Source organism: Streptopelia decaocto (genome assembly GCF_964273445.1).
Source record: "Streptopelia decaocto genome assembly, chromosome: 1".
Lineage (NCBI taxonomy): Eukaryota > Metazoa > Chordata > Aves > Columbiformes > Columbidae > Streptopelia > Streptopelia decaocto.
Window position 1 is genome coordinate 166,408,430 of NC_138663.1, and position 72,089 is coordinate 166,480,518.

The 72,089-nt window shown below is 38.6% G+C and overlaps 1 protein-coding gene across 2 annotated transcripts; it reads right to left on the reverse strand.

Moving 5' to 3' along the window:
• Nucleotides 1-5,651: 5,651 nt before the first annotated feature.
• NDFIP2 (Nedd4 family interacting protein 2) lies at nt 5,652-52,397 on the reverse strand. Of its 2 annotated transcripts, XM_082059093.1 has the most exons (9): nt 52,232-52,397; nt 33,761-33,917; nt 32,119-32,246; nt 28,285-28,344; nt 25,373-25,460; nt 16,199-16,323; nt 13,027-13,093; nt 9,272-9,377; nt 5,652-7,465 (listed from the first exon to the last, which is right to left on the reverse strand). In XM_082059093.1, the coding sequence occupies exons 1-8, from the start codon at nt 52,265-52,267 to the stop codon at nt 9,274-9,276; spliced, it is 765 nt and encodes a 254-aa protein (XP_081915219.1). In that variant the 5' UTR covers nt 52,268-52,397; the 3' UTR covers nt 5,652-7,465; nt 9,272-9,273. The 2 variants fall into 2 exon arrangements, with proteins under 2 accessions (XP_081915219.1, XP_081915220.1); XM_082059094.1 differs by lacking the exon at nt 28,285-28,344 and having other exon boundaries at nt 52,232-52,395.
• Between the last annotated feature and the right edge of the window lie 19,692 nt (nt 52,398-72,089).

Consider the following 72,089-nt stretch of genomic DNA (forward strand, 5'->3'; position numbering starts at 1 on the left):
ACAGGAGCTGACAAGGCCGTGTATGCCACGCAGACCATATAACCACGGCCAGGGAAGGAGCCAGAGGCATCTCCCATGGGGTTGGCTGTGCTAACAACTGCTGGCCAAGCACCTTCATAGCCAGCTGGGACCTCCTTCTCCCTGTCCAGCTGCAGGAGACTTCACTATTCCAGTTGTCTCCAGGAAGAAAACCCAAGGGCCATTTTCACAGGTGATGTAGGTGCGCAAAGCGGCTGGTCAACGAGGGAGGGAGGGGGTGAGGACTGCACCCACATATGGTCCCATCGTTTTGCCAGAAATACCAGCTGCTGCAAACCCAAGTTAAAGATTCAATCACGCCTCCTCCACTCGTTTCTCTCCTTTCACAGTCAATCTTTGCTTAATACGCACCAACCTCAGCCTGAACCCGTGACATACCCAGCGCAGGCTGCACAGCAGCACTCGCCATCCTCACGAGGGAGGATTCGGGTAGAGACCCAAGCCAAGCCATATGTAGCCTGCTGAGTCCAGCAATTCACGCCAGCTTTCAGTCAGGATTCGGAAATATTTAAGTCTCCTGAATATGTACACTTGAAGTTTTTTAACCACGGGATTATGCCGTGTTTCTTGTGTTTAACATATGCCCATGTTATGATGAACAGCAGCAGAACTGGAGTAAGTGTTGCAATCCTATGGAAAACAAAACAAACAACAACAACCAAACAAAGAAAACCAACAAATCACAAAAAAAAAAAAACCCAAACCAAGCCAAACCAAACCAACAATAACAAAAACACCCTAAACTTTGACTCCTCAGGGAAAAAAATAGCAGCACCTGAGAATCCAAAAAAGACTAACACTACAACTGGCTGCTGATAATTATTTACAATAGAAATTCCTGGTTTTGCTTAACTGTAGTGTCAGACTATCCTCAAAGTAGCAGCTTTTAAGTGCGATCTGATTCACATTTCAGGCAGAAATAATAGTATTTGTGTTACCAATTTAAACTGAAGAAATTATTTCCATTGTTCTGTGTATACGAAGAAGTGAACTCATAGGGCTTGTCTTCTAAAAGGTACAGATGTAAATTTGATCCATCATAAATAACTCATCCTTTAAGATGAAAACCCATTGTAAAGACTTCTTATAAAAGGGGAGAGAGACATGGTCAAATAAATCACTAATTAGAAGTCAGTTAGAGACTCAAAGAAGCGCAGACCAGCTAAGCAATGGTCCCACAGGTGCTCATGCTACCAATTACATGATAATTAGCACTGGCTTTATTCCAATAACACTTCCACCAGAAAAACCTGCAGATGACTAATGAAAAAAATACACCTGAGACTTCAGACTCCAGGAGCGAGCTCTTGTCAGCTACGTCCAGCAGCAGCAGAAGTTGACTGACCAGCAATGCTGCTGCAATTATATTAAACTACAAGCCTCAATTAATGAGCACATGCAAGTGAAGTTTGCTTTGTAGTTATTTTACTAGGAAACAATTTACAGCAGCAGCAGTCTGTACATGCAGACTGAGGGACGAGGTGCTGCAGAGCAGCTCTGCAGAGAGGGATCTGGGGGTTCTGGTCAACAGCAAGTTGAACATGAGCCAACAGTGTGCTCTGGCAGCCAAGAGGGCCACCTGTGTCCTGGGTGCATCCAGCACAGCATTGCCAGCCGAGCAAGGGAGGGGATTGTCCCGCTCTGCTCTACATTGGTGCAGCCTCACCTGGAGCACTGCGTGCAGTTCTGGGCAACACAGGATAGAAAGGATATAAAGCTACTGGAGAGTGTCACTTGGTTTGTTCAGCCTGGAGAAGAGGAGACTAAGAGGAGACCTCATCGCGGTCTGAAGCTTTCTCACAAGGGGAGGAGGAGGGGCAGGTGCCGACCTCTTCTCTTTAGTGACCAATGACAGAACCTGAGGGAATGTCAGGAAGATGTGCCAGGGGAGGTTTAGGCTGGACATTAGGAAAAGGTTCTTCACCCAGAGGGTGGTGGAGCACTGGAACAGGCTCCCCAAAGAGGTGTCACAGCCCCAAGCCTGACAGCGTTCAAGAAGAGACTGGACAGACACCTCAGACACACGGTGTGAACTGTGGGGTTGTCACATGCCGGGACAGGAGTTGGACTCAATGATCCTTGTGGGTCCCTTCCAACTCAGGACATTCTATTATTGTATGCGAAAGTCACAGGACTTCAGCAGTCTAGGAAACGAAGAAAGTCGGACATCTGTGCAGTCACGTATAATGCAAAATCAATGAACAACTTCTTGTATTACACTAAGGACACCCCCGCAAACACAGTGGTTTTTTGACCCCAAGAAAAATTAAGTGTGAAGACTGCAAAAAGACACATAAAAATGTGAGAATAACTGTAACTATTCCTCAGTATGAAAGAATCAAAACGTTTAAAATGGTTTTTGTTTGGTTGGTTTTTAATATATACTCAATACATATATACTTAATATACAACCAAAAAAAAAAGAACAGTTGTTGGAGAGCTGACATAGTTTGCAATACTTTTGACCCTCGCTGCTTGCAAGTTTCCTCACTTAGAAAATATACCACAGACAAAAATCCAGGAAAGATGACTTTTCTTTCATTTGGGAAGCATGAGGTGGGGGGGAGGGTTGGAGAGAGAAAGTAATTACACATCCGAAAAATGTTTAAAGTTGATCATGCAGACACTTCAGGAGATAAAGGAAAATACATCTAAACCAAATTCTGCTGCTGTTTTAGTTCCACTTGCGCAGGCAATGCTTGAAACAGGTGGATGGTCACATATTTTAAGCATTTTCAGTTGTCTGCCTGAAAGTCATTGATTTTAAAAAGCTGGCTTACCTGTAAAAAAAGGATAGATGAAAATAGAAACCGTCATTGCAGGGAAGAAAAAAAAACAAAACACAGCAACAAAACATCACCTTAAAATTTGGTAGGTGATGTATTTATTAACCACAGCAAACATGCAGTAGGGCAGCCTTCTGCCTGTCTTTACTGGGTGTGTAACAGGTGCAGAGAGAAAGGAAAAGGGACATGGAAGTGGAAAAGATATGCCAAGCAGAGAAGATACAGATGGCAAGAGTATCCTCAGAATTATAAAAAAACCCCAAAACATAAGGATCTTGGATAGTGGAAAAGAACATAGGACAAACAGTACACTGGACTCCACTGTTTATGGGTAGCTGTGCACATATGCTGATCATGTTTTAGCATGATTAGAATTTTTTTATTTTCCTTCACAGAGTCACAGAATGTTAGGGATTTGAAGGGACCTCAAAAGATCATCTAGTCCAATCCCCCTGCTGGAGCAGGAACACCTAGATGAGGCTACACAGGAATGTGTCCAGGCAGGTTTTTAATGTCTCCAAAGAAGGAAACTCCACAACCTCCCTGGGCAGTCTGTTCCAGTGCTTTGGCACCCTCACTGAGAAGAAGTTTCTTCTCATATTTAAGTGGAACCTCCTGTGTTCCAGTTTGTACCCATTGCCCCTTATAATCAGTTGTCACCGAGAAGAGCCTGGCTCCATCCTCGTGACACCCTTTACATATTTATAAACATTAACAAGGTCACCCCTCAGTCTCCTCCAAGCTAAAGAGACCCAGCTCCCTCAGCCTTTCTTCATAAGGGAGATGCTCCACTCCCTTAATCATCTTTGTGGTTCTGCGCTGGACTCTCTCCAGCAGTTCCCTGTCCTTCTTGAACTGAGGGGCCCAGAACTGGACACAATATTCCAGGTGTGGTCTCACCAGGGCAGAGTAGAGAGGAAGGAGAACCTCTCTCGATCTACTAACCACCCCCCTTCTAATACACCCCAGGATGCCATTGGCCTTCCTGGCCACAAGGGCACAGTGCTGGCTCATGGTCATCCTGCTGTCCACCAGGACCCCCAGGTCCCTTTCCCCTACACTGCTCTCTAATAGGTCATTCCTCAACTTATACTGGAACCTGGGGTTGTTCCTGCCCAGATGCAAGACTCTACACTTGCACTTGTTATTTTTCATTAAATTTTTCCCCGCCCAACTCTCCAGCCTGTCCACGTCTCGCTGGACGGCAGCACAGCCTTCTGGCATGTCAGCCACTCCTCCCAGCTTGGTGTCATCAGCTAACTTGCTGACAGTGCACTCTATTCCCTCATCCAAATAATTGATTAATATTTGAATAATATAGGCCCCAGTACTGACCGTTGAGACACTCCACTAGATACAGGCCTCCAACTGGCCTCTGCTCCATTGACCACAACTCTCTGGCTTCTTCCCTTTGGCCAGTTCCCAGTCCATCTCACTACTCGATGATCCAGTCCACACTTACTGAGTTTAGCAGTAAGGATGCAGTGGGAGACTGTGTCAAATGCTTTGTTTCTCCTTACTGAGAAATACCTATTTCCATACCAGAGGTTATTCACCTTCTCTTCAGAAGTCCAAGAAGCAAAAGTAGTTTGATGAGATGAACATTTTGTTCAAGAATGCAGGCAACCACATGGGAGGGACTAATGTGGAGTACTGTGGGAAAACACTCAAAAACGGAAGAGATTAAAAGCTTTCTGATGATTTGATACTTGTGATTGCACATTAATAAAAGCACTTTTCCTCACCTGTTGTCATCATTCAAGGGGAGGGAAGTAGACCCAGAAAGAGCAGGGTGTTGAAACCAGGTGAAAAGGTGTTGCAGGATGAGGACCGTGTCCATACTCTTGGTGAAACAGCAAAGTGAAAGCTTGGAGACAACCTCCTCTGACAAAGAAGTCCAATTCCATCAGTCATCTGCACTCAGAGTGTGACTGATGGATCATTTGTGAAATGCACTAGTAGTCACAGGATCCTTGAGCCATATTCAAGATCTCCATCTCCCCATGGTGTCCACATCAATAAAGGTAGATGACAAAACTAAAGAAATCACATTCATGCCAGCTGCTTGAATAAAATGGAATTTTCTCTCCCCACCTCGCCTCTCCCAGCTGTTTCTGCCCCCAACTTCAAAGCCTTATTTGCATTCATACAAAATCTGTTTACAGTCAACTTCATTGCGATACTGGAGCTTCCCCCCTTCTCCCTCTGGACTAAGACACAAAGCGAAGCTGGCCAGGTGTCTCCAAACCACAGAGCCAGCTGCTCCTAACCGAGCTCACAGGAAATAGCAAGGAAAATATGCAGCATTTGACACATCTGGAATAGATTGCAGAGTCTTTGAAAACAGTGTCCCAATTCCCTTCCTCCTGCTGATGAGATTTCAGGCTACCAAAACGCTGCATCAACTATAGAGGATTAGATAACATGTGTATGTTTTTAACCCTACTTTTAACCCTACTTTTCAAAGCTAGTCCAGGAAAAAAAAGTATCTGTATGAAGATTTCTATAACAGTGGAGCAAACAGAAATAAATCCATCAGAAGACCACTACTTAATTTGGGAAAACTGATGTAGTTGGCAAATAGTACTAGTTGACATTGGTAAACATGGAAAATGAATCAATATTGCATTGTTTGTACAGTTGTATTAACTCCTTAAAAGAAATACAGTTTGTCGTCATAAAACATGATGAAAAAGAGAAGAGTAGAAAGGATTGGTTAGTAACCATTTTGCAAAGTAATTTGTCTATAATTCCATGCTGACACAAATATTGCACTGTGCATTTTTCAATATGAACTACAAAAAAATGAAGAAGCGTAAGTCTTAATTAGCAAAACAAAGCAATGTTTTATTATCCGCTTTTTTTTTGTTTGCACAATGAATGCAAAAGAACACAGAAAGAAACAGATAAGTTAGAAGGAAATCCCAATCAGATATTGAATATAATACTTAATTTTATTCTTTCCATAAAAAGCTGGGAAGTGGAGGTGTCCCTAAAGTTTTAGTCACTTTCACTGTCTCTGAAAGATTAAGAAAATGAGTAACATAACCAGCTTACATATGTATATTTTAAACATTCATTATAGATACAAAACGGAGTACAACACTAGCTTAAAACAACATAAACCTCACTGGTTTTAATGTTAGTAATAAAAAGGCAGAATTCTAATATAAAAAGTAAAACTGGAGGAAAGTGTTTGGTGTTTTTTTTTCCTCAAAGGTGCAACCAACAACCAATGTATTTTTGCAACTGAGATTCCAGTTGTACAAAGGACTGAGAGATGTATTCTCCTACTTGAGGAGCAGCATAACTTTCAAAAACTTTAAAGGAAACCACACATGCATAAACAGTAGACAGTACCCCTTAAAGAGATGATATTTATAAGAAAGTAATAGTATATTTAAATGAACACTAGGAGAGGTGCAACACACATTTTCTACTTTCAGAGCTTTAAAAGTAAGGTGGTTTGATTTCTTTTTTTCCTTCACAGATTATTTCCAAAATTACCTTACATTTAAATAAGTTTATTCTTAGGAAATGGCAAAGTATGTATTCTAAACAAGCATTGCAAGATAGCTATATGAATTTTTTTGAGAAACCCTCATTGTGGATGTTATATTTATATGGAATTCAAGACTTCTTAAACAGAGCCAATGTTATAACCCAGGGAATACACTTGCAATACTCTGTTTCAGGAACAGAGACGCACCTACAAGGATCCAACCGCATAACCAAGGACTAACGATGTCAGGCTGTCCATCCCTGTGAATGTGAACAAACTCCATCTTTTAATGGGATCATGCTTATGAATAAAGGACTTTCAGTCTCAAGCCCAAACCTGTTGATAATAATTAATGTGAGGAAAGTTAGGATGAATGCCTTTACCTCCAAAATTACATCTAATAGTAACTATACCCTTAATGGCCAATTAACAAAAAATACGTACGTAGCTCTAAGATTAAACAAAATTTAGAGAATATGCTGTTACAAAATATATTCTGGCATATTTCCTAAGAAGCAATTCGAACAGTCATTTATGCAGAGTTATTTACAGGGGACTCAGAGTATCAGTTTTAAGTAAACCATTATATTGGTTTGAATTTGCTAAAATATTGGCGAATACAAGTTTGTGACAACAAGGAACTTTGGGGTTTAGTAAACTTAATGTTCTACGCAATCATTAAGTGAATCTAAATTATATAAAAAAACCAAACCTGTCTGAACTGGATAATCTGAATCTTTTAATGCATTCCATCGTACTCGAAGTTCAGATCAACAACTCAGTGGTACATACACGCTGTGAAACAAGTTACCACTTAAATCTTTCAGATACAACAAGCACAGATTAACTGAGTCTGACTGTACCTAATCTATACTAACAGATGGTTTGTTCTTACTTCAATACTATCTTTTTCATAAGCACATATACAAATGTGCTAAAACAAAAGGCAGCAATTATAAATATTTACTAGAATGACCAGAACTGGCATTTGAGCATAAGCCATCCTGTCATTTGTTTTTGAAGCCGTATCTTCACTAATTCATCTTCTGGTTTTAGTAGTCTTCTATTAACTCAGAGTGTTACAGATCATCTGGAAGCTTCACACTGGGATGGGAAAGGAATGTCTGTTCAATGCAGTCTGGAGATAAAGAGAGAGTTGCACTTCAGTTCATCGCAGTGATTCACCAGAAGCAGCGTTGCTGACCAACATTAAACTGAGAAGCAACAACGCAGCCGCCCTTTGCCCCCCATGTCAAGACAGCACAAAAATGGAAAAGAAAGCTTACTATTATTTTGTTATGATTTCAAAGAACACCTGAGAGTATTTTCTAACTGTACAGGCAACACTTGCTGTTTATTAAAACTAATACCCACTGAGGAGGAAATTACCTGTCTATGCAAGAACAAGGACATTCAAGTATGACAGCAATTAATCTGAACTTCTTGTTTCAATACTTCAGATACTTCAAAAAATATATTTATGTGTCCAGCTCTCTAATGGACCTTATCAGCCCCTACAACTCGGGGATGAAAGGAAAAATTCAAAACCACTGAACTCAGATAGGAAAACTCATTAACTCCAGTTAAGGCTGAATTAAATACCATTTTGTCCCAAAGCAGAATTTTAGTTTCATCAGAACAAAGATTCCCAGACCACATTATCATACACTCTCATTATTCCCTTCAAGCTACAGTTTTCAAATACTAATTAATCTTTAAAATTATTTTTAAGTATTGTTTTTACACTTTACTGTACTGACAGCTAACAGGTATTTTCGGTCTCATCTCTACAAATTTCAGTATTTCTGAAGAGGTTTCCATATTACTAAGAAAAAGAGAGATATTACTGTAAAAAGGAAATGCTGCCAAATAGATGCCAATTTGGGTTGGTTACTAGAAGGCAACATAGGCATTAGTTATTTAACTTGCAGCATAATTTTGACCAAAAAATAGCACATTACAAAGAAATATTATGTTACTGTTCTATTAACAGATTTATTCCATGATCAAGAACTATGTAGTATAGCACCAATATTTATTAGCCCATTTTAAATGAATATCACTGTCTTATATAATAGGAACCATTTTTTGTAGGCAAATACTGTCTCAGTTTTTTTCAGGCTTCAATAATGTGTTGTTGGTTACTTCATACTGGTCCTATGACTAACCTTTATTATAGCAAACATAACTTCTCAGTTAAGCCAAAATACAGTATTTATGCTTTTTAAGTAAGCTGCAGAGTAATGAAAGTGCTATGGTATTTATTTCTAGGCTTAGATTTATCTCATCATGCAGTCTAAGTAAAAATGTTAATTGCGAATGGGGACCCCTGATTTAAGTTACACAGTGAAGTCTAATAGATCCACCTAATGGATAAAAAGCATATTAAAAGAGAGTGGATATGTGCCAGACTGATTAGTCAGCTACCTGAAGGATATACACAGCACATTGTTGCATACAGAATAATCATACTCATACATGACTGTCTTAATCCAGTCATGTAAAGAGAGACAATATTCCTCTATTGTTCGCATGTTCAGACCCATGTCAATCGCGTTTAATATGTGGGCAGCTTAGTGCTTCCTAACATGCTCCCAACAGGTTGACTGCTAAAGCCAGGTTTCTAATACAAAGTACAGTATCCTGACAGGGAGTAGATATTGCTTCTTGCTTAGGAAAGACAACAGGTTCCTCTTCATTTTTTTTTAGTAACACTAGTTCCAGGGAGGACTGGAGGCAATAAGGATGCACTATTTACCTTCAATTTCATGACTTCAAGAGTCTTCGGATATAAGTCCACGTAGAAGATGTACAAAATTCATGACAGATGTTTAAAAATCATGTGACTTCTGTTTAGTGACAGAAGTTTGATTATTTATCTCTAAGTATTTAATTCTTCTCAGTTTTCCTGGGAGAGATAACCTTATCACTAAAAATTGCTTACCTTCAGTACAAGAAAAAAAATCTTGTTCTGTGAGCAGCTGCCATGCTTTCAGACATATTTCTGACTTTAAGATAATTAACAAAGCCCCGAAAGAACAGGAGGAGTCCTGAAAGTGTAGAAAACGCACAAAATGAAGTATATCAACCCAAGCAGACACTATTCCACATTATTTTTATTAACATATTTTTTAGAAATCTAGATTATACTAAAGACATCAATGTCTCTATGCATCATTCACAAATTCAAAATGAAGGCCTACTGCTTTTGTCTTGTGACATTAGGATGCAGCCTTATGGACGGCTTTTTAGAAATGTTACGTTCATTCTGGGTTCAAGTATCAGTTGCTAAAGACTGCATGAAACAAAAAGAAAAACATAAAAAAAGAATACATGCTCCACATTCTTTTCAAGTAGAATTCTTAAAATTAGTTATCAGTGTGTTAAAAGACTATTCAGAGCACAAAACATACCTTTATAAGTGCATAAGAGAAATATATTTCAAGTCAAAAGAGGAAAAAAAAAAAAAGGCACAGACCGATCTAGCAACAAGCCTATAATAAAATATAACAGATTATGGCTTGAGATTTAACCATCCAGGAAAATGAATCAGTTGAAGAGCAGGAAGGAAACAGATTCAAAGCAAACTACTCAACATGTGTTATGATTACTTTTTTTTTTGGTCAACTCCACATTTCAAATTATTTTAAGTATTTAAATTTAACTCCATTTGAAAGAATATTTTATCTCTTTTAAGAGGAACAAGAGATACAGAACAGTCACACAGAAGCTACAATTGCAACAGTGGAAATCACCATCATGTTACCAATTCACTGGGCATCTGACCAAACAAACCCAGAAAAAGATATTATTGCATAGTGGACACAGCTCTTTGGTTCATTTTCCTCTGCTAAGTAACCTTCAACAGATTAATCCATTTATCAGTCAGATCAGGGAGAATACAAGAGAGAAGAAACAATCTGCCCAAAGAGTTGGGGGGTAGAAATCCAAATTCCACACCCAGTGGAGAGAAACACAAGACTAGAGCGCAACTATCCTGATTTAATGAATACATATGTACCTTGAAGATATATGCTTATGTGTATACACATATACACATATGTATTAAGATTCCAAAGGTTCAAACGAAAATCTAAACTGAAGCGTAAACACTTTAGCAAAAGATTTCATCATTTTCATCATCCTACATCCTAATAAACAATCTCCATGGTTACATTGATATTTTTCTATGTGACGCAGTTTTACCACCTGCTCTCCACGTTGAGACTACTGATTTTTTATCCTACACTCGTTTCTTCTAAGTGCTTTTTACTTGTAAATTTTCATTTTATTTACTTTCTGCCTTTTTTTAAAAAACAAAACAAAACGAAAACCTCCTTAGGACACACACGCACACACACACACACAAAAAAAAAAAACAAACAGAGAATGCTCTGCTAACCACTGGAACTTTGACCTAAGCCAGACACGTTTCTGTGATTAAGGTGAATTCTGCAAGGAGATGAAAGCACTAAGGTCTGGATCAAAAGCCTACTACAAAAGCTGCTACCCAGACGTTCCCAGAGATGATGGTCCCATGTTCAACTGAAAAGCAGCTGAAACAGCAAAAGGTGGGCAGGCAGCTCTCAAGGTGCCTTTCTGAAAGCATACTTTCTGCATTACACATGTTGGAAAACCAGTCCAAGTTCAACCCATATTTTATATTTCTCTGTTTAGGGAAGGAAAGAAAAATAAAATAAAACAAAACCAAAACACTTTCCATTGTGTTCCTCAAAAAGAAATATTGGCTAACATTTAAATTTAAAAATTTGAATTGTCTTTCTCCAATTTATTCACTGTACATGACAGCTCCTTGGAAGCAGACTTCACTTTTCTGTGAAGCATGAGCAGATTTTTTCAGATGTTGAAAGAAGGGAGCAGAAGCAGCTGGGTGAGCACCAGAAGAGAGAACATGGCAAAAGGTGTGCTCAGGTATGTTCAAAGGATTATGCAAATAGAAGAATCCAACTTGGTTCTTTCACTTCTGAAGAGATGCAGGACATGCTCTCTCGCATGCTCTAATGGGAGAGTTATCCGGAACAATGAAATACAGATCTGCTTGGCACCGCTCCCAAGACTCAATAATGCTCCTCCACATCCTGCTCAGTAGCTCTGTTGGGTTAAATCCTTCTATGGTGTTCTAGCAATCTCAGTATATCCACGTTATCAGTTGGTGTATTTCATGCAAAAAGTTCATAAGACAAGGGAGCATTGATGGCTGGATGCATACCGCCTGCCTCACAGTGCCTTTTATAATATGTCTTGGAATGAATAAACTTTGTGTGTTAAAGTAAAACAAAACAAAAATCTTCAAACAGTTAAGGCTGAAAACAAGGCTTTCTTAAATCTAAGTGACCAAACTTCTGAACAAGCACTGCAGAAGACTAGTAAGAAAAGAACTACAAGTGCACAGCTTTTTCCATAGACATGGTGAGGGAAAATGTTAGGGGAAGAACACACTATTTTCATCCAAGAGAAAAAAAGTGTCAAACCTCAACCTCAGGCACCACAAGGGTTTCTTTATTAAAAAAGATTTATCTGGAGATGTTTGTACCTGTAAAGAGTCATTTTACTTCCTACTTAAAAACAATCACCTCCAACAGAATATGAAAGCATTCAAGGGACTGGTGCTGTGATGTGCTCTGCAGTTTCCATGTATCTCAAGTGCCCAACAGTAAAACAAGTCGAGTATTAACAAGTCTGATGAATGTCCTCAAACCGTACTAAAAGGCAGATACGAGAAAATTTTAGGTAACATTTATTTCTTGCGAGATAAACAGCAACTCACAAACAGGATCTCAGTGGTGCTTTTATCTTTTTTAAATGTACTCAACATTTCATTCTCACATTTGTTGTTTAGCCATTTGAGTCAATTGACTCAAAGGGAAGAGTGCCACCTACTGAACCAGCAATAGTTTACTACAGTTCCAGAGAGGAAATGGATAGTAGCGTTCATTTCTGTAAAATAAAATAATTCCAGATTCCATATTCAAATTACAGAATCCACAGTAGGAAAAAAAGGTATAGTGGCTGGGGTTTGGTATGTCCTAACTAAAAACAGACAAGAGCAGAATTTGATGTGCACAAGATTTCGAACATGGGCAGAACAATCTCTCAAGAGAAAGCTGAGATCATGGGAGCGCTGTGATCAGAAAGCATGAAGCTGTTCTCTTGTCTGACTGAGAAGCTACTGATGCAGTGTGCATTTCAAAGGACTAGAAAAAGGGCATTTCATGAACTTAGGCACAAGACAGCAGACTCCACCTTCCCAGGATCAGTCACATTTCTTAAAATCTAATGCTTGACATACATGTTTATACAGGTAAGTAAGCACTAGATATCACTCACTTTTCAATAAGTTCTCTACATAAAGCTGTGGAGTTTCATTACACAGTTCTGCACCCCTAGATAAGTAGAAGCAGCTTAAAACGCAGAAACTAAAAGACTCAGGTATGCATATGATTACATATGTAGAGCAAAGCTTTTTGAGCTGAAGGTTATTTGAACAGTCCGCAGTTCACACAATAACACCACTATGGTAACCAATAACCTCGCGAATACTACGGAAATAAAAACAACACAAAAATATCAGCAGCTAAAGAAAAACACATAGCTAAACATGTTACAGAACTCTTATTTATGTGATTCATGTTTAAGTACTTCCACATCAAAACAGAAACGTTTTCAATTGCCACTTACCAAGTACAAGAAATATCCACCAAAGCCAGTACTGTCCATTGAAATATCCAGTAAAATAATCTGAAAACTGAAATTCATACAAGAGACTTAGCTACAGCAAGAGGGATGACAAAAACACATTCAATATACTATGTGAATACAGAAAGCATAGAGGAAAAGGTAAGTTTAAATAGAAGTACTACTTTCAACTAAAATGCAAACCTGGTATTTGTGCAGCAGTTTAATATACAAATAACACTTCCAGCATCAGTCTGTGGCAAAGTTATTTTAAAACCTCTAAAAAAAAAAAAAAAATGTGTGTGTGTGCATATATATAAAATTACACATATTAAACAAACCCTTGTACCGCTTGCCAGAATCCTCTGACATCTTCTGTTATAATGAGTCCCCACTTGCCGATTTTCCTTTTTTCCCCCCAATGCCTGCCACCCCAAACACATTACAGCAGCCTGCTGCTTTAGATATTAACACCAAAAGCCACATTAGTTTAATCTTATCAGACAGGGATGTTCTGCTGACCCCTCAAAAGAAGAGCTTTTGACCTTCTGTATACCCCCTACTGTTAATCGCTGCCAAGAATACCAGCCCCATAAAGACCCCCAACTCATTAAAGTCTTTTCATTTTCAAACCAGCATTCAGTTCCCAGCAGTGAGCTGAACGCAACTAAATGAACCTTGAAGTGGTATTTCAACTGTTCCTGTTAGTGACCATGGTAGACTGTTTTGTCCTCACTGTGATGTGGGAGGCAGCTGGAGGGCAGCGTGCGATGGTGTTGGAGACAGGTATCTGTGCCTTTACCAGACTCCAGACTGCATGCTTCACTGATAAAAAGGCTAATCAAATGTCTCCAAAACGCGCATCACAAGTAGGAACGGGGAGATGGGTGAAAAGTTGCCAGAAAGAATAAAATAACCTGCTCAGTGGCTCTGCACACTTCTCATACACTTCCCGTCCTACTGCGAGGCAGTTTGTTTACTGCATCCTGCCACGGTGCTTATCATTCGTCATTTCAGTAGTAGCAACCAAGAAATCACCTAATTCAGGCACATAATTCAGTTTACTCTTAAAAAAAAGAAGAGAGGATACTGTGCCACATATGCAACCAGATAAAAATCCAAAACATTTAAAGAACTGTAGATATAATAGCTGTTTTTTTCTTCGAGTAACTGTGCACTGAAATCCACATGTTTTCTCCAGAATAAAGCCAGACCACATAAATTCTTTAAAGGTTTAATCCTGTACTGTATTCATTTTTATGGGCAATCCAAGAAAAAAAAAAAAAAAAAATCAAGAATTGCAAAGTTGAACTGAAAAATTGGTTCTTACATTATTCCTATATAAATACTAGCTTTTCTATGATTCAGTGGGGTAAGCATTTCATATTTTGACATGTCATTAAAATATCAAATGAATACTCAAGTTCCCAGGAAATTCACAACATTACTCATCCCAGCTCTCTTGAGAGTCAGCATTTTCAATTCTCTAAACATATATACCAATCCACCTTTTAAAAAGTTACAGTTGCATTTAACTGGGAAGATTTACTAAAGCCAGCAATCAAATACTGGCCTATGCGCACTACTCTCACACTTTCTTTAGGCAGAAGAATTCATAGCTGCAGAATTTCCCCCACAGCAAAATCATGCTTTTGTTCTTTTATTTTTCTTTTTCCTCGCAGTAAAAACTGTTATAGAGAGAGCATATGGGAACTAGGATTGTTTAGACACTATAAAAGTTTTGTAACTACTGACCCTCAGTGAGAAAGGGCAGCACAAGCCTTCTGAAGAGCTTGAAACAAAGGAACGGAACAATTTTGCGCACACAGGCATACTTGCGTGTCACCATGAAAACAAAACTGGCGATATAACACCTTACGAGCTTTCGGTTGTTGTCTCTATAAAGGGAGACAACACAAGATGACAATCTTCACTACGAAGCAAAAAGAGCCCTGAGGTCTTGGAACTGGTCAGCTCCAATATTTTACAGTTAGTAAAAGATTACATACAGAAATTTAAATATAGCCTAGAACACAGTAATTCTTCACTGAAATTTGGCATATATTAATTTTTGTATTCGTTATGAGCACATTTTCAAGCAGAGGGGAATAATAACACTGACACAATGAGCAATTCTACCCTCTATTCAGTACACCTCAAGGGAAGCTGAAGGTATTCCCAATGCACGCATAGTTGAAAAAATGATGTCTTCTCCCTCCCTTGAGACAAATTCCATCCCAGATCCTGAATTCCAACTAAGAATCACATCTAGTCCAGCAGAATTCCCCTGCCCTGGCAAAGCAAAGAAAAACCCACCCTCAGCTGTAAGAAGAATGAAGAGCATGCCCAGGAAGGACCATGCAATCTCTCCTCTCTACAATCCCTGTATTATTGTGCCAAGACCAAATCAAGTTAAAGTTACTAGCACACACACATAACAAATTCAGAGCTGACAGGGCATAAAAGTTAACTAAGTTACCCAAGATCTCTCTCGTCATTAGATAGGGTGAAATTTTAAATGTTGTGTCTCACAGTCGTGCAGAATTCAAGTTCAGGAAGAATCATTACATTTCATCCAGTATCCACTTAGCTAAGTAACTTTCACTTGGCTAACATACCTTCCTGAAAAGCACCCAGTCTTGCAGTTAAACCATCAAGAAATTTAGCATCTGAGATGGTAAAAATGTGACTAATTTCATATTCAATTTTGACTTGATTCAGTACATATCTTACAGAGAATAAAATAATCAAATACAAGGGAAAAAGGTTTTCTAATTTTTTTTTTCCCCCAGCCAACAGACTGAGCTATTTATAAACCTTTCATATAGGACACTATAATACCGGTGACATTTTAGGTACCAGCTCCATTTCTTCTTTATGTTTTAAAATATTTGTGCAAAAAATGAGTCATCTGCATTTATTCAGTGGAAAGACTAACATAAAATGCTATGTCAGATAAAAATAGATTAAGCTTCACCCTTAGTAAGCATATATATAGCAAGTAAATTCCCAACTAAAGTAGAAGTTAGAGAAAATTCTAGACACTTTGTTAAATACTGGAATTTACTATACTAATTTTTAATTCCATTATTATATATCCTTGAATGAAATGTTATGGTTTGGTTCAACAAATAGTGTCTGTACAGTGTGAATCAAAAAAAAAAAAAAACCATACCCGTACAATAAGAATCCATTTGATCAGGGAGAGACCAAATCCACAGATTGCACCATACCTCCCAGCTATGGTATTTGTTATACAGAAGGATAAACAAAATCCAATCCAGTTGAAAATAAACGCCACTATAAAATAAAAGAAACAGTAGCTTCTGTTAATCTGTATAGCTAAGCAAACAGACTTAACATTAATTTCACTTTTAAAGTAATAAGGCCATGCTTACACAGTTAGTAATTCCCTTCCGGTAATTCAGGCTTTCAGAGATCGACTTTGAACCCAGACATTCCCCCTGGTACAGTTACTTAATAACAAAGCAAATGGTAAACTGGTTGGAACCTACTACTTTAAACAAGAGAAAATTCCAACATAAAGGAAAGCATTACATTGCTACAGAAATCTAACCAGAGGACACTAGACATGAAGGGTAAATATAAACAAAGGACTATAACGTACAAGATGTGGATTAAAACAAAGAAAAGACCTTGCTAAACTTCAATAACCAAAATATAGTTATATGCACACATACGTGCATGTATCAAGACTGCATATTCAGCTTTATCCAGTTTGGATCAAACACAATGAAAGTATCTGCTCTTGCTCTTTAAACATAGTATAGAAATGAAGATAAGTTGAGAAGCTGATGATTCATTGGTTACTGTTTTCAGGCATAAGATATAAGAAGCCTTGGAAGCTTTACACAGAAGCTTAAGAAATGGAGAAACAAAAAGGACATTGAGCTTAACTACCACTGTAACTCCAGTTAGCACTTCTACAGAACTCCCAGTGGTTTTACAATGGAAAGTTTCATATCTATGTATGTACTTGGCAATCAACGGCATCATCTGTACTGACTCCAGTTTGGGTGCATCAGGTCAACGTGAGGGAATCCCCAAGTCGGTGATGTCCCAGCTATGGGAGTGAGGGCAACTAAAAAGAAAACCTCCAAAGAGAAGAGCTGGGGCAGCTGGTGGAAGACAATGATATGGGAGTTCTGGAGAGGACAAGACAGTGGAAATTTGAAAACATGAGTGAAGCCCACAATAAACACATAAACCACTGAAGAGGCAAGCAGGAATGGAAGGGGGGCAGAGGGGAATAAAATCCCTGCACGCAAATCCTTAATGTATTAAATCCCCAAACTTATGGAAAAAACAAACACAAAACCCTACATCAAATTCAGACAATAAATCACCACAGAAAAAAAGTCTGTCTTTTCAGTAAATATTTGAACACTTTAGAGCAAAACATTAGGAAAAGAAAATTGGTCAATAGTCTTCTTAAACAAAAGTCAATTTGGGAGGATTATCTATAAATAATCACTTTTTTTGTAATTTAAAACCTTGTTACAACTCCTCCAACAATCCACACGAAGACACAATGACTCGCCCACAAAAGCAAAATTAAAGTCATCAGTCAAACTGCAGTGGGACTCCATGAACTGTAAAGAAACTGAAGTTTCAAGAGAAGTTTTGGAAGACTTTCCATCAACACAGTCATTTTGCACAAGTGAGAAAACATCTTGCTTGAGACAGAGCCAGAGGCAATGAGAAAGCTTACTTTAACACCAATTACTACTCTTTTTTGGGGAAAAAAAAACAAAACCATGACTTAATTAATAAAAAACAAACAAACAACAAAAAAAGAAAACTAACAAACAAAACCCACCAAACAAAAAAAAAAAACAAAACAGCATACAACCCATAAGAAACAACTTTGAATAAATGCTGACCCAATTTGGTATATGCAGAGAAGAATGAAAAAAGAGCATTTCTATTACATAATAACTACAGAACAACATTGTGACCCTAATGTTTACCTATCTTCCCAAAACACCGGAAAAGCATTTATATTAGCAAGCTTGGATATGTTGTTTTGAAAACAGGATTTCTCTTATTTTAAGCAAACTCTTCCAATTCCCCCAAACTTTTCTAAGTAACAGATTTCAGAAGGTAGTTCTTCAATGCATTCCTGCTCCTGTCTCAGCATAACAGTTTATTACTCTCTCCATTTCTCCCCACTACTCAAGCTACAAAGGGTGATTGTGGCTCCCAAGATAGGCACACTAAAGAGGACAGAAGATAGACATGTTTCTAATAGATTATGTGGACTAGAAGAATTCTCAGAATGCTTATATTTTTTATATATATATATATATAAATAAGGATCTCTATAACATGTGAATTAATTTGTATATGCATTATAACAACTAAATTTCCCAATCGTAAATACAAGGGGAAGGAAAAATTAGTTCTTATCAAAGTTGAACACAGTAACATTTTTACCCTCCTTTCAATTTGACCTACAGGAACATTAAAAATAGGCTCTACAGTCGCTGGATGAGTATTGGGTGGATATTTAACACCAGGTTGTTTGCTCAACTCCTGAAAGCACAGGCATCATCAGCATGTTCCAGGGTTGTGCACAATAGCTTTTTCGCTTTAACCGGTGTGCTGTTCTATCAGGTTATTTAAGCAGACAATACAAGGGGGAAGGAAAAGGCATAAACCACATCAAAGCTATAAACTACGCAAGTTCACACATCCAAATAAAAGTGAACTATATACAGAAGAAATATCTCACTATTTAAGTTTCTTCAGCATAACGAGGAATGTACTACCTCCATCTCTGTAAAACCTGGGCAACATGTTAGAGAGATCCTCTCAACATTGCCTTGGCGTTGCATCATTTTTAAAAAGTTAAGATGGGTAACAACAATGTCTAAGTGTTTTCAGTATTTCCCATTGCTTCTCTCTGACCTCCTCAGTGTCCTGGTGGTACTTTCAGACTCCTATTCATTGTCTCATCCTGGTTACAAAATACACTATTTCCTTTCAGAAACACATCTCCAACTTCTGAGTTGGCTGTAACAAATGAGGTTTTTATCTACATTCTGATTGTTCTTCTCTACATCAAGATTAGCCTCATCTGCCTTTCTGTACCTTTTTCCACTATGATTTCCACGTATATCCTCTGCCAGTCATGCAAGTTGTCTGAGCTTTGCAGCCTACACTGCATGTGGTTAGAGTTACTAATGTTATTTTCTGTGTAATTCCTAATTATTGCAACACAAGTTGTCCATAATTTTCATCCCTATATTGCCACAGCACAAGTTTTTCCACTAAGCTGAGAGAGAAAATAAAATTATGAGGGGAGATACTAGTAAAAGGAAGCATCTACTATTTTCTCTAGATGTATTTACTTCCTTCTGTTTCTACTAGAGACAACTAAGTCATTGTGTGAGCTTCTGGCTTCAACAAACGCAATCCTCCACTTCTTGTCAGCATCCATCCACTCACTTCGTGAAATGTAAATGACATTTCTCAGCAGTTAAGGAGATGACCTCATCCTTCATACTGCTTCAGCTTCCCATGACATTCTCATACAACGTTCCTGATCTGGCACTCATACACACTATCAGAAAGAAGAAAGCCATTCCTAAACATGAGACCAAGTCTAACAAGCTGCTACAACTACATCATGAATTTAATTTTTAAAAAAGGCATTAATTTATGTTTGCCCATCCTCTTCATGGAGACAGGTTCTGTGTTCATCTTCTCCCACTGCACAACTCATCACCCTGCAGCAAGAATTGTTCCCTGTGCCAGAGATTGCCAGCTTCTGGATTCATACTTGAACCCAACTTTCAGTTATTGTCCTCTTTCCTTTAAAAAATGCCAGACATTCACATGAAACTGACACTGACTGCACCAGCATCATGATTTCAGTCTCTTTCTTCGCTACTTTAACAGCATACAGACAAGTGGGACTGACAAATCTAAGATTTTGGGGTTTTATACATTCCTGAAGTGACAACAAGAGAAGAAAGGAAGTCTATATTAATGTAATTCACATAAGAAGCATATAATAATTAAAATTTTTTCCTCATGACAACAAAACTCCTAAGGAAAAACAGATAAGTTGCTTTTTGGGAGGAGAAGGATTGGACTAAAGGTCTTTTTTAATAAAAAGTCTTCTTGATATCCAATATAATGCTAACAACAACTATGTTCTACTTTTATTTCTCTTTACGGTTTGCAATGAGATAACCCTAGCTGAAATAGAAAGCACAGGATGTTCTACATGTTGTAAAAGTCTCAGAATCTGACATAGAAAATAAGGCTATCCATCAGCCACTTCTAGATCCAAAGCTCTCTTCTGAGGGGCAGTGGTCAGCACAGGATCTTTCATACCAAAAAACGAACTTTGAAATCAAAAGTCTTTTGTCTATCAGCAATTCTGAAGAAGCTGTAGTAAAATGAGTTGGCTTAGTTTTGACAGACAAGCTTGTATCCATTGCCATTGCCATTCTTCATTTTCCAGTAACTATAGCAGCAAGGAAAAGATGTATGAAGCTGCACTTGGGCATCAACAATTTATTAATCCATGCTTGCTTTTTGTTAGTGTTCATTAAGCTGCAAAGCAATGACACCTTTCATTCTAGTCCCACAATTTACAGTAAACAAAGGAAACTTAGTTTTTCAAGTTATTAAGCAATCTTGTGCAATGTTTTTTTTCATACATATTGCAATACATCAGAAGATGCAACAATAATGATAAGCACACTAGAACTAATCTGCTTTTTCCTCAGTTGTTATTGCACTTCACTTGCTGATCTATTTTACTTAGCTTCCCAAAGCTACACATTAATCACTTGTCTTAAGTTTATATTCAGTATTATGGAAAAGAAGCCAGGAAAACTGGTGTGAAGACCTATGTTGGTTCCAAATTTTAACCATGGCTCAAGCTTGTGGTAAGATTATAATGGCAACTATACACACAAAAAGCAGCCATGCTCAGTTACATCCTTTATTCTTCAATGTGTTTGTCTAATGACTTATTACTTTAATATACAGTAAACACCAAAGAGCTTAATGTTTCATACCTGGCCTAGGTTTACTAAGCATACTGTAATAAATAATACTATCCAGATTTTCATGCACGACTAGAATTATTCTTCCCATTTCCGCACAGAATTTATACCGCCCGTAAACTAGGACACATTTTTGCTCCTTCCTGAAGGGCTCACCTCAAGTCTGACGATGATCACTAGAAGCATTTGCTATCAACTTCAACAGACAATGTTACTTTTTTTTCTACTCAGTGATGAATGCTCAAAACCTTCCCTAGGCAATTTATTTCTACTGCTTCATTGCCCTTGTTGGCAAATTTTTCTTAATGCCCATCTGGAAGCTTCCTCATTCCAATTATTCAATATTATTCAGTATTACATCCAACATGTATGGAAAACCATGTAAATCAAATTCTTTCTGCATACAGAAAGAAGTCAGGTGATGGTGTATGAAGGTCAGCCAGGCTTCTCTGATAATCAGAGGGAAACAAGCGCTCCCAAAACAGTTCCTTTATTTCCTTCCAACATTAACAATTTCAGTCAGATGACTTCCCCTCAGTTTCTCTTGCATGCCGAAGAGAAAGCCGTGTAAGATTCGTGATCTGGACATACATGAGTCAGGTTTCTTGAATTCACACAGAGGAATCCTCCCAGCAGAAAATTCAGACTGTGCTCACCCCTCCTTGGGAAGCGCACAAGCAAGGGCTGTGCTGCAACTCCACCTTCCAACTTCTGCCCGCGTTAAACCCCTAAATATATTACCTAGCTTGAATGCAGTTTATCAACTGTTTGAAGCATCTAGTAGCTTTGATAATTGTATGAATGTTAATATACAAAATTTTGGTATGGCTATTATCTGTTACATAAAACATCTGGGACAATATATGCATTTACATTTTTCTACACGATGAGATTTTATTGGTGTGAGTTGTACACAGTGTTTATATTGCCCAGGTGTTGTTCAAAATGAACAAATCAGAACTTTATACAAGAACTTTCAGTTTGGCTGTACAATTGAACACTTTTCTCCATTTCTTCCTCCTTATTTACTCATATGTGAGGTTCAAATTAACATTCATTTTTCCTTGGTTGTAGGGACAACCCAAAACTCCCTTCCATGGTTTCAAAGACTCCAGACAAATTCTGCAATTCTTTCTGGGGCTGCTTGATATTTCTAAGGCACTCCATAAATATAAGAGATAACCATATAAGCCTCTTATTAATTCCCAGATTGCTGAGAATAAGCCAATCAGACATGACTCAAAAGACTTCATTAGGCATGAAAACCAAGTCCTTCAGTTTATGACAGTTACTTGCTCTATCACCACTACAGCTGTGTTCAAAATGAAAAGAAACAGCTCAGAAATTCCTCTGTTTTGCTATGCATTTAAAAAAAAAAAAAACAAAAAAAAACCCAAAAAAAACCCAAAAAAAAACCTCTGAGAAGCTCACCTATTAACAACCTCTTCCGGCATTCTAAGAATTTTATGTTATGTATACTATGTATACTATGATGTATAAGGCACAACTGACTTAAAAATACATAACAGAAAAAATATATTAAGTGGTCTGGTAGCAAAATTTGTTGCATTTCACATTCATAGCAAAATGAATATATTCACTAATACATTCATTTACCTCAAACTCAGACAAACACCAGCTCTGACCTTTAGAGAGCAGATTCTTGGCTTATCAGCATAGTCACAGATTTCAAGAGCAACAAAAATTTTTAAAACATATGATTTTGCCACCTATTAGAAATAAAATATATTGTTCTCTAAATTTTTTCCACTAACTTTCTGAATCAAACGCTAAAGCAAAAAACCCAGCTGTTCACACAAAGGACTTTTATTCTGTTGACCATGTTGTCTCATTCTATTTAGTTATGCTACACAGAAGAGGACTTCACAACTTAGACGGGAAATAGGTTTGTCACTTGCATGCACTAAGCTCTTAAAGCTAACAAGAAATCCAAACAGATCTGGCCACCAGATGGCCTCAAGACAGCAATTTCATGCAACTTGAGCAGCTACCACTAGATGGTATTACAGCTACGTATCACTAGTTGATTACAATACGCAGGTAAGCTCAGTAAAAAGTTTGCTTTATTATACTTCGGTTGAATAAGATGAAATTTAAAAATCTAAGTTCACTGTTTTTTATGAAAAGAAAAGTCTTCCTACCAAGGCTGTGCATAACAGCCACGGGCGGAGGTGGGAGAGCACACCTGGAACAAGCCACCCTTCCCATGCTCCTCTCATTAGAACACAATTCCCGACACTGTTCTGCATTTTAACTAAGTGAGGGAACTTATTCAAGGCTCTCTGTGATCTGCGTTTAAACATATCCCACCTTGAAAACAAAACCCAAAAGACAGCCATACTGTAAATTTCATTTTAATCCCTGCTCTCTTAAATCTACAGACATCATTTTTATGGAGACTTTTATCTACTCATTACAGTGACAGGAATCTACAACCCACTATTTACAATCTACCATTATTAAGCTCATTTTTCATTTAGCTCTCCAATTTCCTTAAGAAAAACTACTGAAAAATAATATTACAGATCTATAAATGCTATGAGCTTTTGTGAGCTACTCATCCTATGAACAGAAGCAACAAACAAACCTCATCGATTTCCATATGTAACCAGTATCTGTAACAGCCAACACAGAGCCCGATTAAGCACACATTTGCACAAATATCTTGCAATGTGCAAGCACTCATTTTATGCATTTCATTCATAGGCGAGCAAAGTTGGCAGTAACAGTCTCAGAACAATCAAGAAAAATTATAATCTGCAGAGTATTTTTATCAAATGTGTAAAAATAGTGCTCTGTGTAGTCAGCCCCAGGAAAACACCTATTTGAAGAGAAAGTTGACAGTTTATCCAAGAAAATATCTACATTCTTGAAGATGCATACAAGGTCCTGGGCATTCAGTTTTGGTAAACTGCATTTGAGTGTCCTCGAAGCCTTTCTGGAGCCTTTGATTCCAGTTCAGCTTCTGCACAGCAGGGTTTTTACTACTACTGTGCTCCTACCTGCAAGCTATCAAGTCTGTTTTCAGCTGTGATTTTAAGGAGTTGAAACATATTAGAGCCAACAAGCCACTTGACCTTCAAGTGGAGTGCTAATGAAGGCCCAAACCAGCATTTAAAAGCGAGAACAAGTTCACACAATAACGAACCTAAACGGGTTAAATACAAAAATTGTAGCACATAGTGAAGGGAAAAAAAGGGAAAAAGAAAAATGAAGCCATAGGCCCATTTCCACCCCCGAGGATACATACCCTGCCTACAGACCAGCCACAGAAACTCACTTTGTTATCCTATTGATGTATTTATATATTTGCTATGTAAGGTAGACACACAATTTTTTATCCTAAGATGCAAACACGACACTGTCCTAGTGCATTGTACACCAACATGAAAAAAACTTCCATGACAGTTCTGTTACCTGCATCTGTAACACTTAAATAAAGAGATTGTGAAAGACATGAAAGAGAACAGAACTAAGAAGAGATCTAGGTTGAAAGACATGAAGGAGGTTTCAGTGGATAAATCGATCAGCTTTCATCCTGATGAATGCTAAAAAGAACAGCTACATTCCCAACGTCAACCTTCCATCCACAAGGGAAAACACCCTCAGAAATTAGAAAGAAATACACAATTGGGAAAACATAAGTAGTTTCTTTCTATATATAACTTACAGTGGCTAAATCTACCTTTACTTAATGCAGTAAGAACATTACAAGATAAGACATGTACAGCGCACACACATAGTACTTGAAGAAGTGCATAACAGTGCTGGTTGCAATCAGATGTTACCTGAAGACAGTATATTTTTATATGCTAGTGATCAGTTCAACCTGAATATAAGCATTGCTGGATCTGTTCCAAAACTCCACCCACAGCTATTTAATTCACTATGCTAACACCAGCAACAATTATACAGCACAAATTTTTTCTACTTAAGCATCGACTGCCATATTTCTGTGATCCAGCCTTTAATTCAAGTTGGTAGTCCAACTAGAAGATGACAGAATTTCCTAATTCGTAGTTCACAGTGCAGACTTGTTATGCCTCAAAACATTTACTATTATTTTGTTTTGTTCCCCTATCTGTGACAAATGCCACAGAAAAAAAGTGCAATGTATTTGCTACATCTGGAACAGGAATTGTTTATATCTGTGTATAGGTTAAAAAAAAAATTGATTCATTACAGTACATTAATGCAGTTTATCATAGCTATCTTTTATATTCCATAGAAAAAAGGTACAATTAAGATATACCTCAGTAGGTCTGGGGTACAAGATAACTTACTGAAAAATGCCAACATGAAGATGCCATCATTGCCCACTCTAAGCTGATCTGCATCACTGAAATCATCCCGTGGTGGATACTCTTCTTCCTGGATTTACAGGTTAGTGATAATTTAGTGAGAAGTTTATTTTAGAATGACTATCTGTAGGATTAAAGTATTGATTATGTATCTAAAGCTAGAAGAAAAATGACATTTCTGTAACACGTCCACATCAAGGAAGCTTAAAAGAAAAATAATTCATATCTATAAAACACGTCTTATTTGTTGCTTATATTGACAGAGCCCAAAATTAACTGAAAAGTTTCTGTAGAAGACAAGTATGCATTGCCTATTCATCTTAAAAGAAGCCAGAAGTTATTTCAGATGAGTACTTCGACAATCAAAACCAACAGGAATCTATTTTCTTCCTGTAGCTATCTTGATAAACAGCCAAGCTATTAAATATTTTTTTAAAAATCATTATATAGTATGTTCTATTTTCTTCCCGACAGAAAAGTCTTCTAATGTTTCCCAAAATACAGAATAAAGTTTTACAACAAGGTTAGTACCTTAAAATAAATTGCTGATGCAACAGCACTGCACTAACCAATTTGTCTGCCCTATAACCCACTGCAAAACAAATGCAAAGCAAAGAAAACCTCTGGGGACACCAGAGGGCGCGAGCACATTAAAAGTGTTTAAAATTAGTCTTGTAAACTCAAAAAGCACAGGTCTTCAAGTCAAACAAAAGTAAACATTGATGTCAGTAAAAACAACCTGAAACTTTCTCCCACCGTGTCAAAATATTAGATCTTAAGATACTGGAAGTACGAGTTTGTTTTGTTTCTCAGTACTTGATTTTCAACAAAACTTGGCAGATCTTACAGCTGCAGTTCTGTGCACAAGTAAAACATCACTGCAACTGTGAACTGGCAAATGAAAAGATTTCACGATGACTGCACTTACTAATGAGAGCCTGACGAAAACTGCAAAGCCAGTTAAACACACCATTTTTATACTTAAAGGAATAACATCACAAGAATGCAGGATGATGCAAGTTAAATAATGCTGCACCAAATGCTATTTTGTATATTAAGTTCATAACTAGAAGGGCATTAAAAACAGTCACAGTGATCTAAAGCTCTGTCATGTGATTGACATGTTCACCTTTGTCAACATGGCAAAATATTTACCAGGGCATAGAGATTAGGGTTACAAATGTGGTAGATTGAACTGTACCAACTCAAGGCAGCCAGCTTAACCCTTTATAACCTGGCCATGTATTTCCAGCTGTGCTCTTTATTTCGGATTAATTAACCAACTCTCTGTGTCAGTTAATTTTAGAAACACTTTTATTCACATAGACAATTCAAAGAAAGCACAAAAAGCTACTTGAACAACAATCTTAAGGGGCTATCATTCAACTCCACATAATTTCAGATGTTCCTAAATGGTCATCTTAAGTGGCTACGAAAGCATTAGTTTATTTAGCTCAACTTTGCTGCAGCTACAAGACCCGTGTGGGGCAGGCAAGGAAGGGCTGAAAATGCATTGAAGAGCTACATTTCAGTGTGCTTATCTCTGAGAAGCAGGCCACAAAGTTCCTTTTTCAAGTCAGGGCAAGAAAAAATAATTTGAATTTTGATTTCAGAAGCTCTATAAAACCCTATATAAAATAATTTTTAGGCTTCTTTTAAACTGTCTGCTAACTACTGTACTTCATACTGTCATTTCCAAACCAATTAGTGAATTATGCTCTGTGTAAAATGTTGCTCCAGAAAAAGAAAATTTTGCTCAGCTATAACAGCAAGTTCTAATTTATCACATTTAATGTAAAAAGGGAATTATATTAAACCAAGTTCTATTTGCTGTCTCAAAAAACTGGCATATGAAAATTTTCAGAATGTTTAAGAAATGAAATAGTTTCCCGAGGTTAAATCATGTTCAGCCTAGATCCACATCATTTAGTATTATGTGTTTTATGATCAGTCCTGCAGACAGAAGACACAAACTGACCACAGCTCAAGCCCCACTAATATTTGCCCTTCCACAGTGCCCTCACTTGATCTAGTTGGTGCCAACAGCCCCAGTCCTTCTTCAAAATATAATTGTTTGCCACCATTCATTAAGGAATGAAAAGGGACAATGTGGAATTATTGTTGTCTCTGCTGAAGCTTAGAAATAAATGTGATTTCATAGTAATACTTCTATTAGATAGTGACATCTTTATCAATTATAATTATTTTTTTAGTTATTTTTAATGATAAGAACAACATTTAATAACACACACAAATCCATGAAATATATAATACTGTTTCAGTTTTTCATATTGATTTTAGACAAAGTTAGCCATGTTAAGGGTCACAGACAATACTTCTTGTTTACTAAATATGCTGAGATCTGTGTAAGCAGAAAGTTTACTGATTCTATGACCAGAGAAACAACTGAGCAGGAAAACATGCTACCAACATAAATGGCATGTCACACTGAGCAATTTCTCTAAGCTAAAGAACTTTACAGCATCTACTGAAGTTGAACCAATTAACTCCTCTGAAACTATAGTACTTGCTGTAGTAGTCTGAAAAAAGCAGACTGGTTTTCCCCCCTGGTGCCTTTTACCTTCCTACAAATTGAAACCTAGCATACAGTGACACAACCACCTTTAATATCAAGTAAATACCCAGAGTTTTCAGGAACCCTTTGGATATCTAAACTGATGTAACTCTTCTCAATGCAGTGGATTTAGAGAGAAAAACTTCTGAGGAAAGGGTCAAATTACTTATTAAACCCCATAAATGATACCTTCAGCATACAAAACAATATGGAGAGGTCAATGGCGGGGGGGGGAAAGGCACACTGAACCCCAGAAGCATTTGTTTGCCATCAGGAAAATTCATAGTTAAAGTCTAAACTAGAGAGAACTATACCATACCTCTGGACGACTGAGGAATATTTCATCAAACAGACTCCTAGACTCCCTAAACTGGGCGTGCTAAGCATGTAAAAACAGAAAAACATAAGACAAATGCAACTGAAAAGCGTTAAGTAAAAGCCATTCATTGCAACATACAAACAAGTCATTTAACTGTTAGCAATATTTTGCCCATTTAAATTCACCTTTCAAAACTGACCTTGAGAATTTGAAAAGGAAAACATCAAAACCCAGGGTAACTAATGCTATCGCTACTGCTGACATCGGGCTGATATAATTTTGTTTGATACATTGAGCTATCTGGTAGCATTTGAAAGAAATAAATGTTTATACATAATCTATTTTTGTAAGACAAGCTAAACAAAGAACTACAAAAACAAGTACTGAAATTTGCAGTAAATGTTAAGTTTAGATGTATAATCTGTGTATGCAGGGCCTATGATGAGTCTTTAATATGATCACACTAATGTTTTTTGTAAGATCCCTAGGTGATTCAGGGGGGAAAAAAAGTGAAAGCTGTTCATTAAATGTGCTGTCTTTTTATACCAATTTCATCTCTTTTGCTCAATGTGTGAGTTTGTAGCCTTCTTCACTGCGTGCTTTGGGCTATACAATGAAAACAATCATCAGCTTCATTTTCCAACTTTTCACATTATTGTAGTGAAGGGGCAATACATCCTCATATTAAAAGGAAGAAACTAGAGGCACAGATCATAGAAAAGTTCACATTCATACAAGTACTAATTTCATAAGGCTGAAAATAACAACTGGAAAAACATTATATTGTTTGTGTGTGTTTTGTAAAGCGTGTCATACTCAAGTCAGACACTGTCCACAGCTGCCACTGCCTGTGACCTCCAAGACAGTGAAAGTTAGAAAACAATTAACTACATACCAATAGTGTGAAGCTGAAGTCACTTATCTGTTCCTCCACCATCATTCAGAGCTAAGGATCAAAATCCTTCTCCTCAAGATAAAAAGCCATCACTCTAACCATAACATGACCTTTTTTACTTAGTCCAGTCATCTGTCAGATTAAGACAGTTTTAGTCGACCCCAGTCTAAGACCATCAGAGGTATTAAGTACGGCAGGGATATTGTGGCAGTATCACATAGTAAGGTAATTTAAATGGCATTAATTAAAAAAGCACTGGCACATAATTTTAGTATTATCTACAAAACTGGAACTCAAATTCAGCATTTCCTACTTTTTCTCCAAGTCTCAACTTTGGAACCTTACGGTTTCTTTAATATAACTTGTGTGTGTGCACGCATGTGCCTAAAAAAAGAAAAAATAAGTAACCAAAAAACACAGAAGCAAACTGAGCAGAAATTCTATGGAAATTTGAGATCTGTAGCAAAAAGCAAGACTATGGCTTTTAGGCACACTGTGGAGAGTTCTGTTAGTAACTTAGTACTGCTGTACGTCTACAATTTTTTAGCCAGTCTCTGCTTTGAGGGAATGATGGTGTGTTCCTACTGATTTTCATAAGTAGAATTCTTGCGGTGTCGGCACCTAGTTCTTGAATGTCAAGTTCTACTGTACATTTTGGAAAAGCAGACTTTGTAAAGGTTTGTTTCTTACTTTGTCACTATTATCCTATTCTCCTACGTCTTAACTCCAGATTCCTTCTCCCTCCTCTTTTCTCACACACCAGCTTCTTTCCCAGTACCACATTCTGCCCGCACTTGGGTTCCTTTCTCCATGAATCCCAGTTTAACCTTCTCCTCCTGTTTCTCACTTAAATATCTCTGTATTCCCTCCACACTACTGCTCTCCATTCACCCTTGCCTCTTCTCATTTCGACTTGGACCCATCCTCTCTGATCCCTCCCTGCCTGTGTTCATTTCCAGGCAGTTACCTCCTTGCCCAACCAAAACCAGATTTCTCTTCCCACAACGCGTAAGCTTCAGAGGCTCAGAGTCGTCGTCCTTCTTCCCTCCACCTCTCACTTGATGCCCTTGCAGTTGAATAAAATGGCTTTCCCCTTCCTTTCTAACCAAAGGCCAAGAATAGCAAAGCTACATCAGAGCACATCAGAAATTCCTACTTCTCAGTTCCAGTGTTTTCACCAAAAGTAGTCAAGAGCAGCCATAAGGTGTATCTGCTTTTAGTCCTGTAACCCTGCTCTGATACACAACATTTGAAAACGTTCTGTGGCAATGGCAAACCTGCAGTCTCATCCTCAGAGTTACGAGCAGTCTAAACTTGTTCGTGCAAAACAATCTCCACGCATTTACTAAATTAAACCTGTATGTACTAACTGTGGAAACTCATTTTTCAAAGGTTGTAATTTGGCCAAAACTAGGTAGTATTTCTGTGGAAGATGTTTCTGACACAGTGACCTGACCATGTGAGAAGAATTCTCCAAAGCTAAAAAAGCTTAAAGTGTCAAGACAAAAAAACACTACTTTTTTTTGCTTAGCTTTATTCTTGACATTGCCTGAACCCTACCCTGTGAAATTCAGGTCAAGGAAGATTGCTTGTATGTCTGAAACTTTCATGCCATAGGGTTCTAGACGTACATAGTTAAAAGCAACAATAATCTTGCAAGGGAGTTGCACATGTCCTGTCTGAAATGTCACAGGACTAGTAATGGTAACCTGGAAGTTAAGGTTCAGGTTCCATGTAAATTTAAAGGTTTATAATTTCAGATTGAGGATTTCATTCAGACCAGTATTTCAGCAAAGATTTTACTTATATGACAAGCAGTCAGGACAGACTACACAGAATCCACGCTCCTGTTAAAGCGGTTAAAAGGCTACGAGTGGAGATCGACACCTCATAACAGAAACTTGGCAAGTTCCCCTGCAAATGTCCCCAGTACCCTACTGCATTTAGTCCAACAGATTTGTGCGACACCTTCACTGGCAATGTTACACAAACCCACTTTAACCTTAAAACAAGTGGTGTGCACTGTGATTGCTGCACAGCAGCCAAGGAAGGAACAGCCTCCCACTGGGTAAACAGAAGTTGTTGGGTTTTTTTTCCAGTCACAAACACACTGCAGCCAAATGCAACCACATTTGATCACAAGGTGGAGATTTTTAGTGAAAGCACTGGAAGACTAATTTGGGTATAGTATATTATGGCGAATACTACCAAATGGCAGTATGTGCACATTCCAAAACTTGAAAGAAAAGAAAAAGGAAGAACTTTGCTTACAAAAATAACATTTAACACTAATTGCAGATATCAGTTTTCTGTTTTGAAGACTGTATTGTTTATGATGTTAATTCTAACAAAACTGAACTTACTGAACATACACCTACTACTTAATTTACTGTTTACCATAACTCTTGGTGTGTTGTTGTTTTTTTTTTTTTTTTCTTGTTTTAAGTACTATTATTAACATGAAGAAAACAAACAGGGACCTTTCCTTAAAAAAAAAAGAATTCTACATTATTTGGGGGTTTGCCCCTTCCAGACTGTTTGAATTCTCCTTCCTCTCTAAAGGTCTACTTTATTATTTATTTTTTTTAACCATCTGAAACACTAAATATCAGCAGTAACTCTACAAAGTAAATTTAGTAGTGGATACCTAATTAAAAGATTACAAAATACTGGATAAACTATTAGCAGGGCAAAATTTGGCTTTTATAGTTCTTTAGACAGCAGCTATATCTCAGAAAAGACTGTATATACTACATTTTCCATAATAGTTTACATCTAACTTAAACTATTTAGAAAAACCTAAGCATGCAAAATATTTAAATCACCAGCCCACCATTGTTTTAACAAATAGACCATAATATGGGCCCAATTGTTATAAATAATTAGATTAGCCTAACATGTTTCACTAAATGGAAATAAAGCAGAACTATATCACTTACTCGTTGGGCAACTTCTGCTGCAGCAGCTGCCATTGCTGCAGCTTTGGCCTTCTCTGCTTCATCGTAAGTAGGAAGAGAGGTAGCTACACTGTATGGAGGTGGTACAGGATAAAATTCATTGTGTGTTTCTGTTCAAAATAAAGAGGTTATGCATTTTTAAGCCAGAAAGATGTCCAGAATAATAAATTTTACATGCACATAACCATTGAGCTATAAAGTATTTTTTTTTCAACATAGGCTGAAATTGGTATTTGTATTTCAAGCTCTTGTAACTTTTAAAAAAACCCTTTATTTTTATAACATAAAACAGTGAACAGCTTGATGGTGCTTTTAGTTGCTACTTGAGGCAGAAAACTTAACCAAGATGTTGCAGGGAGCCAAAAAATTTATGAACAAACAAACTGTATTTGCTGAGTTACATCCCTAGGTATTCCATCCAAAGGCTTTTCATCAAAGACATGCGCAGAAACATCTTAATTGATATTGATAAATAAAAGCTTTTTTTAAGTCCAGTAATAATCATGCTGTATTTTAATAGCATGGCCTTGTTGCTAACTCTAGTCGTTCTGCGAAAACCAGTTTTTCCAAGATTTCAGTTTCACCACATTCTTTTAAAAATGTCCCTTCTACTAAAATGGACCACAGACTTCACTCTCATACATTGAAATAATAAAATACCATCACATAGAATTATTAACAAAATTAGTAAAAGCTATTTAAAATACACCTTGAATTTCCTCCTACAGCCAGCAGCAGTTTGTAACAAGATTGCTTACGTGGTAAAAGATCTGTCAGCACAGGTCACATGGTAAAAAGATTTGTCAGCACATGGATACAAAGATGTTACATATAGGGATAATCCTGCATAGCTAGGTATTATACTTGCAAACACTGTCTCAAGGAACAGGGACAGGAAATTTTCTTAATGTTGATTAAAGGAGCAAACGAGTTGGAGGTTACTTCTAAAATATTTATTTGGCATATGTGAGACACAAATCCAAGCAGCTTTACTTAAACAGGGACTTTGATGTTGCTTGTTGTTAAGTCTCTGATATCCCAAAGAAAAATCACAACCTCATGAGAAAGGGAGCAGTGAATAAATGGAGGAAAAGACCCCTGTAATTCATCTTCTACAAGAAGTTTTATCACGAGTCTTTAAAGCAAAATGGATTGTTTCATGGTAATATTTTAACCAAACAATGGAACACACGCAGGAAGTTTGAGTTTTGACAAATCAGAGTTTTGTGATTGGTGGGTGGTTGGGCTGTCGTTTTGTTTTGTTTTTCCCAAAGAGGCAGTGAAAATTGCTAATGAGGTGTAATAATGGAGCACTACTCATAGATGCAGATTAAATGTTGAATGGAGCTACATGCAGACTTAAATAAAACCTAGTACACTAATTAATGAATATCCATTCAGTCTAGTAATTTGGAACAAACAGCACAATTTAGAAGTGTGCTTCTTTTGAACAAATCAGACAATGGGCTGTGCATAAAAGCATAGCTTTTTACTGCAATTGAGTGCATAGGGGAAAAAAAAAAAACCCACGAAACAACACAACACAGCAGCATCGTACCGCTTCGAACCAAGTGCTGATTCATACACACGCCTCCCTGACAAGCTGCTGTGCAAGAATAAATACCTGAGGGTGCAGCTGCTTCTACAGCTATGCTACAGTACGGTGGAGGGGACACGTCTGCTTCAGACGAGGCTGTGGGCTGGGGAGGCTGCGGGGTCTCTGGAGGCGCAGAGGGCTGCTCAGCTGCCGAAGGTTCTGGAGGATCGTCTTCATTGTGAAGCTTAGAAGAAAAACACACACATTTCAGATGCGCTCAAGGAATACTTTCCATGGCAATCTAGTCCTGCCATATCTATCTTCAAAAAGAGAGATTACTTTTTAACAAAACAAAAAATTATTTACAAAAGAACATGTGATACTTCAAATAGTCCAGTTAAATCCTTTTAAGCAAACAGTTAATTTTAACTGTTTTTTGTTTTGTTTTGTTTTCCCCGCCTGAAATGGAGTCCTTCTCCTCAGTGATGGTTACAGAGTCTTAAAAATCTGGCTTTTAAAATGTTTACTGCATGGGAAAATGCTAACTATAAAATACTTTCTACTACTATATTTTAACAGTATCACACTTTTTTTCCTTAAATACATTCACAAAATGTATTAACACGTTTTCAAATACAACAGGTAAGCAACACTACCTCTTACTTTATTCATCTAAAATAAAGAACAATACACATTTCTGTTTCTATAACTGAGATTTTTATACTCTTGCATCTTGTCAGAGAGCTTCTTCACTCAAAGTCTGAGACTTTTCAAACCTTTCTGCTTTTCTTTACAACCTGGAAAGAATCCTTTCCCTACAAGACTAAGTTGGTGGTTTGTTTGGTTGTTTAAAATGCAGTTTTAAAAGGACACATCCAGCTAAGCATATACAGAAGTAAGAATCTGGATAAGCGAGAATGTGCTGTCAATATCCTGAAGAGACACAGAGATCCACAGCAGCTCACTGGTCGAAGAGCACCTTACTGCTCAAAACCTGCTTTGTAATTACCAAGGAAATTAATTTTGTGTCTTACATAATACATGCTTTCTTGAAAGTTACCTTTCTCCAAATTATCTGTAATTTAATAACAGCTATAAACAATGGAGCTAACGTGAGGATCGGAAGAGAACATGCACATGAGACTTCCTGCCTTCAAAGTCTGAGCAAGGAAGTTATAGAATCATTTCAGCTGGAAGAGACCCTCAGGATCATTGAGTCCAACCATAACCTAACCTAACTCTAGCACTAAACCATGTCCCTAAGAATCTCATCTAAACACCCTTTAAACACCCCCAGGCATGGTGACTCCATCACTTCCCTGGGCAGCCTGTTCAATGCCTGACAACCCTTTCCGTGAAGAAATTTTTTCCTAATATCTAATCTCAACCTCCACTGGCACAACTTGAGGCCGTTTCTTCTTGTCCTATCACTTGCTACTTGGGAGAAAAGACCAACACCCTCCATGTTACGACCTCCTTTCAGGTAGTTGTAGACCAAGCCTACGATTCAATTGTAGTCATTCATTTGTTACAGCATTCAACTGAAGTCATTCAATTGTTACAGCAACTGCAATTAGGAAACAGAAAAATCCATCCTAAGAGTTCCATACAAAAGCGTCCCGTTATGCTCTTTAGTGCATTCAAAAGGTCTTTATTTTGTAGGACTCATACCCAGGGACAAGGATTTCTATTTATCCTATTTTCTACTATATAGACCTTTCAGAAATTCTGAAAGCCATCAAGGTCATCTTAATGCTGCAACTTAAAGAAAAATCATAAGAATCCTTAGAGAATACCCCCTCATAAAAAACACCAGAAGTGGATTAAGCAGCTTGAGTAGCTACAGCTACTCAAGAAGAAATACAAGTTGTTCCATTAACAGAAACCAGCTTTTGTTAGTTAATGTTCTTCAAGTGTCCTGTCTCCTGCTCTCACTTTAAGGCAGTAACTTCAGCTCCTCTCAGGGGACTCCACTGGGGTAAAAACCAAACCAAACCAATAAAACCCACAACTGCAGCAGAACTTGCTCCAGCAAGCTGGAAATTTTGCCAATGCCAGCAGGGCAGACAGAGGTGGTTATATCATTTTGTCTTGTAGTAACTCTGCCTTGTCTTCACCAGGCGCTGGTTCTCCTCTGTGGAGCCAACCGTTTGCTTGAAACCAGTAAGAATCCAACTACCTTCGAGCCTCCCCCTTCCGGTTTAATTTTGGCTTATACTTGCTGGTAAATTTAGAAGTTATTTTTGGAGACAGGGGAAGAAGAGGCCTGACACTCTGCATAGGTTTCATTGCCATAGAAACCAAGCTAAAAACACTCAGAAGCGAACAGAAAACGTCTGTTTCAAGGCATTACTTACATGATGTACGTACATGTTACCTGAAACAGCATTTAACATTAAAAGGATAAAAATCATATCTAAATTTGTTGGTTTTTTTTTTTCCCCCAATAACAAGATTATTTGGCCCACTTTTTTTGACTTTAAGGACTAAAGAGAACTCACAGTTCATCACCCCAGCCCCCTCCCAAGCCCCCAATGAACCACTACATAGCACTAAGCAGTACAGCTGCTTTTGCCAAGATTATGGTCAAAACAATTTCCAGGACCTATAAAGCTACAGACAACTGTTAATTAGTACCTTTCCTGCTCACTACCCGAACATTTTAAAAGCAGGACACAAAGACTTTATTTTCTGTTCACACCTTAGTCTGTACGCAGGGGATCTGTTTGGCTATACAGAGCTTTACCATTGAAAAAAAGAAAATAGTTCTTTACTAGACATATTATTCTTAAACTTCTTACACAAGTATTTCCATTCCTGCTTTTATAGCCTTCAAACTACAGTACATTACAGGCTCAGGAGTCATAATGCTTGTTGTTCAAAGAAATAAGCCATGTCAGGACACTTAACATTCAAAGTTCAATCAAGGAGCAATGGCTCTTCTGACACCAATGACTCAGAATCTCATGGTGACTAATAGCGCGCAGTACAGGAAAAAATGTTAGTTTCTTTTGTATGAATTTTACCCTACACTATCTTCAGTGTACTTCCCAGAAAAGCTCTATAAAACAATTAATTCACTATTTCATTTCTGAAGAGGCTAAAAATCAATGTCAGACCTGTCAGCATCAAAAATTGCGGCAAACACAGCTACTTTTATTTTATAATTTCTTTTTTTAATTATGAATTATTTCTTTATAGAAGTACTGCATCTCCTCCTGTAATTTATTTCCTTAAGTTTGCTATTTTGTTTGTGTAATTATTTCCAAAGTAATCAGATGTAATGCCTGAAATCAGCTGACACCCTACAAAGACGATGAACCACAAGAAAGTGCTTAGTACAGAAGCCTCTACTGAGCAGACTGATGTGGGTGCTTTTACCCTTCAAGCTTTTAAAAATAAAAACTTAAAAGTGGGAGAAAGATCTCATTCTTTACTTACACTTTGCATTTACCTGCAGATAGCAATTTTGTCTGACCTAGAAAAGTTTGCTTTCTTGGAAGAATAGAGTTTGCTTTGTTTGTGATGAACTGGCTTATTGTACAAGAGTGGCAATATAGGCAAGTTATTAAAATATGCCATTAAAAAAAAAACAATCAGGGAAAAAGGATATAATAAGATGTCTTCTGTCACCTGCACCATACATTCACAAGATTAAAATGATGTTTTCTGATAAACAACATTAAAGTAGCACACGCAGCTCTGGTCATATTCATAGAGTAACATGCAAACAGCACTATTTCTGTTACCTGATTTTATGAACATTTCAAAAGCTGCTGTTACCCCATTTCATAAAATATGATTTACAGAAATCAGTACATTATAAAATTATTGCAACATAATTAACTTCAACAGCACATTGCAAACATTTTAAAATAAGACCTTCTTTATAAAAATACATGCTATTTATATTGTTTTTTTAATGTAGCATAAAATTATGCAGAAGATACTCCCATACAGGGGAAAACAAACAAACAAAAACCCCAGTCAGCCTTCTTTTCCTCTTTCCTTTTATACCTTTGTTACCATCTCATCTTAACAAAGCCTGACTTTTAGATCAGCTTTTGCATAAGTTTTAGTAGTGATGGTTCCGCCTGGGGCACCACCGAGCTGCACTGCATTCTCACTAATATTGTAATTTATGAGCACTTTTAATGTATCCTCCTTTCTAGCCTTTCAAATGATATTACGTTTTTGAAGAAGCGGGCTCCTGCAGTTCTGAGCTGACCCCAACCAGTTCATGGGCTCTTTCAAATGTCATTAAAAGGAACACAATGCTTAGAAACTTTCTAATGTTGGACCTAATATTATGCTTTAAGTGACAGTGTTGAGACAACTAAGTAGACCATGCGAGTTCAACCTTTGTATGCTAAACCAGTCAGTTGTGTGCTTCCTCGACAAAAATCACTCTTAGCAGCAGAGCTTCATCATCTTCACTTTGCGTAAGTTAACACTTGGTCTTCTAGAGTCAGTTTTTCACACTATGCCAAAAAGTAAACCAAAAATATCCACTTACTGCAGTTTCTAGTGCTGTAGGAAAGGGCATGAAAGACTTAAGACTGCCTGTGCGGTGCACCAAAAATTATTCCAGCATTTCTGCACTAGATTCATTACATCTTCCATACTGGTACACAAGTATTTATTCCACTGAAATTCTACCACAGTAAATATTAGAGGTGTAACCAACACCAGGTTAAAAAGAAAACTGCTGTCATCCCTTCTTTATCTTACACCTGGTATTTTAGTTTGCTGAGAAATTCAAAGGTCTTTTATATCTGCCTACTGCTAGTGATTTGTAAATTTGTACTAAACTCCTTCCTACAAATGAGGTGCTACTCCTAATAGACTCGTGCTTAAAAGCAGAATTCTCTACATAAAAATCAATTTAATTTGAATGCATTACAAGCTGTGTATTAAATGTTTGGTTTGTAACCACATTTTGCATTGGTTTTTTTCAGCTTTAGTAGTCTAAAAATAAGTTTACTCATCTGTAAACAGCTAAGCATTAAACTTGGGATTTTCAAGGAAAAAAAAAAAAGGAAATCTTGAAATAAAATATAATTCTGAACCTGTTGTAAAAATACTTCATGCTGGAGACAGCTTTGACCTCTGTTTCCCCATCTCTATTGTTCCTGAATGACACATAATAGTCTCAACAGCTCATGCTATCGATTATTACATTTTTATTTTTAGAAAAACCCATAAAACCTATTCCATTAACCCATAAATGCCATTCAAGTACTAAAATCAATCAGCCTTAATTTACGTCACTAGAAGCCACTGACCAATCACAACAAAAACCAATGACCTGTAATTACACTTAGATAAGAATTATAAGAGTGGACAAGCAACATAAATCCCTCTGCAAAATAAATATTTTAATTTTCTTGTTTATTGGGGAAAAAAAAAAAACACACACACATATCCACAATGGCCTCTGAAAGAAATATGTCACAATTTTGTGAAATACATTATTGAGAAAAAACAAAAAACACCACTTGATTTAACTTACTAGCTTTCTCCTCAGTATCAGTTTTTATAAATTAACAATAGGGTAGTTTACAACATCGTGCCTTTTCCTTCTAATTCCTGTCGTAACACCAACCTACCAGAAACCCACACAGATCAGATGATTAACTTCCCAGCACGCGGGCAGGCAGGTATTTGCAGTTCCACACCAAACACACTCCCCTGAAAGACACAGTCCTGAGCACAGCCAAAACACTCCAGAGAAACACCATCTCCTAGAGGCTGGGGAGCCATCAGACTAATAAATACTCTACTAAAGTACTAAGCGATTAAGCTTATAAAGCACATCAGTACATTCCAGTAAAACACAAAAAATATGGCAACTTTCAGCTACTTCTTACTTTTATGTATTTACAGAGTGATGAAATTTGATTAGAATTCCTGACTGTGCAGACAGATCCACATCACTTTATTTTCCTACCATCCCATCACTTGCCAAGCATCAACCATCACATATGCAGATCTAGCAAGAGCCTTTCATGACAGTGGAGAAGGTTTGGAATTATTTTTTATTGATGTATCTCTGCAGAAAGTTTTCAACAGCAGTCAAGATGTTAGAAGGTCAAAGGTGTCAAATCTGCTCCAGAAGCAGGAAAGCAGAACACAAGTCCATTGCTGCCATTCCACAGCTGTGCAGAAATACCAAGTGTGTCTGCTAAATAAGGCTTAGGTACCATGGAAACCCACAACCTCTGGTGGCAAAGTTCTACCAAAAAGAATCCAAAGAGATATATACTGAATGCTGTTGAGAAATGTGTTGCAACAGAGTGGCTTTTCTGCTGAAGTAAGATTCCTCATGTGAAAATAAGGTGATCCTTAGCAGTTCGAAAGTGGTTTACATGCCCTTCACTTAAGTGACAGTTAAATCATGTTAAGTCAGTTCTTTTAAACTAGGGATTGTGTCAACCTATTGGATTTTTCAAGTCTGTTTTGTGGGGTATTTTTAAATTTTAAATTTAAATTTTAAATTTAAATTTTCTTTTTGGGGAAAAGAAAAAAAAAGCCACACCATGATGGTGATTAGAACATTGTGAAGGAAAAAAAAAAATTATATATATACAAAACGTGTGTAGATAGAGAAATATCTCTCGACCCCAATGGCTACTTTACATATAACATTCTACTTGCTCCTTCAGTTTTCACAGATTATAATCCAGATTTAACAACTAATTAGACATTTAACAGTGTAACATACACATTTGCATTCATTCCTTATGGCTTCTAAGAGCTACTAGTAAAGGACAGTAACATATCATGTGCCAATTTGAGAACTCTTTTAGGAAAGTAAATATTCTGAGACTAATACTACTAGAAGTGTAGCATTATCCTATAAATACATTAATGTATCTTCACTTGTTTTTTTAGGTTTCTGCTACGCTGAAGAGTTATTCAGAAATAATTCTGAATACTGCAATTTTGGTATGATCCAAATAGATATGCACTTCATATTCATTGTAAAATTATAAATTGGGCATAATTTCCAGGACCCTTTTCCTACGGTTATAGGAATTAATTGTGAAATTGTCAACAGAAACCTGATGTGTCTGATACTAATAAAGATTATGGGTGGGACCAGCATTTTTCAAATCTTCAAGCTTGAGTTTAAAAATATTTCTAGATAAAGAAGTTGGTAAAAACTTACTCTAAAGCTTATACACAACGAGGTGTTGTAACTTTGAGTTACTCTAGCACTTAGAAGTTAATAAAAAGATTATCATGTAGCTTTCTGTTTGTCAAATTACAACTCAAGAACAGCTTGAAGAACTGGTTTAAATTCCATAAACAAAGTACAAAATGAGGCTCTACTCCTTGAAGACTGTCTAGTTAGGAGTGTATAAAACAGATCCATTAATAACTCAAAAGTATGTTACAGAGACCAGCACTCAGTCTGGGAAGTATTCAGCCTCCAACACAATCATCAGGAGAGATACATGGAAATCACACAAGCCTTAGTCACTTATTTGCCATCCTTTTTCCTCTGACTCCACCAACATTCACAGCTGCTATATTATGCCTGGTAAAGTGCACATCTCTGTCTATTTCATCTGCGTCTGTTACAGATTTGATGTGCATGAATTTGTGCTCCTGAATCCGCTACTACTATCTGCCTCCATAATCCTGTGTATTAACAAACTGCGTATGTTCGTTTCTCCCTGTGTTGTTTCTTTTCCAATATTTAAACAAAACTTCAATGAGTGCTCTCTGGTTTTAATATTGCACAATTTGGTGACTAGTATCTCTGCAACTGCTTTTTCCACTGCCTTGGTGACTTCGCAAGTGTTCATCACTCCCAACTGCCACCACCCATCTGAGAGGTCACTTTAAAGCAGCCTGCTTCCCTATACCTTCTGTAGCTCCTCTATGCTCCTCTTGTGAGAGGTCAGAACTGCAAACAGTACCCAACAGCCCAGAAGCTCCCAGGTTTCATACAATGATGCTTCCTGTTCATACTCACTATTTTCCCTGATGATGGACAATGCTTATTCAGGATTTGTTGGCAGCTGCCACTAAGCAACAGGTTCAGCGAACCATTAGTGACAGCTCCAACTGCAAGTCGAAAGGTCATGTCTTTACTTAAGAGCAGCTTTATAGATTCAGTACAGAAAGTAGATCCTCGTCACTCTAAAGTAAAGTCACATTACAAAGCATGTAAACTGTAGATGTAGAGAGAATAGGAAAGTCTGTAAAATTCGGAAATGGACAGGGCTGTCACCAAGAGCAAACTCAGCGTTCAACAGTTAGTTCCAGTTTCCATTTTAGCCTACATTCATCTGGGCTGAAAAATTCAATGTTGTTTGAAAAAGCTGAATATTTCTCCAAATATATTACGCATGTTTCACTCAAAGGCCCAAGTACAGTAGGAAGGTTCATGCACAAAGCTTCCTAATGAAGACAATCAGGAAGATGCTAAAAATGGCAAATTCATTTTACAAGGGGAAGGATAAAGAAAAAGAGAAGTATCTTCCTGGAGAAGTATTACGGTAACCGAGCTGCGGAAGGAGCATACAGTTTCACCTTGAGTCCCTCATTTGAGAGAAGTAGGAGAAAAAGGACTTGAGTTTATGTCTCCTATATCACAGGTAAGCAAGTGTCCTTGAAAATTCTGCAGAACTCTAAGTAAAACTTCGAATGTGTCAACTTTATTGCAAACACAGAGGTTTTATCGCTTACGTATTTCAATAAAGCTACACATGCAGAAGAGTTTCCTGTTCATCAATACAGATAAGCTCAAAATGAAGTCATTAATTAAATGAAATATAAATCAGAGGATATTATTATTCAATGAAAACAAATTCATCAGCGGGTCAATCGTGCCCAACTTCTACATCATAACTCATTCTCTTAGTACCTGGAAATGCAGCACTCGAGATCCTCAATTTAGAGAGGACGTTTTAGAGAGGCAGATGTTTCAACAGCTTATAAAACCCACACACGTACACAACACCAGCTGAACACATTTTTTGTACATTGCACACAGAAGAACAGGCTCTACAGAAAAGATTCTCATTTTGATTTGTGGTCTTCTTCCTCTTTCATCCACTACCGGGCGCACAGCTTTGTGTTTAGTTTGTGTTTAGTAACAAGCACAAACACAACTCACACAACAGCAACAAACATTAAAGGCCCTGGCTTTAAAGAATGCATGTTTATGTCTCAACAGATAGTACTGAGTTTTTTCAACCCTACTGTTAGAGCTAGAGAGTGCTAACTAAGCATTTTAAACCAAACCTATGAAAGAAGTGGTCAAAAGGAAATTCTCTGGACCTCTCAGTTGCTAGAGGGATGATGCACACATCTGCAAGCAAGCACTTTCCAGGAGGTTGCTTGATTATAAGGCAGCTAAACAAAAACAAAAGTACAAAAAAGGCAGCAGGCCAGGAAGCTCATCTCTTCGGAGGAGAGCAGAAGATGACCAAACTAGTGCTACCTCTAAACCATAGGGAGTATTTAAGGAAAAAAAAAAGTAGCAGACATTGAGGTACATGAGAAAGGAACATGGACCACACTGCTCATCATCAGCACTGCAGGGCTCTAGCGGCCTGCTCATTTGTTTGAAGTACACACTCTCATTCCAGACGTTGAAACAGGTTTTTCAGAGTGAACGGCTTGTGTACGTCTGTTTCCTAATCCTTTATTCTATGAATCTAATGAGAGTCAATTTGGTGACCATGACTCTGGAGTTTCAATTAAGAGCCTTAATGCTTCAGAACATTCCTTAAAAATACTTTAAGCAGCATTTCCTTTATATTCTGAAATATGACAATTGAGACAAAGTACCATGATCAAAATGACACCGCCCTCAGCGTCACCCATGACTCTTATACCAATTGTCTCATGCTTTATCAAAGGCATCACTCAGAGGTGACAAATGTTAACTACACCAACCATTACCAAAGTAATGCTTAAACTTGAGATTGTGCTACTTTACAAACAAAAAAAAAAAAGAAACCAAATGAAACAAAAAACCACCCACAAACAAAAAACCTCTTTATTTTCTGTAATAAGGAGATAATTGATACTGTAAGCATTCTCTTGTCGATAACTTTTCCTCAAGGCAGCTCTACATAACATTTTCAGATTAATCAGGGAAAAGCAAAAACATGTTCAATGATTCAAACAACAGATACAGCTTTACCAAGGACATGATTCTGACCTCTCTTACAGCAATAATCAGTAAGCATTAATAGGATTACTGTGAAAAGGTAAAATATTGTTCAAAGCTAAAATGGACAAACTATGTTTGTGAATCTGTTAAGTCACCATACAACAGTTAAGAGACGAAGATTATTCTTCTATTTTTTTACTGGAAAACCATGTTTTACAAGAAGGAAGATGAGAAATTTCTGCCAAGCACCTTGAATAGTAACTCAAGAAAAAGAAAAATGGGATTATAATCAGAAATAAAGTAACATACAGGCTATTGACCAGATTTTGTTGTGTCTATACCGAAGTTTGAAGGCTTGTTTTCTAAATTATTTTTTCCATTCCAAACACAGTTGGAGGACACACAGCCAGGGATGGGGCTGGGGGATGACTTAATATCTAATGTGTTGACTATAGAGTGACGAGAAGTTAAACTATAGCACTTTTAGGCTAATCTTAGCCTAGGATAATGGAAAAGATGCTTAAGTGGAACAGTGACATGTTAAAATGGAAATATATCTTCCACTTTCACTGTCAATCTCAAAGCTGTAAGGCACCCACATCCTGACATGTGCTGTGAGCCTCGCCTGTGCACGTCTGAAATGACTTCAGCACAAAACAGAAGTCGGTCATTTTCAATAAAAACACAGCTGGTGAAGGGGGTGCCCATGTTACTAAAAGCAGCCGGCTGTGACAGTGCTTGTCCAGGAAGCAGGAGAGCTAAGCCTGAGGCAGACTAAACCCACAGTCTTGGCTGTGCAACAGATCTGTTTCAGTAGGAAAGAGTTGGCAGTGTCTCTCCAACCTAACAAGTTGCCAATTTTTTCTTTTTTTTTTTTTTTTTTTTGTACTCATGATCTTTAGCGATTACTTTTCTTCTCCATTTGGAAATGGCTTACAAGTAATGTGGGTGTACTGGTATGCTCCCATTTGTTCATTCTTCTTTCGAAAACACCTGAAGTCTAGAACAAAGTTTGAGGCTATGAAACTCAGCTCAACATTCAAATCTACGACTGTAAACTGAGCACCGATGCCTCACGTTAGGTGTGATGACATGCCCAGTTCCCATATCTTCCCTTTTTGTCAACTCTGTCACTAGGAAGAAAGTTTCAAAATAAGCTTACAATTAGCCATTTGTCAGAAGTTTCTCATCTTCTTTTCCTCATCTAGATGACTGCTACTGAAATTCTGTATTAATGTAGCGTTTGAATTCTTAAATTAGTGTGATGTGGTTCCTACCACATTTTTCAGATACAAGCAAGCTGAGAGTGCTTAGAGTTTCTCTTTTTTGAAGCAGCATGAAAAGAACATCTAGCTTGGCCACATCACAGCTGACTTCGACTAACCCTGTTATTTGAAAGCATTTTATTTCTGTTACTGAACTTTTGCCTTTTTTAATAGGATTACAAGACTTACTAGATGTGACATGAATGCATGACACAGCCTGAAGCTGTCCTTTTACATTACATGACTTAGTGTCACTGTACAGATCAGGTACGCAATTCTTTTGGCTTTGTAAGTCTTTCAAGAACCTAAAAATCCCCAAATTTCACAAGATAGGCTCAGCCACACCAACGGCTTGCTGCCACCAGAAAGGACAATCCTGTTCCTCCCTTCTCCTCCTTCACTACACTCCTGCAGCCTCAACCAAGACCTTTGGAGAAAAACCCAAGCGGAAGAACCCAGGTAAGCCTTGCTGCTTTTTACTGCTCATTTTGTTTTGTTCAGTACGGCAAAATTGGTGCCCTATATAACTACAGCAATTTGTGTGCAGAGCTGATAAAAAACACCTTATGTCCCTCTGTGCCCACGTCAAAAAGAAAGGAAACTGCCCACATGCCACAACCTGTGCCCACATAAAGAATCAGAACTGTAACCACAGTTATTCCTCTTGCACTAGTGACCCAGCGTTTCTTCCTGAGAAACAGATGCAGAGCTGGGTGTTATACCTGTGACCCTCCAAAAAAAGTGATCAAAAAAACAAACACTGATGGCAACACACAAAGTTACACCACCCTGCTTTGTATTTACAATGGGGAATAGACAGAAAGGGTTGTACCTGTCTAGTACCTCATCACCTTGATTTGGGAGGAACACAGAAAGAGTTATGAGGTTTATCCCCTTGTTTGTATGAAACATGAAAAGTACTTGAAAACTTAACTAAAAAGTGAAAAAATGTAAAATGTATTACTTTTTAAGCATTAACAGCATCACTAGTGTATCTGCAAACATACCTCATGTATAATATTTCTTCTTTATTTGTGGCAGGATTCTTCATAAAAATAAGGAAAGTTGTTTATAAAAATATTAAACCTACTTTCAAGAAAAAACCCCACTATTCTTAACAGCTAAATTTGTCAAATGTAAAATGTTACAGAAATAAATTCAGAATGTGAAATGTTTATTTTAAAATTCAAAAAAAGCAATTAAGATGCAAGGACAGCCCATTCTTTGAAGGTGTAATTTACCTCATTTCAGCAGATCCTCATTTGCCCTTCTAAACTATTAAAGGTCTATGCTAGGTATTTAACGTGCAAAAAGCCAGTGCACTGAAAAATGTTCTCTTCAATAATTAAGAGGTTCATATCACTAAAATTATCAGTGTAGCTGTCACAGTCAAGCAATAGTAAAGCTTAACACCTTATGCATTTCTACTCAATACTTTTCAATACTATAAACATAGGCCCCTAAATGCAGCATTTTATCTTCCAGTTATGACATCACCACCAGATCTGGGGAAAGCAACAGAATTTCCCTAACGTAAGCTAGCTCATTCTGTTCAGTAACGCCAATTACATAAGACTTCTCCAAAGACAATAAATAATATAGCAAATACACTAGGTATAAGCTAGGGGTCTTAGATCAAACGTATATAATAAACAACACTCGGGTTTATTTATCTGCTAGTCACTATTAGGCTCAGTCCCATGGAAAGAAAGGAAGAAGGAAGAGATTTTTCTTTGTGCGTATTTCCTGTGGAGGCTGACTTTCATGTTTTTGAGATCTACAAAGACAGCCTGACTTTGATGACGGCATTTAACTATCTAACATTGTGAGAATAAACAGTCAATGACAATGGAGTTAAGAGATACAGAAAATTAAGCCTTATCTAACTGTAAAACTATTTATAACACGTATATTCATACAAGATCCACACTTGTTCTAAAAATTTCTTTATTCCTGTATAGTGCTGTACAACAGCAGGCTGCTGTCTCAGAGTCGTGCATCACTTAACGACCCCACCAAACCCGGGTGCTACAGCAGCACAGCAAGTTCAGTGACAGCTAAACTGCTTTTGGTTCAGTCTGTGCCAGCTTGCTACCTCCCCATTTTACCACTCTGACCACCCCATACGTCAAAGACGGATGACTACCTGACCCCAGACTGATAACCCAAAGCTTTAATGAAGAAAGACTAAGGGAAGCGGTGAGATTATAATTCTTAAGCAGTTCAGCATTTAAGTCCTGCAGCTTTCAATGGAATTTGTGTGCCTAAATCACCCTCATGCACATGAAGTCTTTTTGCAGGGGTCATCTTTTTGGATTTCACTAAAGCCTTCAATACAGTCTCTCACGGTATCCTTCTGGACAAGATGTCCAGCATTCACCTGGATAAACACACAATGCAGTGGGTGAGCAACTGGCTGACAGGTCATGCCCAAAGGGTTCTAGTAAATGGGGTTATGTCGGGCTGTAGACCAGTCCCTAGTAGGCTTCCGCAAGGATCCGTCTTAGGGACAGCACTCTTCAATGTCTTTATAAATAACCTAGAAACAGCACTTGAAGAATACTAAGTAAGTTCACTGATTACACTAAATTGGGAGGAGCTGTTGACACTCTCAAAGGCAGAGAGGCCCTGCAAGGGAATCTAAACAAATTGGAGAACTGGGTAATCACCAATCACACGAGCTTCAACAAGGGCAAGTGCCTGATTTTGCATCTGGGACACGGCAACCCTGGCTGTACATATAGACTGGGGGACGAGATGCAGGAGAGCAGCTCTGCAGAGAGGGATCTGGGGGTTCTGGTCAACAGCAAGTTGAACATGAGCCAACAGTGTGCCCTGGCAGCCAAGAGGGCCACCCGTGTCCTGGGTGCATCAAGCACAGCTTTGCCAGCCGAGCGAGGGAGGTGATTGTCCCGCTCTGCTCTACATTGGTGCAGCCTCACCTGGAGCACTGCGTGCAGTTCTGGGTGCCACAGGATAAAAAAAGATATCAAGCTACTGGGGAGTGTCCAGAAGAGGGCCATGACATTGGTGAAGCATTTGGAGAGGAAGCCATATGAGGAGCGGCTGAAGTCACTTTGTTTGTTCAGCCTGGAGAAGAGGAGACTAAGAGGAGACCACATGGTGGCTACAGCTTCCTCACAAGGGGAGGAGGAGGGGCAGGTGCCAAACTCTTCTCTTTAGTGACCAACGACAGAACCTGAGGGAATGTCAGGAAGTTGTGCCAGGGGAGGTTTAGGTTGGACATTAGGTAAAGGTTCTTCCCCCAGAGGGTGGTGGAGCACTGGAACAGGCTCCCCAGGGAGGTGTCACACCCCAAGCCTGACAGCGTTCAAGAAGAGACTGGACAAGCCCGCAGACACAGGGTGTGAACTGTGGGGTTGTCACATGCCGGGACAGGAGTTGGACTCGATGATCCTTGTGGGTCCCTTCCATTCAGTGTTTCTATGAAGCTTTCCCTCATGACGCAATTATCTGGAAAATTGCATTTCACAGGAAAAAAAAAAAAAAATAAAGGCTATCCCAAGCTTTAATACTTAGTTGCTGACTCAGTTTTATGCCACTGTATTTCTTCTGCTTTGTTTCAGTACAGATCCACAAATCACCATTCAAATAACTTTTTCTGCAAACAAGGTGAACTAGGAGCAGATATTTCAGACAACGTAGTAATGCAAAAATTGAGATGAGATGACAAAGAACTAGAACGTTAAAAGAATCCGAAGAATGATCACTAAAGAATTTTTATTATAATTTTCCCAATCCTGACACTGCAGTCCCCTTATCCAACAACAAGCAGAATAGGAGAAGAAAAAGATAAAAATACAACAATAATAGAACAACACAGCTGAACTGACTATACCTGTAATGAATGGATAATTTAAGACATGTTTACCAAGAGGATTGCAGCACGCAAGTGACTCAGGAGAAAAAAAAAGGAAGTAAAGCAAGACAACAAGGTTGGCTAATTTACTTCAGATGTCATATTTCTGCAGGGAAGCATGACAGATTCCTATCCATCAATTAGCTGTCTTTTTGCCCTATGAGGACAGGACAAAACAGGAGGAGCAGAAAGCAACACAAACCACGCACGCCCGCGGCAGACAGTTACGTAATGCTGATGCACCGCCTGCTCTTTGCTCACAACACTCACTTTGCTGCATTTCCAAGTACCAGCTTTGTAACAGTTGCCTGGTTTGAACATTTTTAAACTGCTCTTTAAATAGAATGCACAGCCACAAGGGAGAATAAGCTGCAGAATGAAGCTTCAGTGCTATTTCCAACAGAGATTAAAAACAAGAGAAGCTGAGGGTTAGCTTCATCATCAGGCATTTCTGTTTCATAATAAGTCACAAAATTGGCTTGTTGTGCTAAAGCTCAAAACTAAATTGTCTGCCATTCTTAAAGTCTTTTAGTTTAACTTACTTGAAGAAACCACAAATAAAAAGAGGCAGCAGAGAGACAGCTCCTTCAAATTCACTGAAGTGCTACTGTCACTGCCAGGCACAGATACGCAAGTCAGTAATTCTTTCTGTACATGTGCTTATAATTTTTTCTATTTCAAAGAGAACTTGCCCTGAATATAGCAAAACAGATCAGTTAGAAGTAAAGGCAGAATCAGTACAACTTGGAAAAAACAAAAACAAAAAACTGTTTGATATTATTCCTGAAAAAAAAAAATACCATAAGCATAACAGAACTGGTCAAATTTCATCAGCTTAGCACTAGGGATTGGGATGTTCACAAAACTAATGCGATATAAACCACTTTAAGTAGTATTTTTCTTCTGTATTTTGTCCTTAAAAATTAGGACACAACCATAAAATCTGCCATAATCTATTGCTTAGTACCTTTCACAGCCATTATGTAAGCAAATACATCATAACACTCAAGATCACATGCCTGAATAATCAGGTGCTAATTAAGTATATCTGCAATTGCCTTGCTCCTTGCATTCTCTGACCCAACACAGTAAGTAAATAACATCACAGAAATCTCAATGTCTAGCAGTCTGATATAACATAGAAAAGATAAAACAACACATTCTCTCCTATGGAAAAACAATCAGTAAGGTCATATTTTAAACTCTGGAACACATCAGCAATTAAGATAGCCCTTTCATTGTGACTTGTAACAAATTCAGTGGAACTTAATGTGCTGTAACTGTGATATGTTCAGAGAACACTTCCATAGCAAAATTCAATGACACAAATTGACCACAAAATTTAATATACATGACTAACTGACTAGGCCAAGTACTGCTGTAGGATATTAAGATTAGCCCTTTTGGAAGGCCCCACCAAAGAGCATTTACCAAAAGTTGGGGACCAGCACCATTGTTAAAAGCTCATAAGCAATTGTAACATAAAAACATTACTGAGGCAAATTACTTCTTCATTCCATCTTACCATGTTTTTTCAACTCCTTTGAATAATGGAATTAAAAATTCCCTTTGATTTGTCTGAAGTTTAATAGCAGATACTTTTATGGCCTTTTAAAACATACCCGGGTTACTTCAGGCCTTGCCAGCATTTTAGTTCTCCGTTGCTATGAAGGAAGAGTGACTTCAGGACCCTCTGCTGATTCTAAGTTATGGTTGTGTGGTGCAGGAAGAGAAGGGGGCTATAAAGCCCTGACCCATAACGCACTTGGCGACCCACTAGCATCATAAAGGTATACGTCACTCTTGACAAGTCACAGGGTTCTAGGTGCATGCATCAGCTATATAACAATCCCAGTATATCGTCGCCCAAGAGCACAAAGAAGCTTTGCACACTGTAAAACTATTAAAATAAATATTCCAAACCTATTACAAGGGGTGTGCTTTTACTTTTTTTTAGATTGTAACCTAGGAACAACCTGAATGTAAGTATCAGCATTTAGTTCTACATACGTACAGAAGTAAATATGGTTACTTCTGTGGACTATTTTTTTTTCACTGCTCAAGCTGTAAAACATGAACAATAAGATAACTAATTCAGGATTTAACCAAAAGATTGTAGTAGAAATTTGAATTACAGAGAGTAGCAAAGACTTCAGAATTTTATAGCATAACCTTACATACTCAGCCAAGCCATGAAATACTACGGAACTAAAGAATGACACTGAAACTTTTTAAGAGATTGACTGCACCCAAGTCATTTTTGCGACCAATATTTAGAAAAGCTTATATATTTTGAGTATAATCGACGCGAAGCTCATGATTGCAAGATTAATGTAAGTTATGTGAAACTAATGACTGTGAGAAACAAGAAGTACAATCCATTTGGGCAGAAGGAAAATCTTTGCATCCCGAACAATTATTTCTTGTAAGGAAGTTCAGGAAGGAAAGAAGGGACCTTTAAATCGGACTCAATGAACTGCAAAGTGTTGAAGACTGTTTGTTACCAAATGTGCTGGTGCGTGTGTATAAACACACAGAGGCCTTATTGAAGGTCAGTGTTGTGCACTTTACAGTCCCCTGCATCTAATCTTCAGTAAGCCAGCATACACGTGTGCGTGTGTATACACACGCCGGCTCAAGGATGACAACACGCACACACATTACACTTTATTCCTGTGCTAGACAGGTATCGGCCAGTAAAAGTAACACGGTTTTGGAGCAGAAACGCCGCTTCACTCCCAGGCACGTACTACCCAGAGGTAACTAACCCTGCCCCTTCCCCAGCCCTGCAGCGAGGCGGGACTGAACCGCCCTCCCGCTTCGCCTGCGCTCCCGGGAGAGGCCGCCGCCCCCTCACCGCCGGGGGACGCGCTCGGGAAAACCCGCCGGGCGCCACCGCCCCCAGACCGCGACCAAGCGCCGAAAGGGAGCCGGAGGGAGGGGACGGGGGGCGGACAAAAGCGATTTCCCGTGCAGGCCGGCCAGCCACTCCCTCCAGGGCTACGGGCGGGGTGGGGGGGCAGCTGCTGGCGGGGCCGCTCCGCCCGGGCAAGGCCCGGCTGTCAGAGCTCCGCCGCCGCCGGGCCAGGGGAGGGGACGGGGCCCCGCTGGGTCCCGCACCGACACTGGGGAAACACCAGGGAGTCCCTGACAGACCGAGCCGAGACCCGAAGGGTGTGGGGGAAGGACGCCCCGGTCGCCCCCTCCCCCGCCCCATCGCCCCGACCTGAGGAGCGGGGAGGAGGAGAGCGGGGCCTCGCCGGGGACGCTGCACTCACCACTCGGTAGCGGTTGGCGGGCTGGTGGTGATCCATCCTGGCCGCCCGCGGACTCGCAGTGCCGCGGCCCGCAACTCCTGTGACCGGCCCCGCGTCGCTCGGCCCTTCCCCCGACCGGAGCCGCCGCCCCGGCCCCGCCGCCGCTGCCACCGCCCCCCGCCCACCGTGGCGGCGGAGCCGGCGCAGGCCCCACCCCCTCCGCGCCCCGCCCCCCGAGGGGGTGGGGCCGGCATGGCCACGCCGCGCGCGCGGCGCCGGTAGGGCGGGGCGTGTGGGAGTCACCGCCCTCTCAGTGACGCACCGCCGTGCGCGTGCTGTGCCGCGCGTGCCGCCGCCGCCGTACACCCCGACACTGGCGCGTGCGCATGCGCGCAGCTGCTGCCGGGCCCGCCGCGGCCGTTGGGAGCGGGTGAGGCGGCGGGCGCCATGTTCGTTCGCAGCCTTTGGGCTTGCGGTGTCGCCAGCTGCAGCTGCCAAGCGCCGTCCTCTCGCGCCTGCATCTCTCCTCTCCCCGTGTTTCCGTCGGGGCTGCTGCACCCACAGTCTACTCGGCCGTGTGCCGCCTGAGGGCGTCGCCAACTCTGCCGCTGCTGGAGGCGCTGCGGGCTGCTGGTTTGTGACAGCCCACAATGCCGAGGGCTGTTACAGGCCCTGGCCCTGCTGGAGGCCTGTGCATTGTGCTGCGCTGAGCCAACTGGCCATGCTGGCAGCCGACGTCAGCCACTTCGTGGGGGGTGTACGTGGTACCCAGGTGACAGCAGGGCATCTGCACCTCAGCTCTTGCCCTACTCTTTGCAGTTCTGTGAAGCTGTTAGCTACCAAACCCATCCCTTGCTTAGATACCTATCTCCACAGAGTGAGAAAAAGTAGGATATGGCACAGAAGACATGTTTGGGTCTTGGTGAATGATTTCAAATATGCATCTACCTGTAAGTCATGAGACCATTTGCCCTCTGTTCCTTTGAAGGCCAAGTACCTTCCTTTGACAAGAAAACATGAGTTTCCTTTTCCTCCTAAAACAGTGCTTATATTACCTTTCGGGGTAAAAATGATAAAAAACACCTTCACCCACAGTGGCACATCAGATGAGGATGACTCATTCGCAGGTTCCCAAACTGACAGAGATGTAGCTGTGGTATGAAACCATTTCAAAATAGCTGCAGATGCAGCTCTTAACTGCAGTGCAGAGGAGCATTTGTGTACCAGAGTATAGCTGATCTGCAAGGTAAACGCTCTCACAGAAGCAGCTTCCTGCTATCGCTAATGGCTTGCACGCAGAACTTTATCCTGCAGCCTTTATCCAGACTGTTTGCTGGTACAGAGGCTGACCTGGGCAGCAGGGTCAGTGTTTTCTTGCAGGCAGTCAGTACTGATAAGCCGGGTGGGGACTTGAGAGAGCACGGTTAGGGCCTAGTATGTGTGTGTAGGAGGGCAAAGAAGCAGAGAGTGAGCTTGGGGTTTTGTTTCTAGTTGGGGGTGGAAGTGAAGATATATGGGATTATGAAGAAGGAGGAGGTAGAAGCATGAGGTGTTTTGTTTGTGCCTGGGATTTGCTTGCAGACCATATCAGCCTAATGCAGCACTTACTAGAACTACCCAAACAAAACAAGGTTGGGCCTACTCTATTGTTTGTTGCCTTTGTTAGGTCCCTCATACAAGAACTCTGTTGCATATCAGAAGCCCAAGCAGTTAGGAAACAAAGTTGGCAGAGAAATGTAGGCTCGAAATGGATTAATGTTAGTATTTTCCTAACAGGATTTCCTCCTTTTTCCCATTTGCCTCTATACATAATGAAAGTTTCTATGTTGAATTATGCTGTCTTGAAAGGAACAATTATTATTAAAGGTCATATTGAGTTTAAGAATAGTTTGTACAGAGTACTGCACTGTGCTTCAGTTACCGAATAGAAGGAAAATCTATTAATTATATTACCATATTTAATGGGAAATGGAACTTGGACGATTCATGTAATGCATTTAACTTCTAGTGTCTTCTATATTGTTAGAAACAAGTTCCCCCTGAGTAAAGTGTTTCTGAAGTGTTGCATGTAACATCTCAGCCCAGGAAGAGGTAAAAAAAAAAGTGTTTTCTGATATTCAGAGGGGACCTCCTATGTGTTTCATGTTGTGCCCATTGCCTCTGGTCTTGTCACTGGGCACCACTGAGAAGAGCCTGGCTCCATCCTCTTTGCACCCTCCCTGCATATATTTGTATAAATTGATGAGATCCCTTCCCAAGCCTTCGGTGCTCCATGCTGAACAGTCTCAGGTCTCAGAGACTTTCCTCACAGATGCTCCAGTCCCTTCATCATCTTGGTGGCCTGTTGATTCTCTCCAGTACGTCCATGTCTCTCCTGTTCAGAATATATACTGAATGTGAGAAATGTGTATTTCAGAACTATTAGAACTTTATTACTTAGATGAACAGGTCATGTTGACTAAAACACTTTAATACCAGCTTTAATATTTACCTTTTCAGTTTGACCATATTAAACCTTAAGGACCTACAGTGACAGTAATAGCACTGTTTTCTGGATCCTATAGTAAATTGTTGTAAAAGATCTGTATTTAAGGAAACATAAAGAGTGTTTTAAATAGCATGTGAACAAAATAGCGTCAAAATGGCATTTAAAAGAAAGTATTGCTTCAGATTCATTATAGGAAAGCAGAAACTTAATTGCTGTTAGTCAGCAAGTTTACAACAGTTTAAACTTTGCTCCACCATGAAAACAAGCCACGGAAAGAACCTTCTTGGTAGTGAATAGCTGTTGCAAGCTCAGTTCTCGGAAAAGTTGACTTGAAGGATGTGATCTAAATTCAGACAAATCTGAATGTAATCGCACAAAGGCAAGCTGTACAAGTCTGTTAGCAATTTTAAACTTGTTTTTCATTTGTTATTCAATCAATGGCCAGCAAATAAGAAAGCACTATATTTAACTTTACACTTCTTCACCTGTATAAGCCTATTCAAATTTTTAAGGTTTCTGATGGAACTTACGTAATAGTTAGATTTCAGAAATAGATTAATTTTATCTTCATAAACATGCGTAAAAACAATACTGCAGATTTATACTACAATTTCATACTGTTTTAATATGTATTATGCTTCTGTCCTATTGTGATTCCTGTACAATATAACAAATTTAGAATAATAACTGTACATTTCTATAAAAAAATGAAGAATGAATGCAAAGGCTGACAGCATTTCTTGCAGGTGACAGAGGAGGTTCTAACAGGGAGTAAGATGGGTCTGCCAAGTCCCACCTCTTAGTAGAGGTGCGTGTCAGTTGAAGTCAGTTGAAGAATCAGAGGAGTAAACACGTGTCAGTTTGAAATTGTTCTCTTTAGAGCTGTTTTCTCTCTTTAAAATCTATGAGTTTATCTCTACTTTTTGGAAAATGCCTTGGAATATAATACAGTAATTTAATTATTTGTGTGTAACAAACACCAGTGGTGAATGCTACTGGGGGGTGGGAGGGTGCCTGGAAACATTGGATTAATTACAATTCTTAAAAAATGCATATGGTATAATTTTTCAGTGTTTTTTCAGATCCAGATCTGATGTTAAAAAGCTAGTCTGGACAGAACTCATTGTGCTGTTATGGAAATAAACAATGTTTTAAAAAAATCCCCATATGGCTTTGAAGTTTCCATTCGACAAACAGGGTTGTATGGAATGTGCAGAAGTCACGTACAGTCAATAAAACTGATGACAGTGAAGTAGAAATACAGAATAAAAGAATGTAAATTTATGCCAAATTATGAAGGAATATGGGAAATATGTGAGAAAATACCTCTAGTTAGAAAACAAAGAATGAAAAAAACAAACCCAAAACCTTGATATCTGTTGAAAAAAATGGAGGAAATGGAAGAAAATACAGATGGCAATATGCTTCGTGCAGTGAAAGTCAATACATACAGATTCTGCAAGAAAAAATCCATCGCTATTAAGTTCTATTTGGACAAGACATTTCCACTCTGATCTTGGCAATACTTGTATTTTTTGTATTATCAGTAAGAGATGATTAAGTAGACAATACTCGAAGTGTGTATTTAGGAAGTAGTTTATTCAAATATTTGTTCAGCCATTACTCTGAAAGCTACTCTTAAAAAAATAGTTCTCAGTCTTCTGTAAATTATGTGAACATTGTATATAATTTAAAACACTTCTGAGTGAAATTATGTGACAGTAAGTATGCCAAAAATCTAAACAGTAGAGGCCTGGATGTTATCTGAAAATAATTTTGTTAAAACAGCTAGAAGAGGAAAGGCCAAGTAATAGATACACAAGTAACTCCGTGCTCTTATAGTGCCAATATTGCTTTGAAATATTAACTGCAATGCATTTCTGTTCTACAGGAACAAAGAGAACCTGAGTACATATTCATGGTAAGTTACTGCTAGGTCAGTAAATCTAGTGTATTGGCATTTCTCCTAACACTTATAACACAATATAAAAATCTGTTTGAAAAGCTATAAAGAGAAAATGATCTTTCAGTATGAAGATGCTGCTGATCATTCAAATTAGATGTCCTGTGACTCACTCTCTGCACAGTACCGATAATGGTTTTGTTCTAAATAACTTTCAGTCTGTTCATCATTATGTATGTTTCCCATATATAGCTCTTGAGCAGGCTTTATGCCCAGTTCGATTTTTGTCAGTATAAAATCAAGCTCTGCAGAAATGATAAACTTCTTGGATTAGGAACCACCCTTTTATTCTGTATTTGTAATACAACTGCATTAAAAACCACACAGTGCTGCATTATTACAGCAGCTCCCTGTAATGCTGGCTTAGTCTGCTTTGAACAGAAGTCAGAATATAAACAAAAATGTAATGTTACCACACCATTAACCACCATATCATCAACCAAACCTAGCCAGCTGCAATGCTAACTCAGCCTAAATTCTCTCTAGGGCCCTGTGCCTCACATTTCCTGTTGAGTAAGCGTTCTGCATCTTGCAAAACCCTTCAGACGACTTTTGGAGGATTTCCGATGTGCCTAGTTTTTCACCTGTTAGCTAGACACATGAGTTTAGATGGCAGTTAAAACTGTCTGAATGTGACCCCTTACCTCAATAGGTAACTTGTTAAACATGGAGAAAAATGTTATTTTTCACTGGGACTAGTGTGTTAACAGTCAAACAACATGTGTCTCACTGTCAAGATACACTGTACTCATTTTAGCTAAATAGAAACAGTCACCCAAATTTTATCCAGACACACCTCAGGAACTACACAAACATGTAGTCACAAGTGTCGTCGAAATTGTTCAAGTCTTTTCCATCCTCTTGTTTTCAAAAGCATATACTTTCTGGAAAAAATGCCTAGTTTGCTGAATCTAAGTAGAAGTATACATCAACATCTGAGATGACCTAGGACTGCAGTGGCAGAAAGTAAAAATTAATTTTGAGAAATAATCTTCTGCGACAATTTCCACTGAAGGCAGCTTTTGTTCAGTTGTGGTGCATGTATATAGCTTCAGGCATGATATTTCAGCATTTATATAATTTTTGAGGCAAAAAAAGGACAGTGCTGTGCTTGAGTGTCTTAAATGCCGCTGGGAATGTACAGAAGTGCTCTAAACTCAGCAGTTCAGTAAGGGTTTAATCCTGCACATGATTATGTCAGTGTAGCTAAATGAAAGGAGGAACGCTTACCTTGAAATATTTGTCAGCTGTGTTGTCCAGACTTACTCCACTACAGAGCAGTTAGCTCACCTAAATGTTGATGTTTCTGTTACAAAAGTCTGCATCAGATCTAGATAGCTGGATTTTTAATTTTTTTTTTATATTGAGTGGAGAACAACAGGCATTTTCGTTGCACAATTCATCTAATTCTAAGATAAATATCCCTGTGCCTGTCACTGGGCACCACTGAAAAGCATCGGGCAGCCTTTCCTTTATTCTCTCCTTTCAGGTGTTTATATACATGGATGGGAACCCCCTGAGCCTTCTCTTCTCCATGCTGAACAATCCCAGCTCTCTCAGCCTGGTGAAACCACAAAAGAAAGGTGCTCTGCTGGACCTGATACTTAAAAAGCAAGGAAGAACTGATCAGGGGTATGAAAGCTGGAGGCAGCCTTGGCTGCAGTGACTGCGTGACTGCTGGAGTCACATGGTCCAGTAGGATCCAGAGGATCCCGGAGGAGTATCCCAGGAAGAGGAAGCACAGCAAAAAGCAGGACCACAACCCTGCTTATCAAGAGAGCAGACTTCAACCTCTTTGGAGATCTGCTTGGCAGAATCCCATGAGTTGTTACCTTGGAAAGAAGAGGGGTCCAGGAGAACTGGTTGATATTCTAAGTGCACCTCCTCTAAACTCAAGAAAGGTCTGTCCTGACAAGTAGGATATCAAAGAAAGTGAGAGGCCTGCATGGCTGAGCAAGGGGCTCCTAAATTAATTGAGACATAAAAGGGAAGTGGACAAGATGTGGAAGCAGGGACAAGTGATCCATGGGGTGCACAGAGTGAATCTTTGATAAAGGTATGTTTTTCAGAAAAATAGCAGAAGCTACTTCATCTTAGTGTTGTAGCTCTTTTTTTAACAATAGGATATCTCAGTTGATTAGCCCTTTCTGGCTGGAAAGTTCAGGAAAAGGCCACTTAAGGGCTAACTTAACAAGGGGGATAAGACAAAAGAGGGAAAAGATATTCAATAAGTTAATTTTAGGCATAGCAGACTGGTCTCCTGTACTTCTGAAACAGTGCTCACATGCTAGACAGGTGAAAAGCTTGTGGGCATCAACCACTATGCTAGTTCTGCAATGTGGCCATAACAGAAAAAAACCAAAACAAAACACAACTCTTTGCCCATCTGAAGAAAGAAGAATGAGAATCAGGACCACAGCATGTTCCAGCCATGAGCCTATAACTTTGTAAGTACATTCAGTAAGAATTAAGCGAGCTTATTTCCTTGTCATTTGGAATACACTACTGTGACAGCTTCCAGAAGTGCCCAATCACGTGCTGAAAAATACTGCTATTAAGCTGTTTGCACTTACAATAATAGGCAAGGTAGTAGGATTTGAAAATGGGAGCCTCTGTAAAATCTGCAAGCAATATTAAGTCTCAGAAAGAAGAGAAGGCACAAGACAGGAAGAGGAACAGCTGAAAAACTATTTGCAAGAACCTTTGGAAACGTAGAAACCAACAGGTGTGAGAAACCATATTGCTGGCTGATACTTGGAGAGAATTTGATTGGAACTAAGGAATAGTTCTTTGCTCCCTGTACTTAAGGATCTAAGATTGCTTTCCTAGATCCTGTTGCCATTGACTGTATCCCAGCTCCATCTGAAGGACAGACTCAGGTGTGCATCTTACCAAATTTCCTAGCCTTTGATACATCATACCATTCCAAGTTTCAACAGAAATGAAGCCCAGAATTGCAAGCTGAATGGGACTCAGAGTATTTTCTGGCATTTTTTTCTGATATTCACAACTGGACATAAAGATCTGGGTCTTGCGCAGGAATCCCAGCAAAAGTGAATCTACTTGTGGCAGGTATAGTGACAAGTAAGCAAGTACTACAGGAATATGACTGAAACTCAGGTGTCAACAGGCAACACAGAATGTTGCTTAACTGAGCACACAAATGTCTACTTGGAAGGACATGCTGGTCTTGATTATTGTGATTCTGAGGCAAATGTCCCAGTCATGAAGGAAGCATTGTATTTATTGGGCTCCTTCGGACAGCATCAGAGTTATGAGCGGTGATAGAAAAGCTGGTTCCAAATGTGTAATGTACCAGTTGTTCTGACGTATGAGCTCCCACAGAGGTAAAGTATATGTAGATAAGACTGTGGTATTTGCATTTCAGAACAGTCTTACCAAGCATATGCTTTTCAGAATGTCTTTTAGAAACATTATTTGATCTTAGCACTATCAGAACTAGGTAAAGAAAATGTTAATAATTCACTCTCCTTGAAGATCAAGGAATGCATTGCCAGGATTCAAAACACATTCAGAACATACAGGCAGGACTGCGCTCTTCAGATGGCAATATCTGTTACAGGGTGAGCTGCATGGCTCTCTGGACTCTTCAGCCTTACAGCCCAGCACATACAGTGCTGCCATTACAAGTAGCAGGCTTCAGGCTCTGAGTTAAGCTGACAAAATAGGCCTTAGGACATGTCAGGATTCACCTGGACTTGTCTTGACCTATCTGGAGGCTGAGTTTAGTTTGTTTCGCTGTAACAGCAGTTGTCTGATAACCAGGTGACTGTCACCTGATTTGTTTCAGCCTTTGGTTGGCTTTGTACAGTTGAATGGTGTAAGGCTTATTGCAATATACATTTTTAAAGGAAGTACATGCAACATGTAATTTTTCTTTCTATAGTGATCTACTTATGATGCTAGAATAAAATGCAGTGTAGAGAAGTAGAGGCATAGGATGATAACTGAAGCCTTGAAAGTGCAGACACAGGATGATAACAGAGGCCCCTGGGTCATAAACAACTCAGCAGTAGTCAGTTACTGGTCATCGAAGGAATGCAACCTTGGGAACTGGGTAAAACAATTTAGGAGTAACAAAAAGAGCAAAGAACAGGCATCTGATATATATAAAACATATCATACATAGTAGATTTGTGTGTAATATGGAATTGTGAACCAAAGAATAAGGAGCAAGTGGACTGTGTTAGCAAGTACGTAATGACACTAAGCAGAGCCAGGAGTAAGGAGTAAGAAATCAGGAACACCAACATTGTATTTCCAGAAAAGAGGAAGAAGAGCCCACCAACATTATACCTCTTCCATGGATGACTCACCATGACACCCTCCTCTCAAGACAAAAGACATCAGTCTTATGATGTGATCTCTTTGTCACCAGAATGACAGTGGGAGGGTGAGCATAATACTAGAGAAAGGGACAATTACTATGAAGTTTAGGTATTTTGGTTTTCACCGTGTCATTATTGGCATGAGCCATAATGTCTGGATAATTTGAACTATAATTTTTAGTATCCTTGTACTCAGATTAATAATAATTCTTTGATTAGACTGTCAAGACTTTAATTAGACTAGCAGTAAATTCCCAGTTTTGCACAAAACGTGTGACCTACATAAACAGCACAAGTTGTAGTGCACCATATTGGCAGGGACAACCTAAGCTGTAATTTAAATGCGGCAAATTAGTAACACATTTGTAGAGAATGTGGGCAGCCTAGACTCATAAAATTTAGTGCAACTATTTACTGTATTAATTTTATTTCCACTAACTGTAATGGGAGCTTGGGCATCTAGCTATACCCTGCGTGCCTTCCAAAAGCTACAGGGTATGTCTTTTGACATTCTCATCACATAACTGAAAAGATCCCAGATAAGTGCAAGAAGGATTTGTTTTCCTGCTACCAAGGGACTAGCAATGGATGTATGGATGGTGAATAGAAAGGACAGAGTCATAGAACCAGGTAGGTTGGAAGAGAGATGCAAAGGTCAGTTAGTCTAGCTCTCTGCTCAGAGCAGGCCCAGTTAGATCAGGTTTCTCAGGCCTTGCCCAGTTAAATTTTGAATATCTCCAAGGATGGAGAATCTGTTCCAACTGGAGTCCACATTCACGCCATTTTCTCAGTCGGTTGTGAGAAGGGCTTTTCTGCTAATTTTGGACAAGGCTTAATGAAGTATTGAGGAAATGGATGTATAATCATGCTAGCACTGTCAAATGTGTCATGTATTGTTGATTGCTGTCAGGGAGAGGATGCTGCTCTAAATGTGGGTTTTTATTTGTTTGTTTGTCTAACTCAGTATAGCTATACTGCTTTAATACAACCTCAATTTTCTTCCTTCTTCACCAGTTTTTGAAGACACAGTCATAACTCTGAGCAAGCACTCAGAAAGAGGAAAGCTTCCCTCACATAAACCCCTAATGTATTTTTTAGAAAAAGAAGCCAATGGACACAACAAATTTGGAATCCTACCAAGGCATGAATATTTATAGCACCAGATGTTTGAATGAACTAGAAGAGCCTTAACTCGATCTGAACCAGATGCCAGAGCTAAGAGAGGGAAAAAGACAGCTTTTCAAGCTTTTTTTTCTGAATCAGAGAAACAAAAGTACCATTGAAGTAGGAGAGATATATTTTTTGTAATGGGAGTCTCGGGATTTGTCATGGAATTAGCCTCTACTAATTCTGAGAATGTTACTTATCACCAGGGTAGAAATAACTGATACAAAGTTCAGATTTAGCAAAGGAAAAAGCAGTATGGATCTTTGCTGTAACTTGTTGCTCTGCTGTTTCTAAACATTATACCTGACATTTATTACTGAAAAATGTAATGATTCATATGTCAAGAGAGTTACAGTGAATCAGTCAGTATTCAGGAAATCAGTGCTGCTATCTTCTTTTAGGATAAAGAGGCTGATACCACACTGTCTTATACAACTTTGTCCAAATCTAGCTGGCAAATTAATATATCCAATAGATCAAGTTGTTAGTTCATTGCACTGTTAGTACTGCTGCCACTGAAGGCGAGTAATTATATTTAGTACCTGTTTTTGTAAACTCTCTTAAAATCGGTTTCTGTGATCATCACATCACCATCATGCTATAAAAGCTCTTAAATCTGAAAAACTGAGATTAAATACCTACACTAGAAAAAGAAAATAGTGTCTATGCAAAACCAAATGATTAGGGCATAAATATAAATGAGTCAGTCTGTTGATGGCTCAAATACTGAGTGACTGTCTGTCTTACTTCTCAACAGCATGAATAGGAAAAGTAAACCCACTAAGTGGTGACTAGGCTTCTTTCATTCCTTGCATTTTCAGTACAGAAGTCTGGCAATATTCAGGACACAAGCACAATCCCAACAGACTTTGCTAACTAGAACATGTCTCAAGTATGTGCACTATGTACACCACAGCTGAAATATTCATAGGCAAGTGCTCAAACTTGGTTCTTTGGAAAAATAAACTACTGTATGTTGACTTTGTATTGAATTTCATGCAGATTTCATGATTCTAAATACCTGCCTCCAAATGTGTGATTGATTTCTACCCACAGTAACCAAGAAAAGATGCAGAACCCCAGCTGCTCTCTGGTGTTCTCACAAAATGAAGCAAGCAAAAGTGAATGTTACAATTGCTTGTGATTTTTGAATAATCCCTCCATGACTCAGTATCTCCTGTAGACTGCAAAATCTTGACATGACTTTCTCTTTTTGCTTCAAAATGCAAGGTGTAATCTAATTTTCTCTCAGGCAGACAGACAGTGATACAGTCCAGTTTCCCTTTGTGAAAGCAAAACACAAGAGGCATCTGATGTGCAACACCACAACACCAGGTATCTCATAAATAGAGTTGGAATGGATGCAAAAGGCATAAATAGAAGGTTTTTGGTGTTTTATGAAAGTGTATAAAGTTAGTTTTCTAAGGCCATAGGAGGATCTTAAATGCCTGTCTTGATTTTAAGACAGCTAAACACACACATAGTCAGCAGCAATGAGAGTTTAAGGGTAGTTCTGAATTGCAGGTACATGTAGTGGAATTGCTGTTGCTGTAATCTTTGCTATAGAAAATTCGTAAAGGCACAGGAATGAACTCTTCCCAGAGGACTGTTTCCTTCCTGTAAATTTCTATGGAACAAAAGCAGATTTCCTGCAAAAGCTCTCATTCACCTCAACAAGAGCAGAATTTGGTACGTGAAAAGGAAAATGCATAAAAACAAGGTTACTTAGCAGCTAACTGTAAGGGGTAATATGTTTTCCCTGGCTACTGAAGAAGAGCTACTACATTGTCTGGCATTCCCCAGAAACAGAATCCTTGTCTGCACAGAGTCTGGATTAAACCTCTTGCGTCACCTTTTATTAGAGGGTGGCACGAATGCTAAAGATGTACCAAAGTACACATTAGTATTTGATTTTTTTAAAAATACCACTATGTCTAAAGCTAAAGAACAAACACAATTTCATATTTTCCTATATCTTGGTACAATAACATGTTAATTCAGCCAAGTATGAATAATTCATTCAGTGAATCACTACCATTTCTTTTTAAACAAGCCTAGAATAAGATAATAGTGCCTTTTGCAACAACAGTTAGTACTTCAGTAGTAGGATTTCCTCAGGTTAAAGTAAACAGCTTTGAACTGTAAGGGCCAGATACTTTGAATGTCCCTAACTGTTTTGATATGCCCAAAGGCATGAAGCAGCTATAAAAACAGGATTTGTAAATCTCTCTGAAATGAATTCTCAGGTGTCATCAAGCTGCTATATTGCTCCAAAACTTTTTTTAAAAGTAATTATTTTCTGGAATAGAGTAAATGTCCCATAGATCAGAACACAGACCACTGGAATTTAGAAAAAAAATATAGCCATAAGACACTGTTGATTTATGACAGTTATTAGACTTGCCCCAGTTCATGGGAAAGTAAGGCTGGATTACCGCAATTACTTCCTTTTGTTATTTCCTTTCACATTATAGTTGTCCTACACAGTTTACCAAATCAATTGGAAATGCTAGATTAAACAAATGAACAAGAAAGCAAACAAGCAAATAAACAAAACACACAAAAAAACCAACCAACCAACCAAAAAAACAAAAACAAAACCACCACGCTTTTTCCCTCAAATGCTCTAGGATACTCCAGGCATCCTAATAGGGCTGGCAGAACCTAAGGGTGGGATGGCTCAGCTTTTTGAGGTGTCAGATGGCATCTGAGAAACCCAATGGCCTTTGAAATGGCAACTGAAAGTTGAGGCAACTAAACCAACCTTTTGCCTCTTTTCTGTCTAAGTCTCTTTCTTCTCCCTACCCAGTTCAGGAAGCCCACATGGCAGCCTCTTATGAAATGGAAAAGGACCTCACAGTAGCAATTCATTTTTTTAATTGATAAAATTATCTTTCTGAGATGCCTTTTTTGTTAAAGTTCTCAACTACTAAAAATGGACAGACTGACTTAAATTGTCACAGAAACAGATGATTAGCAAAATGAAACAACAACAGGCTGACAACAAAGGCCCAGCAGATGAGTAAAATACCACATAGATCCATAACTTTTTCCATTAACAATCTGCTATTACAAAAGGTGCCCAGACAAATGATGGGTCATTTTAAATTATACAGCTGTTACATAAAGGAGGAAATGTGTGTAGGGAGAGATAATACCCTGAAAAGAGATTTTTGTGCTTGCCTTTTTCCCAGTTCTAGCAGTTATCTAGTAAATTAAAATCTCCCACAAGTCTTGCCTCGTTTTTATTCTTGAACTACCATTAAAATCACGGAACTACTTCCACATATATTTTAGAAATCAAATAAATGGTAAACCTTAGAAGAGCTAGAGCAAGAGATCAAGAATACCAAGAACAGCCAGAACTTGAGCTGTCAGATTCACTTTCCTATATTTGCTCCTATAATTTTCCTATAATATTCCTTTGCTCCTATAATATTCCTTCCTGGAATCTGACTGGTTTCCAATCAAGTATTGATGAAAAGTAAAAACTATGGACAGTAATTACACTAGTCTAATAGCCTGTACCTCTCAACCATTTCATATTTAAAGAATATTTTTAGCTTGCATTACTCTTATTGACCTCTTTCTATATTGGACATGGAGAATTTATAGATATGCTTTACATATGCAAAATCGTAGGTTCAGAACATACTCTGAAAAATTGTGATGCCAGGCCACTTAGCTTTTGCCTGTCAGAATACTAATAAGGGAAGTTTTGGACATGAGCCAGCAATGTGCACTTGCAGCCCAGAAGACCAATCATATCCTGGGCTGCATCAAAAGGAGCATGGCCAGCAGGTCGAGGGAGGTGATTCTGCCCCTCTGCTCCAGTGAGACCCCACCTGGAGTCCTGTGTCCAGCTCTGGAGCCCTCAGTACAGAAAAGACATGGACCTGTTGGAGAGGGGCCAGAGGAGGCCACCAAGATGATCAGAGGGATGGAACAGCTCTACTGTGGGGACAGGCTGAGAGGGTTGGGGCTGTTCAGCCTGGAGAAGGCTCCAGGGAGACCTTATTGCGGCCTTTGCCTACTTAGAAGGAGCCTATAAGAAAGCCGGGGACAGAGTTTTTAGCAGGGCCTGTTGCAATAGAACAAGGAGTGATGGTTTCAAACCAAAGGAGGGGAGACTCGGGCTAGGCACGAGAAAGAAATTTTTTACAGTGAGGGTGGTGAAACACAGGCCCAGGTTGCCCAGAGAGGTGGTAGATGCCCCATCCCTGGAGACATTCCAGGCCAGACTGGACGGGGCTCTGAGCAACCTGATCTGGTTGAAGATGTTCCTGATCATTGCAGGGGGTTTGGACGAGATTACTTTTAAAGGTCCCTTTCATCCCAAAGTGTTCTATGATTCTATGAACTGTGAAGCTATGAAGCACTGAAAGGCAGTAAAAAAAAAAAAAAAAACAAACCTTGGCACAATGAAGAATGGACAAAAATAGCTGAGTTGCTTATAAAATACAGAGTTTTGGAGGAATTCAAATACAGATAGGGGTATCAGCTATTATTAATAAAACAGGCTTCTGGATTTTAAAACTCTGAATGTTATGACTGATCTTGATGCAAACAAGAAGGCCATCAGTATGGCAACAAGAATGATATGAACAGGGTTTTGAGAAAGATGGAAAAGAGAAACTGAGAACTGATGTGCCTCAAAGATCATATGTCTTTGGAACCAGAATCTCTGAAAAATATGATAAGGCAGAAGAGAGGCCAGGGACAGCCTGGGCCTCTAGGTCATACAAAATGTCCCACTTCCTCAGGGTCTGTGATGAAGGAACTCGACTCCCCCTTAACCAAATCAGCAGTTGTTTGGTAGGGGCTCCAAAGGAGGTAAAGGCCTGAGCTGTAGCCAGACCAAGAACTCTTTAGGAAACCCCTGAGGAAGCAGAACAGCACAGTGAACACAGACCAGTTTTGGGTGCAAGTAGTCTTGTGCAGACCTTTGCTACGGTGTGCAAATCGAGAGATTGTCATGGCGTCTCTACCATTAATGCCATCTTCATTACATTATCCCAAAATCAAAGGAAATGAGAACAGAACAACATGGGATTTAGAATAAAAGTACCCTGGCGGATCAAATATTTTACGTTTGTCACAGACTCAAGAAAAATATGGAAAATACTGTTAAATATATTGATTTTATTGAATGGGAAAAAGAGCACATCATGACAGTCTGTAAAATAGCTTTGGGTTTTGATGAAAAATTTGGCATCTCAGAATATTTGAAGGTTTTCAGCTTGGCACTTAAAAATGTACTACATAGATAGAGAAGGAAACCTCTCTTCAGTGTTGTATTAGCTTATGAGTACTCTGGGATATACTCCATCTTCTTTAAAGGGACTACTGAAAAAGTGGTTTAATAGAAGATAATTTTTTCAAAATATCATAACTATGAAGAGTTCTGCCATCTTTTTAGATATGCTAATAATTTGGTTATGATAAGAGATACATAATATGTAGAAAAAAGAATTATTGGATTAGGAAAGAGGAATGTAAGATCAACAAACAAATTATATTAGCCACCAGGCTGTGGACATAAATACCAGTAAGGTAAAACAATTTAAATACTCACAAGCATTAGCTGAGAATTATTTGGGGATAGAGTAAATTAAGGCCTGGGTGCACAGACAGAATGGTTTTAATTACTCTTCAGATAATTTTATCTCCAAAAATTAATTGTGAAAGACTGTCTCTTATATAAAAGATTCTTATAAGTTTTGTTTTCCATGGGTGAAACATTTGAATATGAAAGACAATTCAATATATTATAAAGTGCCAATTTATGTTTGGGTTAGTGAATATTTTTTTTTCATTACAGGAACATAATTGTCATTTGAATTTTCCATCCCTTCTTTCAGAATACCTTGAAATAGTAAATAGGTTGAAAGGGAGGGACACATTCAAGTGTCGTTTTTATAGGAAACAGGCTGATTCTTTCACATTCCCTGCACATTTTTCCAGTATGTGTGTTTAAAGGATCATCACCCTGCAATGACTGCTGGAGAATCTCTGTTCTTTAACAGAACTGAAAATTTGAGACAGTCGTACCAAACAAAAAACTGAAATAGAAGTTTGTGATGCAATGCTGTACAATACTAATACAACTTTTTCTTACTAAAGCAATCTGAGGATTAATGAACATCAAAATACTTAAGCACAAGTTATCCCTTTGATATTTTCATGGTTTATTAAAGCCAAAAGAAGCTGTGTACTTCAAGGAGTGAAATCTGGGCAATGTTTTTTTCCCCTCTTTGAGCATCTAACATAATGATTTATTTACATATTTGCAGTCTGAAAGTTGTTATTTCATCAACTAGTTTTTAGGCACAACCTGCTTGAAAATGCAGTGCTGTAAAATAGGGAGTAAAGGAGTATAAGCAAACCAAGTCAAGTAATTCGTGTTGCTATTTTTGTCGCAGCTGCTTGCTGATGATAACCTAAGTCTTTCTGAGTGCATAAATTATGTACAAATGGGCAATGGAAGGAGCATTTTTGGGCATTTACTGAGCAGCCAGAGGAGGGGAAAGCCAATACAGCGCTCAGAGGGAAGGATACAGCTGGCACATCTCCTGGCCATCAAGTTTCCTCCCGCATTAAGGAAGAACTCTTTGCGCTGTACTTGTTCAGTTATTCAGGCCAACATCTTTTCAAAAATAGGTCTATAATTAGGTCCTCAAGCCATACATTCAACTTAAGCAGTTGGATTTTCTGAATTGTCAGGCATCTGGAAATTTCCACATCATCTGGCTGGTCTATATTAAGAAACCAAATGTACCAAGGACTGTTCTCTGGCACTGAAGGCAATTGGCACAGAGCAGCCACCACCCCCATACCCATGCAACTAGGCTCTCCAGAACAAGGTGGCCTGGCCTAAACTGTCTGTTGGGAACGGTCTCTTACCGATGCTATTACCCAAACCATGGCTGGGAACTGTTAGAAAGCTGGGCAAAGCCCAGACTTCGCCAAGGGATCATACTTGCAGTTTAATGATAGAAGACATTAAATTACAGTGCCTGAGGATTCTCCCCAGCCTTTTTAAATTGCTAGCACAGATATGGCTAGTAAGCAGTCCTAGGTCATCAGGATTTCTAAAGACAAAGCCTCCTTTTAATTTTTTAAATGATTTTTTAAATTTTATTTTATTTTACTGTTTTTACTTCTCCCATTTGGAAAAAGATTAGCCTAAGCCACTTGTTTACTAATATCAGTGAGAAAGGATCTTCCATTACATCTTTCCCACTAGACTAGGATGTTCTTTCCAGCTTTTCACCATCTGACTTTCTTATATGTGGGATTACTCATGTGAAAGTTAGTATTCTGGAGATTCAGTCCTGTTCCTTGTACTGTATTTTTTAGGCAGCCAGACTGTGATCCTCTTGCTTGTATTAAGCAATATTTTACTCTGAGTAGTCCACTGGCATCAGTGGGATTGCTTCTGGTAGAAGTAAATAACAATGGTGAAAAACACTAGTATATGTAGTTCTTGGGAGTCACTCCCCACTGTATTTTCCATGGGTTTATGACTTTTTCTGGTCTCTGTCACACAGCAATTTATACGTGGAGCCTTTCACAACATAGTAAATCAATAGATGAAAAGAAAAATAGGTCACAGTGCTGGTTTAGAAGTTAAAAATTAAAGATGTCCATGGTAAGACTAAAGCTATATAAAAAGGAAGAAAGGTCAGCCAAGTACTTTCATCTCTTCATGCCTATTTAAGCTTTCTGGCAAAGATAAACATATAGTTACTTGGTTCAAAAGACACAATGTTGTGAACTTTCGAAAGACAACTCTTATAAAGTTACCTTTGTGAACTGCTTGGTTTTGCTGGTAAGCAAAAACATATCCTTAGTTCATCAATTATCATAAGACAATGACCAGCACGAGTGGGTAGCATGAGATGTGCTGATGGGGGCTGTGTCAGGTGAGGACAGAAGGACTAGTCAGAAGAGAGCTGCCACCAGCTCTTTATATGAAAGGGAACTTAGGGACAGAAAGATCTGTAGTTTTAATTGGCATTAAGGAGTTGGGTCAGAGTCCAACAACATGTTTTAAGAAAACAGTACTCTTGCAGACCTCAGGTGATTGTTCTGAGATTGCTTCTTTTTGGTGTTTAGAAAGTCTGAGTAAGAGAACAGCAGCCTACCTATACTTAAATCTACCGTGCTACAGTATGTTATAGAAAGTGGCAATGATGACATGTCTAATTCTCCCGTAATTGACAATTATAATCTGAAAGTTGACTCCAATGGAGTTTGATCATTTTACTGTGAAATTTAATTTAAAAGTTTTCTCATCCATTTGGATGAAGCCTACAAAAAATCATAAAAAGAGCCCTTATTCCTCCTGATTTGCTATTAAAAAAAAAAAAGAAGTGTATTTTGCCAGAGCTATCTACTTCTTCTGGTATAAGTTTAAGCAGGGAATTATCTACACATGAGATCTTGAAACTGTGTTTTTCAGTTCTAAAGTACTGTAAAAGAGAGGAGCCAAATGGAAACAAAAGCTAAGATTAAGAACTTTGAGGAGAAGCTTTTAAGCATCTGGTACAATTACTAGAGTGGCTGCCTATTGTGCTTACATCTCCAGTTGAGCTACCTCAATAATCCAGCTGTGCAAACACAGGTAAAAAAAAGAGCTGGAAAATATTTAGTATATTTTTCTCTGTTCTTCAGAGAGGCTTTTAGTCTTTTTTTTTCTTTTTTTTTTTTTTCTCCCTGAGGTGACATGGTAAAATTCATACTTTTATTATGCCAGTGAAGTAAGCAGAACTGAACCAGAGATTATTTTTCCCACAGCATATAAATGTTTAATGTTTATACTGAAAACTTCCTTATAGACTGTACCATGGTCAGTCAGACTAATGAGGATATTTCATGTATATAGTAACTACTGAAATCTTGATTCTTTTTTTTTTCACCAAGAAGTCTTCATGTTCAGGCTGTGCAAAGGGCTGCACATTGATTTTGAGACTCCAAACTCCATTTAAGACTCTGTAATATTAAAAATGTGTGTGTGACATCAGTATCATCATTACAAAAGGAGTAACACCTGGCAAAGTAGAGGCATTACAAATCAGTGCATAAAATGGTTGCATGTTCTCGTTACCCACAATATTAATTTTCTTAATTCCAAAATGGAATGTGTTATTCGGACATGAATAAAGATAACAGAAGACTGAGCATATAGTATTGGCTGTAGTTTCTGACAGGATTTTTTTCTGTGAATGTCTACTGGAAATACATTCAGTTATTTAACTGACTACAGTTGTAAGAAAAATGTAAAGGTGGAAGAGAAGTCTTTTAATCCTAAATGGATAATTATTACAGTAGCAGCATGAAAAAAAGTAAATATAGGCTAGTGAGATCTGTTCTAGGCCACTCATGGTCAAGAGCCAATATTTGACAGAAAAATTCTGGAGACATAATGTTAATTAATTTTGCTGAGTGATAAATATGGTTCCTACAAAGAACCTCTTTTGCAGTGGTCTTCAGGCAAATAACTGAAGCATGTTAGTACAGGAAGTCTCCTGTGTACAGCAGATGTCCCAATGAAGACCTTGCAACAGTGGTAACATTAATCTCACCAAGTAACAATAATAAAAAAGATAATTTCGAACAGTATTTGCTTTCTATGTCAGATCTATGACATAATACAGAAGACCTTCTGACATATGATAAAGCATGGGCAGAGAGTGAAGCAGGTAAGAGGGAAGTTGGTAAAATACAGCTCAAATGTTCTTTCAGGTAATTCTGCATCAAGACTTATACTGCTTATGTTTTCACATGTGTAAAATTTACATGGGAACAGTACTTTTTATGCCATTTATGCCATTTTTATGCCAATGTTAGAACATATGTGTTTCCAAGACTGAAGACCAAAAAATTGGACAACTCGACTCTTGAAGGAGA

Coding starts and splice junctions, on each gene's coding strand:
- NDFIP2 (XM_082059093.1), bottom strand. CDS start 52,267: ATGGATCACCACCAGCCCGCCAACCGCTACCGAGTG. Junction 32,247..33,760: donor AGAAGCAGCTGCACCCTCAG/GTATTTATTCTT, acceptor TATTTTGAACAG/AAACACACAATGAATTTTAT. Junction 28,345..32,118: donor CAGCAGAAGTTGCCCAACGA/GTAAGTGATATA, acceptor TTACATGCTTAG/CACGCCCAGTTTAGGGAGTC.